Source organism: Primulina eburnea, chromosome 2, assembly GCF_022965805.1.
Source record: "Primulina eburnea isolate SZY01 chromosome 2, ASM2296580v1, whole genome shotgun sequence".
Classification (NCBI taxonomy): Eukaryota; Viridiplantae; Streptophyta; class Magnoliopsida; order Lamiales; family Gesneriaceae; genus Primulina; species Primulina eburnea.
In genome coordinates, this window is record NC_133102.1 from 11468572 (window position 1) to 11540660 (window position 72089).

Below are 72089 nucleotides of genomic sequence, written 5' to 3' on the forward strand. Positions count from 1 at the left end.
TCAAGATAGAAGTAGCAAGTACCATGTCCTGGATTTATATTGGAGCAATCCAGATTATGATAAAGGCTACTTTCAAAGAAGGGATAGATTCACCTATTGATATTGCTATTTGCGATAAAAGAATAGGGAATCTACAAGATTCAGTACTGGGAACAATCTCAGGAAATCTCTGTGCGGGAAATATTGTAGGAGTAATCTATCCAAGGATAGCCTACAACCTGGCAGATCGAGATTTCAGCCGAGCCTTGACATTGCATCAGAACTTCAAGGAAAAAAGACTGATGAAAGAAGGTAATAGGCCATATTCTATTACCTATCAAATTTCATATGCTCTATCTAATACACATCATTCTGAATTGTTTATTAGAAATGAGTTTATTGAAATCCCTGAGATATTTGGAAAAGTTGCTCAGGCAATTTATCCAGAAAGAGTTGAGTTTCCTTTAATACAGGAAACAGATATCCAAATACAAGACAAACCGATTCTACAAAAGAATCAAAGTCTTAGATTGGAATCAAGAATACTATCTTTCCAAGGAGATAAAATAACGAGTTACAGGTGGGGAAAAACGCCTGTCATAGAAACCCAACAGGAGCCAAAAAGTTTTCTACAATGGGAAAACTTAGATGCCCAGAAGGGTGGAAGGAAATAGAAATAGTTTGATATTACAAAGCAAAGGAATCAATTTTTTTGTAATTCAATATACTATTTGGAACAACCGATGATAGAAACTTACCAAGGACTGATTAATATCGGAGAATTGGAAGTTCATATTCAAGAAATTCCAGGGAAAGAATCAGATCGACTGATTCTTGGACTAGAGTTTCTAGAGGAACACAAACCTTGGAAACGTCTAGAGTATGGAATAGAGTTTATGTCAGAAGATAAGATGTGGAAAATCCAATGAATACAAGTTCATTCTCCATATACATTCCAGTGGGAATGTTGTATGAACAATATAAGGCAGAATACTTTGCTGCTTATATTGATTCAAGTGCTGGAATCTGCAGAGCAAAAAGAGGTATTTTTCCAAATAATTTGGATAAAGAATTACCCAAGATTTATGGAAGATATTTTTCCATAAGGATCTTAATCTTATGTAAAAGGATTAAGATGACATAAATCATGATTGGCGGTGCTGGGCAAACACCTTGGTACAAGGTTAAAACACCACCAATTTATTTTCATGATACAGGAGCTGACATATTGTTAGGAAATAATTTCCTACAGATGTTCAAGTCTTATACTCAAGAAAATGAGACTAGAAGATTAGTGTTCACAACACCCTATGATCACAAATCATAGTCCAGAGACTACGAGAAGCATTTTATAGAATATTGCCGATCCAGTTTCACAGCAAGCGTGGTGATTCAGGACAACTTCTGAACTCAAAAATGAAGGATTCTAGATGGTTTGGAGAAACAATGCTCCAGTTAAGAGCAGATCAAGTACTCAAACCAGAAGATATAGAATGCCTTAAGATAACTCTACAAACAAATGAAGTATAATTCGAATCTAAGGTATCATTGGAAGATGTCAAGAAGAGGATCAAAGAAAATTACAATGGAGATCCTTTGGCATGGTGGGACAAAAATCAACTCAAAGCTTGCCTTAAGATTAAGGAAGGCAAAGAATATGAATTTGTCCGTTGCAAGCCTATCCCAATGAATATCATTGATCAAAGGGATATGCAGATTATAATCAAGGAACATTTGGACCTTGGTTTAATCAAAGCAAGTTTGTCACCATATAGCAGTCCAGGTTTCCTGGTAAGAAACCATGGTGAGATAAAACGAGGAAAACCCAAATTGGTTATTAATTATCAAGAAATTAATAAAATTCTGGAGTTTGATGGGTACTTTATACCAAGCAGAGAACATCTAATCAGTTGCATACACAATGCAAAGATATTCTCTAAATTTGATTGTAAGTCAGTAATTTATCAGATTCGGATGGAGGAAGGAAGCAAGAAACTCACAGCTTTCTCCACATCTCAAGGACATTATATTTGGGAAGTGTTACCAATGGGATTGGCTAATTCACCCCAGATATTTCAAAGGAAATGGATAATCTTTTTAAAGATTATTTTAAGTTTATGTTTGTTTATATTGATAACGTTTTAATAGCATCTAAAGATATGAATGAACATGTTAAGCATTTGGAGATTTTCTCTAATGTTTGCAAGAAAGAAGGACTGGTTTTATCTAAAAAGAAAGCAGTCATTGCTACAAGAAAGATTGAATTCCTCGGAATCGAAATCGATGAGTCAGGAATAATTCTGCAAGACCACATAGCCGAAAAGGTGCAGAATTTTCCAGAAAGTCTCAAAGACAAAAAACAACTTCAAGTTTTCTAGGAGTTGTTAATTTTGCTGGAATGTTTATTAAAAATCTAGCCGAACACAGGAAAGTGTTCAGTCCATTATTGAAAAAAGATGCAAGATTTATATGGACAAAAGAACACACAGAAGGACTTATCCATTTAAAGAAGGTTTGTAGAAATCTTCCAAAAATGGCTATTCCTCAAGACAAAGATGATCTGGTATTATATACCGATGCCAGTGATCATTGGTGGGCAGAAGTTCTTACTAAGCTCACACCGGATGGAGAACAACCATGTAGATATTGTAGTGGGTTATTCTCAGATACAGAAGCCATCAGATGGCATATCAACGAGAAAAAATTTTATTCAGCAAAAAGGGCTTTTGAAAAATGGCCATTATTCTTACTTGCAAAGAAATTTACTTTGAAAGTTGATAATACACAGGTGAAAGCTTTCTTAAGGAATAGAATTGAATCTAAACCAGAGAAAGCCAGATTATTAAGATGGAAAGCATTATGTCAGAATTATATTTTTGATATTGTGATAATAAAATCTCATGAAAATATTCTTGCAGATTTTTTGACAAGAGATGGACATCATTGACATTGATGCTATTATCAAGATGCAGAGGCATTTGAGGGAACACCTTGAAATGCTTCAAACCGAGTTCAACAAGTTGGCCGTTAACGCAAAAGTTGCGGGAAGCCTACAACAAGCTGATAAAAGAATTGTCTCTGATCGAATTACAGGTTGTTTACAGGCATATACTCAGTTATGGTCTGTAATGCAAAGGCCTATCCTCCAAGGCATTGAGAAGCCATTGGTTTCCCAAATGGAGAGTTTTCGAGTACAGGACTCTATACCTGTAGCGGGGGATTCAAATACCCCTTGCACAAGTGTTAAGTCGGGATCATCACCAGATGAGTCGGCTGAAACAAAATTTGAGACTCCTGATCCTTATCTTGAGTCTTCAAGTCAACCCTTCACCTCGGGGATTGAAGAGGGAGAGATCAACCTTAGGCCTCGTATTGACAAAGGTAAATCTAATGTTGGTACTAACGAAGCATTAATTTATCCATTTCAGGTTTATCAGCAGAATTGGGAGAAATTGAAAACAAGAATTGAAATTAACCCAGCTACTAACAGGGTTGATGTCTAAGGAAAATATCCCAGGATATGGATGAAACCAAATTCATGTCCAAAGGAGGTCAAGGCATGGTATGAATTCGGGGCTCTTACCTCAGTTTATACTACATCACCAAGCTTTCTGGAAATTTCAGGATTACCAAAGTGGATCCAGGAATCTGTTCACGAGACTTGGGCGAATAATGATTATTTGTCCAGAGGAGATGTTTTGGAGCTATACTTTTTCAATGCAGCACCAGAACCAGCAGGGAAAGGTTCTCACGAAGCCTTTCATTTCATCAAGTTAAGGAGGTCCGGATACAAATGTTCAAAAATTTATCAAGGACCCTCCAACAGAAGAAACACCCCTATTTGCTTCAATTTCTGAAGATGATATGTCTACACAAAGAGAATGGGGTTTATGGGTCTGTCTCACTGAGATGGACAAAATAAAGTTCCCGTTCAAATTTTATAATCATTCAGTGAACGGATCATTCCTGTTAAACACCATGACAGGAAAAACCACAAGTTTTGCAGAAGATTTATTCGAGAAAAGAGAAATCTTTTGTGGAACAGCAAGCTGCCGGCCAGTAAAGAAACTCGCTGAAAATTCTGTAACATGGCACATATAGGAAGATGGTTAGAAAACATCTGCCTTGAATGCCAAAACCAGAAAAAACCTGAATTTGATAAAGGATTCAAACCGAGATCTGATCGAAAACACTTTACCGACACAAGCACAAGTGGGGATGGACCACATTCACGTTTTCCTCGAGGACACCGAAAGCCAAAGATTCCTCGACAAAATTGAATGTGGACATGTGACTAGTCCACTAACAAAAAGAAAACCCACCATGTGAGTGAAAGGACATGACCACCAATAATAGGTGGAAAATGACAAGGATCATTGAATACCTAATTTAAAAAAAGGAATCCAATGAAGAAAAACAAGAAAACTGGACCCCAACTTTACACTATAAAAAAGGGTAAATGGAACCAGTTAAACAAACCAAAATCAAAACTAGAAGATGTACCGTGTATATCTGAAAGTCTTGAAAAGAAGAATCAATTATAAGAGAAAACAGGCGGATGCTCTTAAATGGCTAGTTCAACGTTTCCAGGAAAAGAGAGACGAGATTACCGCAGATATCTAATATACTCATCGTCAATGGTATCTCAGAGAGATAAAAAAAGATGAGAAGTTAATTTCTAGATTAATAATCTATAAAAAGATAGGTCAAGAAGGGACCACTCAACCACTATATGGTCCCCAAACAAGCTGTAAAGGCTTATGAAGATTTGAAGTCCGAGTTTCAAATCCGAAGGAGCCTTCTATAAATAAAGGAGCATAAGGAAGATGAAGGCATCGATCAACCTCTTCATTTTTCTTCAAACCATTTGTAATATTTTCTCTTTCAATTTTACTAGGCATGGGCACCTCATTTCTTGAGGTGTTCTACCCAGATTTATAGTATAACACATGAATATTTATATTTTTTTTTCCAGAGTAACTAATTAGGAAAAAGATTGAATAAATGAGGCAAATCCATTTCAAACAAGAATCGTAGTTATTAAAAACCAAAAAAGACCAAGACTTGTGGCCTAGCGACTCGGCGCTTGCACTCTGATACAAGCTAAGGCGCAGCCCTTCCATGAAGGGCTCACCTCGACCATGAAGGCTGAAGCATGACCCATTAAATATATGGTGTGCTAAATCGAAAATGAACTGCTAGATAGACTTAACATAGTTCATGTTCTGTTGCAGAGGAATCATTGATTTATTTTTTTAGTAGTTCACATATATATTACATTCTCTTCAAATTTCTTCAATTTGGCTGATTCACTTCAACGTACCGCACCAAGCTTTGACATTTCGCACCAAAACCCTGTCGTCCGTGCGTCTTAGAATGCACTGTGCTTTAAATAAGACATCAACCACTTTTATGCATTTTACCTAAGTTCACATCATTGCCTAATTATCAATTGGTCCTGCAAACTTCCGTTTTTCACGCTGTTGCCTTTCAGTTCCTCCTGTAACTGCAAGACCAAAACTAAATTCTCTTCATCAAAATCTACTAATCATGTGTGCATTGGATAACTGTCTTGTTCGGCAAGAAAAAATCTTTAAGACGCGAAAGGAACACGATCAAGACATTATAAGGTGATTTACCTGCTGGAGGACTTTCTTTTGATGGCGGTATCCCGGTGATTTTATTTTTTAAAAAGAGCAGTCCTTCGTTGATAACTACATTTGGAAGCCAAAATAATCTTCTAGTAACAATGACAAATTATTCAAATAATCACCTTGTCGGTGTCATATATGCAATCACAATATCAGCAAAATTACTCTGGCTTTGCCCGCCGACATAAATCGTGGTAATCCGCACCAACATAAAAAGGGACATACTTCGTCGGAGTCCAAGGGAATTCATACCTGAATGATTGTCAAAAAATATTATTCACAATGGAATTGCCATCACTTCTTGTTAACAATTTGACTTGAATAAAATGTGTTTAGGGACAAAGAAGGTAGAAGAAACATGTTTCATATACGTGAGCAAATGCAACAAATATAAAAAATTAGTATCATCTCGGATACATGGATAGATGTTATTTTCTTCATTGAAACGCAAGCTTTGCTCCTCGTACATGTATTTTATTAACAAATGTAAAATTTGCTACAATCAGAGCCATTACTACTAATTAATTATCACATTATATAAACTAAACTATGTTCGAACTACAGTATTTAACCGTCAAAACATTTTTGGATTCTGCACACGTTAGTAATGGTTTGACACCTTAAATATGGGAAGTTTAGTTTTCAGGATCTAAAATCAAAATCAGATGGCAGAAAACTTTAAGCATAGACAACCGCTGCAAACTAAGTCATCCAAGTTATACGTGATATAAAAAAATAGAAAAGATGTAAGAAAAGAGTATCTAACATGAACCTGGAGAGGTACCGCGATACATAAGACACACAATTTAAGACCAAGTTTAATGGACTCTTGTCATCAAAATGCATTTCCTGCCGTTTTGTTATCTTCAGATTTATGTTGATGGCGATATTAGTTCATGCATGTGGAAGACATGTTGAAAATTGTAGCTAGATCTCTATACAATTTTCAACATCTAGCTATATCTCTATACATTTTAGTTAGTGGATGATTGTAAATTCCTTTTTTGAGCCAATGTAACTCTTCATTCTCATATTAATCTTCATTTACTATGTATAAATACTTATCGAAGTAAGCTAGCGCATTTACAGTATTAAACAAAATCCAAATAGTCTTTTAACTGCTTCCAAGAACAGTCTACGATAAGTACATTCCTAAGTACCAATATCAGTTTATGAAGTAAAGCTGAACTAATTTCACTTTTTGGCTAGGCTTACACCAGTTTCACCTTTTTATTATTTCAAGAAAATGTCCTCTGTCCGTTACATCTACAGTTCCATTTCCACCTTCTCCAACATAATTAATTGATTTATGGCTTTCCTTGGTGAACTTTCAAAGCTAAGATCATGACATTATAGCCCAAATAAAAAATAATGATTGCATGAGTTTGGAAGCGGCATGCATTTTTCCCGAATTTTTACTTTTAAATCATTAAAAATACAACCTGCTTGCATTGCTTTATTTGTCACTATCTTCCTAGGAGTACTTAATGTCAATTTACGTAAGATAAAGGTCGCCATGCTGATCCACTTACATATTCACACATCAATCACTGATCTAAGATTTCACACATAAAAATAACCATTTTTGAAAATTAGGGAATAATATAACGAGTTTTTTTTATACTCACTGAGCATTCAATGTTCAACCTGCACATAATCTTTTCATGTGATCTGATAGAAAATCGGTAATCAGTGGATCCATTATAAACCACAGTGTATCGAAAAACTCGCACGGCATATTGCACAAGATGATGCACAAAAATACAGATGACTTGCTACCGTAAAATGCCTGATGTCTTGATGAATAAAACTGGAATACAGGGGAATTACGAAGCAAGTTGGAGTAGCCACAAACCAAACAACCCAGTGATATAGCCGTGGGTTTTCCAAAACATGTGTCTCGGTTTTGAGTCAAGACAAATGTGTTTGGGTGTTCTTTTACAAAAAAGGTGGAGCAGTTAAGCTTAAAACTTATCAAATGATTCTGTTGGCAAATCAACTACTCAATTAAGAAAAAGGGCAAGAGCAGAGCACCAAACAAGAAAAGGAATACCAAACATTAAGTGCCAAGGAAAAACCATTTTTAATCCTTTTCCTCGTGCACAAAGATAATCCACTATTATTGAACTCAGCCGCCTATTCCACAAGCCACAAGCCCGTTCATTTTCCAGTGCATAATGCGAATACAGAAAAGTAAACAAATCTCAAAGAATGCGTAAATAGCACTGTTTAGCCATCATTTGATCAAATTATTAAAAGAAAGTAGATAAAAACAACACTTAATCAAGCAAAACCCCAAAGGTTTCACGCTAAAGCATGAGCATCAAGCATGCAAAGTGCCTTACCCACATCAGCTTTGCAGGGCACATCATAAACATTGTCAATGAAAAAACAAACCTATCACATGTTGGAACTACTTATAATTAAATAAAAAAATTTCGTGTATAATTTAAAGATGTCAATGTGATATAGTTTCTTACCCAAAAAAAAAATGCGGTCAAATACCATGAGCTTACACTTCTTTCTTAAATTCTAAACAGTGAGAAGCGTTTTACCAGACAGATTTGAGCAGCACAACTCAAAGAAAAATCCTGCTGAACACGGAAAAATTTCTAGTGTCAACTAACACTCCTAAGTCCTAGGCCTTGTTTAGTTCAACACTTCAACTTGAGCTATCATCACGTTTTAGCCTTAAACCCATCACCCAGCTCTTATATGTACAGAGATACAAATCGAATTCATTAGTATGAGCATATGCAAATATGTAAATTAATCAAACATGTAAATCACTCAACAAAACGAAAACAAGAGAAATAACTAACTCAGCAAAAACAAATAACCTTAAGAAGTCGGGAACTTCAAACAAAATAAACGCAAAAATGTAAAAAAAATAGAAAAAAGGAGAACAAAAACAAGTGGGGAAAAACTTACACAGTAGAAGCTTTCCTACGGCAAGAAGGGGGAACACCGGTTTGTGAGCGAAAGAGCTGCAAGAAAATGGAAGTAGAGAACAGAGCAAGCAAGCCCTATTTGCCGCCCTTTGTTCGCTGCCGCGGTGGAGAGCAAAGATCAGAAACTCCAAACCAAAGCAAGACAAGAGCAAACCGGAGAGAAGAAACCAAAAAATTCGAACAAAAGTTCACAAGAGCAAACCAGATAAGCGAAGAACGAAGGAGACACTCATTGTTGCCCACAGTTTTCTGTCGCCGTGGAGAGGAGCCCATCACACGTTTTGTGTTCGCGTTCTGTGCTGTGCTGGAAGAGAGAGGACATGACGCGTGTATGTTTTTAACCGGCAACCGTACGAAAACTCGTTCTGTGCTGTGTTGTGGTGGAAGAGAGAGACCATGACGCGTATATGTTTTTAACCGGAAACCGTACCAAAACAGGCCCATTTCAAATTATTCGTGCTTTCATATATGTAGATGTGTGTAGTGAGTTCAGCTACTGTGAGTAGCTAAACAAGTTTCTCCTCTTCTACAAGAGGTTACTATGTATTAATAAAATGTTGGTGTTTGAATAAAGAGATCTTTGCTCTTAGCCCCTTTCATGTATTATTTTCAAAATTTTATCTTTTAATGTACACTCTAAGGTAGGAAACGAATTAGAGTTGTGCCAAGTGCTGCTGAAGGAATCTGCTTAGTAACCATCGGTTGCGATCGCGTGGTTGGACTGTGAGGATCAGTTTGTAAAATACGGTGGATATAACCCGGTGGTACTCCGGTCAAAGAGGTCAAAGATTTAATTTATTTTTCGGAAGCATGATGGGCCATTATTTACAAAAGAAAAATCAATTATTCAAAATAAAGATATAAGGGTAAATTTGGAAATTTAAAAGAAATGGGGAGTTGAAACAAAGTATTAGTGGAATAGGGAGTAAAGAGAAAGTTAAGAATGGGTTTAGGGAGTTTTTTACAAGTTCCCCTATATATATTCTTCATTGAATTCATAAAATACAATAAAAAAAGTGCATAGAGGTCAACCTTCTAACTTTTTGAACCTAACAAAATACACCATGCAACGTAATTTCATAATCGTAAGTAGAAATATTCCGAACGTAAATTTAAACATTCTCACTCTAATATCATTCTTCCTTCATAGCTTTGATACCATTTATATAATCAAATACTAAATCATTGCTCGAAATTTGGTACTCTGATGTTAATTCTCATACCTCTTACCCTTAATTTGTTTAAATAGAATATGATTGGAAATTCACAAAATTTTTATAGATGTTAAAGTATTATTTTCTCGTACTCAAAACGTTGTCGAAGTTTAAATTTTTTACAATCAAAACGTTCTTGTGCGTCATATGATTCCATTATTTAATACATATGATATTTAGGAATTTTACATTTTCATTCTGAACACTTGCATCGACTATCCAGGTGTTTAGGTGACAATAGATCTTGTTGTGTATCCCTATGAATGATCAACTAGAAGTAACGTTGTTCTTCGTTTTTCAATTGTCAAATCTGATCTATAATTTAAGACTGGGTTTCTTTTCTAATTCGAACTAGAGAACCAGAAAAGATTTGCGTTGAGAATCAATCGCTAGAAATTAAGGGAATTATTCTAATTGGATAACAAATAGTTAACTACCTTACATTGTAGTATCCCGATGCCTAAATTGAGTAATTATTGGATTAATTATATTCTGCGAGTTCGGAAGGAACGAACCAGGATCGGACCGTCCGAAGAGGTTCGGATCGTCCGAAGTGGGTTCGGATGGACCGTTCGGTTCGGTGTCAGACCGAGTCTTGTCAACAGTAGACCGTGTCAGGGTTCGGATCGTCCGAAGAGGTTCGGATCGTCCGAAGACAGGTGGCTGGACACGTGGAAGACATGCAGAGTTCGGAACGTCCGAAGTGGATCGGATCGTCCGAAGTGCACAGGATCGGATCTTCCGAAGTGGATCGGATCGTCCGATCGTCGTCTATAAATAGAGGCGCGAGGCTTCACTTTTCAATTACCAATTCCGAGAGTTCCAGAGCGTTTTAGTCGTTTCTGATGGGTTTCTAGCTTTTCCCGAGGTTCGGGCACTAGCAGGGAGCTACTGGCTTTGTAGCGGAGCTGTGCTCTAGTTGGGAGCTAGCGGCATCAGTGGGCTGACTACGGACGCAGGTATGGTTCTAGGTTCCCTTGAGATTTGGAAGTATCTATTAGTCTAGTTAAGGCTTTTAGATGTGGTTTAGTGATATGGTATCACTTGGATTGTAGGCTTGATTCTAGGGCTGATTACTAGGATCTACTGGTTTGAGGTACGGAAGTACTATCCGAGATATCCTGGTTGAGTATGCTTTACTATGTGTTGCATGTTTATGTGTTGCATTATTATCTGACATATGATGCATGGTTTATTATGCGGCATTTGCATAATCATGTTGGGCCTGTTTATCTTTTGAGATAGCCTGTTCAGAGGGTGCTCAGCCCTCGGTTGTTGTGGATGGTTGGACCCCGTTGGCCGACGGTGGTCAGGATACCGGTATATCCACAGGTTTATGGTATGGGAGCCACCTCCTGGTGCGACGGCGCAGAGTGCTACATACCTTGACGTCATTTGCCTGAGCAGTTTTTCGTTATACCCAGACCCTAGTATCCAGTACATTTTGCATACATGCATGTCATAGTCTTGTATACTCATTCTTTCGGTACTGAGCGTTTTATGCTCACGTCCTCGGTTTATCTCTGTTTTGGACACCCTATTCGATGGGGCAGGTCTCAGGTTGGACGGTCCAGGAGGGAGAGGACAGGGAGCTAGCAGGGGTTGACCTGTAGTTGCTGGTATTTTATTCTTGGGATTTAGTTTGATTTGGTTGTTTTAGTATTCGTACTTACTGATTCGATCGGGCTGTATATGTTGTTTTTCCGCTGTTTATCTGATTCAGTTTTATTAAGTTAATTGCATGCTTAAGTTCTGATTAGTAGGTGATTCTGGAACGGGTCACTACATTTATGGTATCAGAGCATGCATTAAGATTTTGGGATTTAGAACTGTTCTTTTGGGTCTAATCTCTGGTGACTTTTTGTAGAGATGTCTGGTTTTGACGACGATGCTAGTAGTCATGGCAGCGTGGGACGCTGGGGAGACCGCGACGATCGGGAGCGACGTCGAGAGCATCGGGAACGTCGTCCACACCGACGAGATGAGCCTCGGAGTTTCAGTATGCATAGGTTCTTGCAGATGGGGCCGAAACCTCTTTCGGGCGGCGAGACTCCGGATGTTGCGGAGAACTGGCTTGAGAGGATGGAGAGCTGTTTCAAGTCTTTCCAGTGCTCGGCGGAGCAGCAGATGGATACCCTTGATTTCTTGCTGGAGGGCGGTGCACGTAAGTGGTGGAGGTCTACCTCTGCACCGATAGTTCAGCGACAGGGCCGAGTTCTTTGGGCCGATTTCCGAGCTGCTTTCATGCTGCTTTACTTTCCGCCAGCTCTTCTGCAGACCAAGGCGATTGAGTTGATCAATCTGAAGCAGGGGAGTTTGTCTGTTGATGAGTATCAGCAGAAGTTCTTTGAGTTGCTCCCATATGTTCCGCACGTCAGTGACAATGCGGTGGCCAAGTATAATCATTTTCTTCAGGGCCTCAATCAGGAGATTTATGATCGGGTCGTGGTCTGTGATGATCCGACGTCGTATGAGGGCCTTGTGAACCGTTGTCGCCAGGCAGAGGGCAGTTTGCTGAGGGGTCGAGCCATGCAGTCTGCTCGTCCTACTAGTTCTTTGGGTCCCCGTGCCCAATCATTTAAGAAGGCTGGATCTACTTCTTCTTCCTCTGGATCTGGAGGAGTTCACCATTTTGGGAAGAAGAAGGGCCCGTGTCAGCATTGCGGGAAGGACCATCCGACAGAGCGTTGTCGCAGAGTTGCGGGTGCTTGTTTCAGGTGCGGTGAGATGGGCCACATGAAGAGAGATTGTCCACAGATGGGTGGAGGATCAGGATCTGGTTCTCAGGCTTCAGTTCATCAGAGGCCACAGCAGGGACAGTCTACTCAGGGCTCTAACCTCCGACCGCGTACTCAAGGGCAGGTCTTTGCTCTTAACCAGGATCAGGCTGCTGAGGAGAACGAGAGAGTTATTGCAGGTATTTGTAATTTATGTGGATTACCTGCTTACGTTCTCATTGATACTGGTGCATCGCATTCATTTATATCTGCGAGGTTTGCTAAGCGTCATGCTTTACCTTTCACTTCTTTGGACATTGTGGTATCTGTTTCCACACCGATGGGTCATTCGGTGTTAGCTAAACGTCTAGTGATGGGTTGTCCTCTAGAGTTTGAGGGTAATATCTTAACTGCTAATTTGATGATTCTTGCGATGGAGGATTTTGATTGCATTCTGGGAATAGATGTGCTGACTGTGTATAGAGCTACTGTGGACTGTTACCAAAAGTTCGTGCAGTTTCGTCCAGTGGAGGGCGACAGTTGGTTTTTCTATGGAGAGGGAGCGCGACCCCCGATGCCTGTGGTTTCTGCTCTGAAAGCCTGTCGTGCCTTAGAGTCGGGCGGAGAAGGCTACCTTATCTATGCTATTGATTCGTCCGCAGACAGTGTCGGGGTCAGTGACATTCCAGTGGTTTGCGATTTTCCGGATGTTTTTCCCGAGGAGATTCCTGGTTTTCCTCCAGTTCGGGAAGTGGATTTCAGCATTGATTTAGTGCCAGGCACGACACCAATCTCCAGAGCTCCTTATCGTTTAGCTCCATCAGAGATGCAAGAATTGAAACAGCAGTTGCAGGATCTTCTTGACAAGGGGTATATTCGACCCAGTGTGTCCCCGTGGGGAGCACCAGTTCTTTTTGTCAAAAAGAAGGATGGTTCTATGCGGCTCTGCATAGATTATCGGCAGTTGAATCGTGCTACGATAAAGAATAAGTATCCGTTGCCACGGATTGATGATTTATTTGATCAACTGCAAGGTACCTCTGTGTATTCCAAGATCGATTTAAGGTCTGGTTATCATCAACTTCGAGTTCATCAGGGAGATATATCAAAGACTGCATTCAGGACCCGGTATGGGCATTATGAGTTTCTGGTTATGCCTTTTGGGGTGACGAATGCACCAGCAGTTTTTATGGATCTGATGAATCGGGTATTTCGAGACTTCTTGGATAAATTTGTTGTGGTGTTCATAGATGATATCTTAATCTATTCGCGTGATCAGCGAGAACACGTACAACACTTGAGAATTATTTTACAGATACTTCGCGAGAATCAGCTTTATGCGAAGTTGAGTAAATGCGAGTTTTGGATTGACAGGGTTGTATTCCTTGGTCATGTTATTTCTAGCGAGGGAGTTTCAGTTGACCCGAGCAAGGTGGAGGCGGTATTGAACTGGTCGCGTCCGACGACAGTAGCCGAGATCCGCAGTTTTCTGGGATTGGCTGGGTATTATCGCCGCTTCATTGTCAACTTCTCTCAGATTGCTAAGCCACTTACTCAGCTCACTCGGAAAGATGTTTCATTTGAGTGGACATCAGAGTGCGAAGAGAGTTTCTTGGAACTTCGCAGACGGTTGACATCTGCGCCTGTTTTGGCCTTACCGGCTGGATCTGGTGGTTTTAGTGTTTACACCGACGCCTCTTTGCAGGGTCTAGGGTGTGTTTTGATGCAGAATGAGCATGTGATTGCTTATGCGTCGAGGCAGTTGAAGCCTCATGAGGAGAACTATCCTGTTCATGATCTGGAATTAGCAGCGATCGTTTTTGCTTTGAAAATCTGGCGCCATTATCTGTATGGTGAGCGATTTAAGATTTTCACCGATCATAAGAGTTTGAAGTATCTGTTCACTCAGGCAGAGTTGAACATGCGTCAGCGTCGCTGGATGGATCTACTCAAGGATTATGATTGTGAGATCAAGTATCATCCAGGATCTGCGAATCTCACGGCTGATGCTCTTAGTCGCAAGGTGAGATTGTCTGCTCTTCAGACTTGTGCTGTATCTGGGATTATTCAGGATTTCTGTTCGATGGGATTCAATTATAAGCATCGGAAGGGATCAGAGAGTATCCGTGTGGCTACTATTTTGTCTGAACCAGTGTTGTACTCTCGGATTAGAGATGCTCAGATGTCTGATTCTAAGGTTCAGAAATTAGCTCGGTTGGCTGATGGAGATAATACTTCTGGTTTCCACTATCAGTCTCAGGGTCTTTTGTGCTTATCTGGTCGTGTTGTTGTACCGGAGGATGACACTTTGAGGGAGGAGATTTTGTCCCAGGCTCATCGTAGCAAGTTGAGTGTTCATCCGGGGAGCAACAAGATGTATAAAGATTTAAGGACTCGATTTTGGTGGAAAGGTATGAAACGCAATGTTTATCAGTATGTCTCCAAGTGCCTGGTCTGTCAGCAGGTAAAGGCAGAGTATCGACGACCTGGAGGTTTGTTGCAGAATCTTCCTATTCCGGAGTGGAAGTGGGAGCATATCACGATGGACTTCGTGACTCACTTGCCTATGTCTGTGGGGAATAGAGATGCTATCTGGGTTGTAGTAGATCGGCTTACCAAGTCTGCCCATTTTCTTCCGTATAACAGAGATTTCACTTTCGATCGGATGGCACGGTTGTAAATTCAGGAGATTGTACGGTTTCATGGTGTGCCTGTGAGTATCGTTAGTGACAGAGATCCTCGATTTACGTCTAGATTTTGGGGTAGCTTTCAGCAAGCTTTGGGCACTACTTTGAGTTTGAGTACTGCGTATCACCCAGAGACTGACGGACAGTCAGAGAGGACTATTCGTACGCTTGAGGATATGTTGAGGTCTTGTGTGATGGATTTCGGGCCAGCTTGGCAGGATCATTTGCCACTGATAGAGTTTGCATACAACAACAGCTTTCATAGGAGTATTGGTATGTCTCCGTTTGAAGCGTTGTATGGTCGACGTTGTCGTACTCCTCTGTTCTGGGAGGAAGTCGGAGAACGACAGGTCGAGGGTCCAGAATTGATTCAGCAGGCCAAGGATAAAGTTCTTGTGATCAAGCAGCGGATTAAGACTGCTCAGGATCGACAAGCGAGTTATGCGAACACCAAGCGCAGGCCTCTTCATTTTGATGCAGGCGAGAAAGTGTTTCTCAAGGTATCACCTTTTCGGAGGATTCTGAGATTTGGACTCAAGGGTAAGCTATCTCCGAGATTCATTGGTCCTTTTGAGATCTTGGAATGTGTGGGAGATTTGGCCTACAGATTAGCCTTGCCACCGTATCTGTCTAGTGTTCACAATGTGTTTCATGTGTCCTTGTTGAGACGATACGTAGCGGATGAGTCCCATGTTTTGCATCCGACAGAAGTTCAGTTGAATCCGGATTTGTCTTTTGTAGAAAGACCGGTTTCGATCTTAGACCGGAAGGATAAGGTACTGCGGAATAAGACTATTCCTCTTGTCTTAGTGCAGTGGCAGCGCCGAGGTACTGAAGAAGCTACTTGGGAACTAGAGAGTCGCATGCGGTCAGAGCATCCTGAGTTGTTCTAGTTGTAGCATTTTCAGTTATGATTGTAATTTCAGTTGGGCTTTCAATTTGTAATTCATTCTTGAGATGAATGTATTGATTGTTCAGAATTGTTATTCTTCAGACTCGATTTCGCGGACGAAATCCTTTTTAGAGGGGGAGAATGTAGTATCCCGATGCCTAAATTGAGTAATTATTGGATTAATTATATTCTGCGAGTTCGGAAGGAACGAACCAGGATCGGACCGTCCGAAGAGGTTCGGATCGTCCGAAGTGGGTTCGGATGGACCGTTCGGTTCGGTGTCAGACCGAGTCTTGTCAAAAGTAGACCGTGTCAGGGTTCGGATCGTCCGAAGAGGTTCGGATCGTCCGAAGACAGGTGGCTGGACACGTGGAAGACATGCAGAGTTCGGAACGTCCGAAGTGGATCGGATCGTCCGAAGTGCACAGGATCGGATCTTCCGAAGTGGATCGGATCGTCCGATCGTCGTCTATAAATAGAGGCGCGAGGCTTCACTTTTCAATTACCAATTCCGAGAGTTCCAGAGCGTTTTAGTCGTTTCTGATGGGTTTCTAGCTTTTCCCGAGGTTCGGGCACTAGCAGGGAGCTACTGGCTTTGTAGCGGAGCTGTGCTCTAGTTGGGAGCTAGCGGCATCAGTGGGCTGACTACGGACGCAGGTATGGTTCTAGGTTCCCTTGAGATTTGGAAGTATCTATTAGTCTAGTTAAGGCTTTTAGATGTGGTTTAGTGATATGGTATCACTTGGATTGTAGGCTTGATTCTAGGGCTGATTACTAGGATCTACTGGTTTGAGGTACGGAAGTACTATCCGAGATATCCTGGTTGAGTATGCTTTACTATGTGTTGCATGTTTATGTGTTGCATTATTATCTGACATATGATGCATGGTTTATTATGCGGCATTTGCATAATCATGTTGGGCCTGTTTATCTTTTGAGATAGCCTGTTCAGAGGGTGCTCAGCCCTCGGTTGTTGTGGATGGTTGGACCCCGTTGGCCGACGGTGGTCAGGATACCGGTATATCCACAGGTTTATGGTATGGGAGCCACCTCCTGGTGCGACGGCGCAGAGTGCTACATACCTTGACGTCATTTGCTTGAGCAGTTTTTCGTTATACCCAGACCCTGGTATCCAGTACATTTTGCATACATGCATGTCATAGTCTTGTATACTCATTCTTTCGGTACTGAGCGTTTTATGCTCACGTCCTCGGTTTATCTCTGTTTTGGACACCCTATTCGATGGGGCAGGTCTCAGGTTGGACGGTCCAGGAGGGAGAGGACAGGGAGCTAGCAGGGGTTGACCTGTAGTTGCTGGTATTTTATTCTTGGGATTTAGTTTGATTTGGTTGTTTTAGTATTCGTACTTACTGATTCGATCGGGCTGTATATGTTGTTTTTCCGCTGTTTATCTGATTCAGTTTTATTAAGTTAATTGCATGCTTAAGTTCTGATTAGTAGGTGATTCTGGAACGGGTCACTACATACATAATATAAGCCACGGAACATAGATATACATCGAAGAAAGAGAAGCATAATAAGTTTTTCATTTATACGATACTAAGAGTAAATTATATTGGAAGGTGGATAAAAGTTTTCTTCCCCGGGGTGTTAAGATTTTTGTAAGTAAAAAGTCATTTGGCATAGTCTTGAGTTTCGAAGATACATATAAGTATTTGATTTTATAGCGGATTTAGAAAATATGAAATGGTGACTCGATAGACTTGAATCATTCAAGTACTTTGAATTCTTGGGATTTAAGGAAAAAAATTGATGATAGTGTTAAGGACAATAGGTTTGGCATATATATGAATAATGTTTTAGTATGTATCATTCATTAAGGTGTTTTATAATCATGGATACTATATGATGACTATGAATCGAAACTGCGTGTAGCATTAGAAATACATTTTGGGAGGATAAAATAACTTGGGGTAGTTTTGGATTTATAATTGATAGAGGATGTAGAGTTAGTTAAATCTTTGAATTCATTGAGATCAAGAAATTTGGTATAAATGTATAAAAAAATTTAGAAGATATCTTATCAGAGTACGCAGCGAAAGCATGATAGAATGCAAAATTTAAGCCAATCAGATTAAGTATGAAGTGGATGAGGGAGCCTAAATTTTTCAATAATCAAGACTAAAAAAATTTCAAGGACGAAATTTTATTTAGGGAGGATTTGTAACGCCCGAAAATTAGTTCACGTACATCGCATGTATGAAAATTATTAAATTGCTAAAATATTTTAATTAAATAATTTTTGATTCATTAATGATATATTTTGAGTAACTAAATGATTACTTGTGTAATTTTGTTTGGTTTCATAATTTAAAGATTTTCAGACGAATATTGGTGGTTGACCAGAGACGGAAGATCGGATACGGTTAAAATGTTAAAGATTTAAAAGCTAAATTTTTATTTTTAATTAAGAAAACGTTTATTTTAAATAATTCTAGAAATTTAGTATTTTTTTAGGGTCAAATTTAAATTAATTAGTGGAGCAATACATTTATGTACTTTATATGAGATTTTGGAAAGAAGTGTTTTTAAAACTTTTAAATTTGAGGCTTAATGGTTTTATTGATCTTAATGGGTCTAATTTATTAAATAAAAGTTAGGGTTAATAAATCCTATTAATTAAGTGATTAAGAATCCTTTTTGTTTTTTTATATATATAATTAAACCCTACACACATACACACACCTAAACACACACCGAAACACACATACAATTTATGTGGGAAAGGAAAGCAACGGCCGAAACATGGAGCTCTAGGAAAGGGAAGTTTTCGAATTTTTTTCTTCGTTCTTCGATTTTCTTCATCGTTCTTTCTTCCGATAACGATCACCCGAATCCCTTGCATCCCAATGTGCATTTTTGGTGGGGTTTTGACAAGAAAAAGGGTAGAAATTGTCCTCCGTTCGTGACCGACGTTTCATCGCTTCGATATTCATATTTCGAGCGTTTTAAATGCAAATGAACATTTTTAAATGTTTCTTTATGCACCATTCACTCCATACTGCATGTATGCGAGTTATGTGTGAACATTTATGGCCCTGATGGTTTTAGAGTTTTATGCATGTGCATCTCATGTTTTTATAAAGAATTCTTGACGTTTTTGGTAATTGTTGAAGGAGGGATGCGAACCGAGAGATTCATGCATTGGTCTAATTGTTTAAGAGTAGTTTTTGAATTGACAAAAGCCAAAGGGAAGACCAGTAAGGCCGCACAGCCATGCACGCGTCATGCGTGTAGGCTACTCACAGCTAAGGGGGATGCATGGGGTCCTAGCCATGGTCTGGAGGGTTGTTTTAGGGTCTTAGTAAGGTCTTGGTAGGGGTCGGTTAGGGCGTGGACTGGCTGGAGTAATGCTGCGGCTGAGAGTGCACAAGCTGCCGTCTAGGAGCTGTTTTGGTACCTGTGGTTCTATGGGACTAGAGGATGATGTAATGGGATGGACCAGGTGCTAGGGACGTGACTTAGGGTCCTGGAGAGGGGCTGGTGTGAGCCTGGAGTTGAGCCAAAGGCTGCAGCAGCCGCTAGAGCGTTCGAGTCCTTAGTACGCGCAATGAGTGCGTTTCGTGCAGAGCTAGTTTGGGAGGTCTAGGGCTTTGGGCGTCTGGTCTGAGTCCAAAAGGGCCTGGTCACGGGCTTACGTTGTGTCTAAGGAAGAGGTCTAGGGCCTGGTTCGGGGTCGTTTCGAACCGTGTTCCATTCGGAGTCGTAAAATGTCCAAACATGCCAAATAGTGACAAAATGGGGCCTAGGTTAAATCTCTTGTTCTTGTTTCGGTTTTGGCTTGGGTTTGGGGATTTCAGTGGAATAAATTGGTCATGGGATGTTATTAAAGGTCTGGTCTCGGGTTGGTTCGAGTCGTAAGGGTAGTTTGGTCATTTGTATGCCCGAAAACGCAAAAACGGAGATAAAAGTGTCGTTCGGTAAGCAAATCAAGTTGTTTTTAAAACGTAGGTCTTAAGATGAAATTTCCAGCAAGCTTCTGGACATTTTTGGTGTTTTTAAAATTGTGGAATCAAGTCGTTACCCATAAGTCAAAGTTCAGGGTCGTCAAGGTAAGTATAAAGTTGAATTGTGTGCGATCGGCTCGAGGAAAGTCGAGGGCGGTTTGCAATTTCCTAAAACAATTCCATATCATGTTAGATGTTATTTTTAGAATTTTTAAAGTATATGCAAGATATATGTTATTTTCAGAAGTTTTAACGTATCTGTATATTTATGTTATTTTTAACAGTCTCGACGTATACGAATGATGTAAGTCATTTTTGGAAGTTTTAAAGAATATTGAAAGTTATGCATATTTTTATGAAATGACGAAGTAAAGAAAAATATTTTTGAGAATGTGAATTGATAGGAACGTACATACTTTGGTCCATCGCACTATTGCCAGTACATTGTACGACACATCAAGATCACTTATTGTAGCAGCTAGCATCACATACATACTTTGAAAACAAAAAGAGTTGCAAAATCACAATCCATGCATTATTCCCATTCTTCGTATACCAGAAGAAAACCTATGAAGAGGCAAACTTTTCCAATGTCTTAATCAACTTTCAAGGACTTTTCGATGTCAATGACGAACCGATACCTCACATCAGATTTCACCAGACGCTCCATAGCTGTGTTTATGTAATCTATATGGATAATCTCCACATCTGGTAGTATTTTGTGTTTCGCAGCAAAATCGATCATCTCTTGTGTCTCTTTTATTCCCCCGATTCCACTCCCGGATACCGACTTCCTCCCTGGCATTTATTATCAACCAATGGATAAGTTGTTAAAGATAAGAGTTTGTGCAATATAACGAAAGCTAGAATAGACTGCGTGGCTAGAAGTATATAACATAGCAAATGGAAAACCATGAAGGATAGGTATCTTATGATTATATATATTTTTCTTAATTTAAAGTTTTTGTTTCATGCATACTCGTAACAGACATTTATGCTCACCTATAATCAGGGGCAAGGAGGGCAACTCAAGAGGCTTTTCTGGAACACCGACCAAGACAAGCTTTCCATGGGGCTTTAACAAGCTTATTAAAGGTACTAGGGGATGAGTCGCGGACACGGTGTCAATGATACCATCCAGCGTCCCTGCTGCAGCCTACGCACGCGAAATCAAATAATAAATGGTAATCCCATCGATCATACTCGAATACTGAAACCGAAAAAAAAAAAAGAAAAGAAGAGAAACCTGCATCTGCTCAGGGTCATGGCTAACTAAAAACTCATCGATGCCAAGAATGTCAATAGCTTCCTTCTTTTTGTTAATCGACGTGCTGATGACTGTCACATGAGTCCCGAAAGCCTTAGCAAACTTCACGGCCAGGTGGCCGAGGCCACCAAGACCAACCACACCGACTTTCATCCCCGGCTTGTCGAGTCCAAAGTATCTTAATGGGCTGTAAGTCGTGATCCCAGCACATAAGAGAGGAGCGCCAACATCAAGAGGCAGATTCTCAGGCCAACGAATGACGAAATGCTCGTCAGCAACCATGATATCAGAGTAACCTCCGTATGTCACAGTACCATCAAAGTAAGGCATACTTGTTGGATCTGGTTTTCTACACGCCCAAACGCAGCGGAAGTTTTAAAATTTTTATTTTATTTTGACAATCAAAATATATATGTTTGAGCGCTCGTATGATTTTAACAAAACATACATAGGATGTTAGAAAATTATACCTTTGGTGAATAAATCACTGGACACCAACCGATCCGGTATAACAGATCTGGCTCTTGATGAATCCCTACGATCTTTCTTCAAAAGACTCCTTTCTTTCCTTCAAATTAGGTCCACGACTAGAACGTTCGTTCCTCTTCTGATTTGCACTAGAAAAACTAGAAGAGATTTTGCGTAGGAGAAGAAAAATTGAGAGACGGCTCAAAGGTTTTTCTCAAAGAAAAGGTGGCCAATTTTTTTCTTTTGGAGTTGAGATTCTCGTGAGTTTGGTGGTGGGTGGTGTAGGGTTTTACTTTCATGCATTATATATATAATTAAATTAAACCCTAATTACATAATTAACATTAACGGGCTTGATTTAATTAATTGGGCTAGTCCAACTAGTTTAATTAATTTAATCAAATCCATTAAAACTTTAATTATTTAATATGTTGGACTCGTACCCCTACAAGCCCATTAAACATATTATCCACCATATTTAATTTATTAATTAATCAACTCAACTTTTGAGCTTAATAAATTAAATACATTATAAATTCAACATTTGAATTTATTATTTAAATTATAAATTCAACTACTTGAATTTACATCACCTCAAAAATTTAATATTTAATAAACTCAACTTTTGAGTTTAATAAATTAAATTATCAAATTTTATAAATTCAACTCCTTGAATTTATTCTCTCCAAATTTCATAAATTCAACTTCTTGAATTTACTATATCATAAATTCAACTCCTTGAATTTATTTTTCTCAAAATTTAATTATCATAAATTCAACTCCTTGAATTTACTATATCATAATATAAATTCAACTCCTTGAATTTATTCTCTCAACGGGAACAAACAATCCAGTACTTGTGTGACCCTCAATGGTTCAGGGATACAGCTAGCCGTGGGTTCACAACTCTTTGTGATTCAGGACATAATCCTTTATTCGGGCTTACCCTAGTTAGCCCCATTCTTTTCACCAACACCTTGATCAAGAATGCCAGAACTCATTTCTGATTACACCCATCGGATCATGGTAAGAGCGTCTAGTAGCATCGCCCCATGATCCCCTAGGTATCACTGATAGTGCCTGCAAGAACCAGTAGATTATGATTAACGTACAGTACGGTCCCTTCATCTCATATATCCCGATCGAATCTGCAACCATTGGTTCATCGAGGGTTGCATATTAATTCGATAACTATGTGATAACTATAATAGTGGCATCGCGTGTACTATTTGGAGAACTCCTTCTCCAACGTACATCTCGTACTCTGGCCAGAGATTCCATGCACTATTATTTCATTAGATCACATAGGATATCCACACCCGTAGGTGAGCGGTGAATCCCCGACTACAATGCACTGGTTCCTATATGTGTCGCAACTGTACCCAACCTCGCCACCTGATGACTCTCCTGGAGCCGGTAAACGAGTCAAAGCACAGCCCTAGCATATAGAGCCTCAGTGTTGTCCCGGGTCGTAAGGACTAATGGTGTACAATCATAACCACGGACTTATCCTCTCGATGAATGATAACCACTTGAAAAGTCCGAGGGAGGGTTGTTCGGTATAATCATCATATGACTACCCATCTGTATGTTTGGACATCTCTATGCCCTTACCAAGAAACGCAGTACACAACATCACAGATGCTAGTCTCGAGCTCAAGCGACCTTTATCCATGTTTTAGGCGGCTGAATCGACTAGGAACGAATTTAGAATATGCAGTGTTTACAAATGAGTTTCAACATCGAATTACGATTCATTTGTATTAAAGCATAATCAAGGACTTTATCTATGCTGCTTGCATGGGTATACAGATAAAGTATTACGAAACCATTAAAAGTTAAATTATATTAAAATAAAGATTGTTTATTTCACTTGAGTCAATAAAATCCCTAGCCAACCGTTGGCTTGCAGGGCATCTACTCTAACAATCTCCCACTTGCCCTAGAGCCAACTACCCTTAACTCCATTGCTTCGCGATGCTTTTCAAACAATGGTCCTGGCAAGGGCTTTGTAAGTGGATCAGCAACATTATCTGCAGAGGGGAGTCTTTCAACTTATATGTCTCCTCTTCCCACTATCTCCCGTATGACGTGGAACTTCCTCAGTATATGTTTGGATCGCTGATGAGACCTTGGTTCCTTTGCTTGTGCAACGGCACCAGTGCTGTCCCAGTACAACGGGACTGTATCAACTCAATTAGGAATAACGCCCAACTCTTGGACAGAATTCCTCATCCAAACTACCTCTTGGGCTGCATCAGATGCAGCAACGTATTCAGCTTCAGTGGTGGAATCCGCAACAGTGTCTTGCTTGGAACCTTTCCAAGAGACAACTGCACCATGAATACAAAGCCAGAGGTCGATTTCGAATCATCTACGTCGCATTAGAAGCTAGAATCAGTGTAGCCTTCCAATTTCAATTCTCCACCCCATAGACCATGAACAAGTTCTTAGTGCTTCTCAAGTACTTAAGAATATCTTTCACGGCCTTCCAATACATTGGACCAGGGTTCGCCTGATATCAGCTTGTAACACTCAAAGCATAAGTAACATCAAGACGTGTCGATATCATACCATACATGATACTATCAATAGCTGACGAATATGGAATACGTGTCATCATCTCTATCTCTTCATCAGTTTTGGGACACATAGCTTTAGATAGAGTAATACCATGACAAATTGGTAAGTATCTTCTCTTGGACTCTTCCATAGAGAATCGTTTAATAATGGTATCGATATAGGTGGCTCGGGTGAGTCCGAGCATCCTCTTTGATCTATCTCTATAGATTTGTATTCTCAATACGTAGGATGCTTCACCCATGTCTTTCATGGAGAATATACTTGCTAACCATACTTTAGTTGATTGCAATAATCCTACATCATTCCCAATGAGCGGGATATCATCAACATAAAGTACCAGGAATGTCACTGCACTCCCACTAACTTTCTTGTACACGCATGGTTCCTCAGGATTCTTAGCAAAACCAAACTCTTTGATAGTGCTATCAAATCTGAGGTTCCAACTCCTTGACATCTGCTTGAGACCATATATTGATCTCTGAAGTTTGCATACCTTATGCTCACTTCCTACTGATAATACCTTCCCATCCGCCCCAAGCTTTCTTTTGCAGATCCATTTGCATCCTATGGGAACAATTCCCTGAGGTTGATCCATCAATGTCTAGACTTGGTTTGAATACATAGAGTACATTTCTGACTGCATGGCTTCAAGCCATTTGGTTGAATCAGTATCAGATATTTCTTCTTTGAAATTCATTGGATCACATCCAACACAAGGCTCATCATGGCCTTGTTAATGAAGAAGTGTATATCTGGCAGGTGGTCTAATAACCTTATCAGACCTTCTAGGAGCTTGTACTTCAACTACTGGTTCTAGGGGATTAGGTTCAACTTCTAAAGTTGAGGGAGTATCTTGAATTTCTTCAAGTTCTATCATATTGCCTTTTATATCTAATAGAAACTCCCTTATAACCCAAAAATTCAGCACTCAAGTATTCTCTACTTCGATCAGATCGAAATGCCTTAATACTTCTTTCTAGCTGATTTTCTACTTCAGATCTGAATTCTTTGAACCTTTCAAATGCTTCAGATTTGTATTTTATCAAATAAACACACCCATACCTCGAATGGTCATCAGTAAAGGTAATGAAGTAGGATTGCCCATATTTTGTGCTAACACTTAGCGGGCCACAAACGTCTGTGTGGATCAAATCCAATAGACCATGCGCACGTTCCACGTTTCCATCGAATGGAATCTTGGTCATTTTTCTTTTCAGACAGGACTCACGGGTAAGTATAGAATTTATGTCTGACAAGTCAAACATGCCTTCTCCCACTAGTTTGTGCATCCTTCTTTGGGAAATATGACCTAGTCTAGCGTGCCATATTTGTGTGGGATTTGGATCATCTAACTTTCTTTTGTTTGTTGTTGAAATCATGTTTACTCGGACATTCATTTATCATTTCCAGAACATTTCTGGCGCATATAATTTCTTATGTCCGAACTTCTTGCAGTGAAATAAATATGTTCTGACTTATCGGGCTTTGTAGGCCTTTCAAGTGTCTTTTAGAGTTTGCTTCTTATTGGGATTGTTTTTCTTGTGAGGGGCGGAACATTTCTTTCCCTTACCTTGTGGGTCATTTTTCGTCCGACGAAAGGTCCATTATAAAAACAACAATTTTTCTTATTTTATGGTGATCTCATAAGTCATAAGCATATTGACTAGCTCTTCAAGGCTATCAGATATCTTATTAAACTTGAAGTTCACCATAACCCCCGTCAAATGAGGAATAGAAAGACAACAAATTGATGTTATCAATTAACTCGTTAGGAATCACATATTCCAGACCCACCACATTCTTAATAACACAATCATATGTACACCATGCTCATGGGCTAGAGCCCCATCTTGCATGTGTGTAGTCATGAGCTCTTTGAAAGTAGTGTGCATCATCGTATGAGTTTCATGCACCATGCAACTCTTGCACGTGCATTCGAATGTCAACAGCATTCAAAATTTCCTCAAACTGTCCCTACAGTTCATTTGACATAGAAGAAAGCACATCACACTTTAGCTTGCATACTATGGTCCTTCCATCTTGCATGCTTTGTCAGTTCAGCAGGACTGACATTAGTGTGTATGCCATTTTCTCTGAATTCAGAACAATTTTCCCAACCAGTCTTGAAAATTAGATTCGATTAGCTTGTTAATAATAAAATTGGATTACGTGACGAAATCGAAATATACACTGATATGGAAACAGAATAATTGTTGCTGATTATTTTAAAATAATTTTAAGATATAAAATATGGATTTCATTTTATAAATTACCCTCCTACTATTTTGACATTTCCACCACCCTCTGATGAAAAAGGGAAATCGTATTTCCTTAGTAGGCACGTAGAGTCCAATTAGCCAATTATAATCCCGAATAATATCAGCCAATTATAATTTCTAAAAGGTAGAGTCCAATTGCATCCCTATGCAACCTCCGCGTGTTTTGCCTCACGTTTAATAAGGACTCAATAATATGACGCCGTTTATTTTCGCGTGTCAAACCAACCCATCAATGTTGAATTGTAATAGACGGTCGCCATGAGTTCCCCCAATAATATGAGCCGAAGTCATGAGAGTTCCACTCAATTCACATCATATGTCCGGTGGAAGTCACAGCTTTCCGGCGTACAGGCCTCCCCAATAATATGAGCCAGACACTGTCCGCGGGTAGCGATCAACATGCAACCACGGTTGATGGAAGGCAAGGAAAAATTAAACTCTTTTAATTTTTACTTATTCGGTTTGATATAAATTTTGAATCATATTCAAAATGAGGGATTTTAATTAAAAAATTGTCTCATCATTTTAATTTAAAAACGCGTGCCACGAGTTTGTATGTTTTCCGGATCCATGCAACTATATTATCTAATAATATACATACATGCATACTACTATATATCGCATATATCATAATATAGCATTCAACAATAAATAAGGATGATCGATCGCCAACACTATTAGATCCATGTGAGCCATACATGGATCCAGGTCCAAACCTAGGTGAATGCAGGGATGCAAATGCAACTATTACAAGAGCTTCCAATATTTTACATGTCTTCATCTCGTTCATCGGGCCCACCATCTTCCAGTCTTGATCTCCCACTATTTCTAATAATTACATTTAAATAGCCATGGCACATAAGGGATACATCTCATGGGGGTGGGAACGGGCCATAAACCAGGCCCACTTTAATAATATCAAATATTATAAAAAGAATAAAAACAGTAAAATATCCTAACATACACCTAACACATTGGTCAAGGCTCTCGATCATCCTCCATGCATTTAATATCAAATATTAACATCAATTAATTAAACAATTTAATTAATTGATAAATCATATATCTAATAATTTTATCACTAACCACCACAATTATTAAAGAATTTAATAAATTAAATAAACTCCTTTATTTAATTTCCAATTAAATCAATAATAATTGATTTCTTATAAAACTCATTTTTACCATAAATAATTAAAATCATATTCTAATTATTTATTTTACAAGAAAATTATTAATTTTCAGAAAATTAATTTTCAAAAGAAAAATTGAATCAATTTCAAAAATATCAATTTTACCCAAAATTTTGAAAAATCAGAAAATTGCACCATGGGCCCAAACAATTCAAGCCCAGCATTTTTCACGCATCCCGAGACGATCCCGGGTAGCCGCCCTCGCTGCCCGCCCACTGCCCGAACGTTTCGGGCAGCGGCGGCAGCCCCTGTGCGCTCAGGGAGCGCACAGGTGCGCGCGGCGCTGCGCGCTGGCGTCCGCACGCCTGGCGCGCTGCGCGCCGCCGCCTGCGCGCGGGCGTCCTACGCCGCGCGCGCGCAGAGCGCTGCCGTGCTGCGCGGGCGTCCAACGCCGCGCGCGCGCAGCGCGCTGCCGTGCTGCGCGCGGGCGTCCCACGCCGCGCGCGCACGCTGCGCGCTGCCGTGCGCGTCCCTGCGCCCACGACTGCCCGGAACAGTTCCGGGCAGATTAAATAATTTTTTTTTTTTTTTTTTTTTTGTTCTGAAAAAAAAATAATTTTCGTGGTGCTAAATTTTCTGAAAAATTTTCTTGTGTGGTTAGAAATAAATTATTCAATATAATTTAAATCATACGATTCAGAAAACCTGGCTCTGATACCACTGTTGGATCTGGTTTTCTACACGCCCAAACGCAGCGGAAGTTTTAAAATTTTTATTTTATTTTGACAATCAAAATATATATGTTTGAGCGCTCGTATGATTTTAACAAAACATACATAGGATGTTAGAAAATTATACCTTTGGTGAATAAATCACTGGACACCAACCGATCCGGTATAACAGATCTGGCTCTTGATGAATCCCTACGATCTTTCTTCAAAAGACTCCTTTCTTTCCTTCAAATTAGGTCCACGACTAGAACGTTCGTTCCTCTTCTGATTTGCACTAGAAAAACTAGAAGAGATTTTGCGTAGGAGAAGAAAAATTGAGAGACGGCTCAAAGGTTTTTCTCAAAGAAAAGGTGGCCAATTTTTTTCTTTTGGAGTTGAGATTCTCGTGAGTTTGGTGGTGGGTGGTGTAGGGTTTTACTTTCATGCGTTATATATATAATTAAATGAAACCCTAATTACATAATTAACATTAACGGGCTTGATTTAATTAATTGGGCTAGTCCAATTAGTTTAATTAATTTAATCAAATCCATTAAAACTTTAATTATTTAATATGTTGGACTCGTACCCCTACAAGCCCATTAAACATATTATCCACCATATTTAATTTATTAATTAATCAACTCAACTTTTGAGCTTAATAAATTAAATACATTATAAATTCAACATTTGAATTTATTATTTAAATTATAAATTCAACTACTTGAATTTACATCACCTCAAAAATTTAATATTTAATAAACTCAACTTTTGAGTTTAATAAATTAAATTATCAAATTTTATAAATTCAACTCCTTGAATTTATTCTCTCCAAATTTCATAAATTCAACTTCTTGAATTTACTATATCATAAATTCAACTCCTTGAATTTATTTTTCTCAAAATTTAATTATCATAAATTCAACTCCTTGAATTTACTATATCATAATATAAATTCAACTCCTTGAATTTATTCTCTCAACGGGAACAAACAATCCAGTACTTGTGTGACCCTCAATGGTTCAGGGATACAGCTAGCCGTGGGTTCACAACTCTTTGTGATTCAGGACATAATCCTTTATTCGGGCTTACCCTAGTTAGCCCCATTCTTTTCACCAACACCTTGATCAAGAATGCCAGAACTCATTTCTGATTACACCCATCGGATCATGGTAAGAGCGTCTAGTAGCATCGCCCCATGATCCCCTAGGTATCACTGATAGTGCCTGCAAGAACCAGTAGATTATGATTAACGTACAGTACGGTCCCTTCATCTCATATATCCCGATCGAATCTGCAACCATTGGTTCATCGAGGGTTGCATATTAATTCGATAACTATGTGATAACTATAATAGTGGCATCGCGTGTACTATTTGGAGAACTCCTTCTCCAACGTACATCTCGTACTCTGGCCAGAGATTCCATGCACTATTATTTCATTAGATCACATAGGATATCCACACCCGTAGGTGAGCGGTGAATCCCCGACTACAATGCACTGGCTCCTATATGTGTCGCAACTGTACCCAACCTCGCCACCTGATGACTCTCCTGGAGCCGGTAAACGAGTCAAAGCACAGCCCTAGCATATAGAGCCTCAGTGTTGTCCCGGGTCGTAAGGACTAATGGTGTACAATCATAACCACGGACTTATCCTCTCGATGAATGATAACCACTTGAAAAGTCCGAGGGAGGGTTGTTCGGTATAATCATCATATGACTACCCATCTGTATGTTTGGACATCTCTATGCCCTTACCAAGAAACGCAGTACACAACATCACAGATGCTAGTCTCGAGCTCAAGCGACCTTTATCCATGTTTTAGGCGGCTGAATCGACTAGGAACGAATTTAGAATATGCAGTGTTTACAAATGAGTTTCAACATCGAATTACGATTCATTTGTATTAAAGCATAATCAAGGACTTTATCTATGCTGCTTGCATGGGTATACAGATAAAGTATTACGAAACCATTAAAAGTTAAATTATATTAAAATAAAGATTGTTTATTTCACTTGAGTCAATAAAATCCCTAGCCAACCGTTGGCTTGCAGGGCATCTACTCTAACAATACTATATGTGAGTATTTGTTTGGGACAGTAATTTTCTAGGTCGACGGCGCACTGATCACATTGGCGGCACGACCCTACCAAGCATCCCACGCCTACTTTGTTTCCAACCTCGAACTTCTCCACCTTTTCACCAACCTCAGTTACTATCCCGACAATTTCATGCCTAGACATCAAGGAAATTATACGCGATGAGTCAAATCCTCGGATAACTAACTCATGAACAAACAAATACACAAGCTGAGTAAATATTCTTACCCAGGAACAATAGGATATATGGTGAATCCCCACTCATTCTTGGCCATATGAAGATCAGAATGGCACACCCCACAATATAGAACTTTGAACCGCACATCATGCTCCCCGGTAGCCCTACAAGACAACCCATAAAATATAATATACAACCCGAAAAAACAAACTAAATCCCTTCTTTATCATGAAAGAAGACTCAAAACTTTCATCATTCCCAGCTCTATAAAATCTCGTATATATCCGTACAGTACCTTCTAGAGAACTTGAAAGGAGCTAAGATCCCAGAAGTGTCCTTTGAAGCCCATCCAACAGCCATCACGGGGTGCACTGTTTCTGGTGATTTCGACATTGATGAATTCTCGCTCTCGAAATATAATGATTAGTATAGGAAGGCGGTGAATGAAGCAGTCGAAAACAACGGAATTTATAGTTTCGAGGAAAGCTTGAGTGAAGTCATAATATAATATTCTTATAATAATGTATGTAATAACCATTCATAAGTCAAAGTGGCTACTTTAAATAATATATGAATACGTTAAATTTAGAGTAATTTTCTTCCCGGTCTTTTCTCTTAATTCCGCGTGGGCCGAGCTTTGAGTGTGTGAAACTCATCACTACCTTGTAAGGGTTGAAACTGGAGTAATTGACTAATTTGTATGAAAGAAAGCCAGAAAAAATTTGTGTTGTGAGAACCCGAATTTCCAGCAAAAGCATTTCAGCATGCAATGTAAAATTTCCAGCAGAAGATAATATTCAGAAGCTGGTATTTTTCCAGCAGATATGTATTTTTCCAGCAGCAGCAGTAGAAGAACGAAAAATCAGCAGCAGCAGAAGAGCGAGAAAGAAGCAGCAGTCAGTTACTGATTCAGCTTAGACTTGTAACTGAAGCATTAACATGGAATAAAGGCTGTTAATGGCAGATTATGGCCATTAATTGAGAGTCTAACAGTCAGAAACATTGCCTATAAATATCACTCTCAAACACCTGAATTGGTTTACCAAAACCTTGAGTTATCACCTAAAATTAGAGCTAAGAGAGTGCAATTTCGAAGCTATAAAATCCAGTAGCGAGGCAAGCAGATTTCGGTAGACTTCAACCGAAACTCTAGCAATTTACTGTAAGTGGGCTTATATATAAATATCTTGAAATCTGTTTGATAATTCTGTTTTAAAGTTCAGTTTCTGCATGATTTCTGATATATGATTTTGAAGCACTGAAACTCCCTAGTGAACTAATGGTAGGAATATATATTCTGAACATTTCTGAATTCTGATTCTGATTCTGGCCTCACCCCTTAGAGGAGAGAACATATAGGGGACTGATATCAGTTTAGCCATGAAATTCACTAACGTGTTCAGTGCTTACCAATTCTGATTTCTGATCTGAAACCTGAAGTTTCTGAATTCTGATTTATGTTATGAAATACGAGTTTTTCTGTATATTACTGTATTACGGTTTCTGTATTAAAATGATGTTCGAAAACTGGGAGTTATTCCCGCCCCCGCTTACTGAGTGACAACCATATCACTGACCCACCAAACCATTCCAGATAAGAACGATGAAGAAAGGCTAGAAGAAGAGGAGCAGATCCAGTTCTGGGGCTGGTGAAGAAGATTATTGTTTTCAGTTTATGTTATGTTATGTTAGTTCCGCTGTATCTGTTAAGGCAATGTTATGATGTCTAGCTTTACATTTCCACTGTAAAACATCAGCATCAGGGTTGTAAGAGACAATTGATTTACTTCGTATTATGAATAAAAGACTGGTTTATGAATTCTGTACTCCGAGGCTTGTTGTTTTCGAATGAAAATTTGAGAGCAACGCCGGTGTCAACCAACCCCCGTCCCGGGGCGTGACATTGAAGTGGTATCAGAGCAGAACCGGGTTTCATAATATGGGGAGGAGGAACTAGAAATAATAAGTTCTTATAGACTTCTGAGAATAAGTTCTGAAGGTTACTCAAATAGACTACTGAAAATAAGCTACTGTAATAGACTACTGAAATGATAGACTGAATACGTACAGTTAAGAAAATCAGTAGGAAAACAAATCAGTAGACCAGTAGATCTGAAACCAGAACCAGTAGATGGAGACCAGTAGTATCAGACCAGTAGTCTGAAACCAGAACCAGTAGAAGGAAACTAGTAGATCTGAATGCAGAAGACGGAGTCAGTAGACTCGGAATGCAGCAGACAATGCTGGAAAAGCAGCAGACTGAATGCAGTAGCATCAGAATTGCAGTAGCAAGTGAATTCCAGCAAGCAAATGCAGTAGACCTCGCAAAATGGCATAGAAGTTGAGGTGTTTTTCGCGCAAACTTCAAACGGCCATAACTTTTGATCCAGGAGGAATTTTTACCATTAAAAGTAGGCGTTGGAAAGCTCTCGACGAGGAGAACCTAACCTAGAACACTTATCGTTCTAGCACCACCGACGAAGCCCAAAATCCATCGTTTATATAGGGATATCATCATTTCCGTAAAATTTTCCAAAATTTTGAAGCTTTGAGGAATTTTCATTTCCAAATGGCTTAGAATTTTTGCACCAAACTTGGTACCATTCATATTCTTGATGTGAAAGATTTTTAATAAATTTTTTACGCCATTCTGAGACCGAAAACTTTTGAACTATTTTCTACTATCGAATGTTATAGGCTTACTGATTCTATTCATTCCAGTACTTGTCTATAACTTAATCCATATTCTTGATATCAATTCTGAACCTTTACCCTCATGTTTTGGATGTAGGATATGGCTGACCAAAGTAGCCACGTTAAGAACTTAGAGAGGAAGCTAGAGAAACTAAAGGGGCATAACTACTGCCTAAAGCTGGACAAGGACGAGTTGGAGCGTCGAGCAGAACACTTAGAGGGTGATGTTCAACGTTATGCTCATTATCTGCATGAAGCAGAAGAGAGGAGTAGGAAAGCTCAAGAAGAGTTTGAAACATCCCAAGAGACTGTCGCAGAATTCATCATGTTACGTGATACCTTGGTTGAGAAGATCCAAGTGCTTAAGGATCAGAATCACCAACTTGTGCATCAGCATAACCAGTATTGTGAGCAGACGGATGCTCAGATTCATGAGTTGCAAGACACTGTCGAAGTTCTTAGCGACCAGAATGCAGTTCTGCATGGTCATGTGGAACATCTAGAAGCAGTCATAGTCAACCATGAAGATAAACCCGAGGAGGATCCCGAAGAAGAAGAAGAGGATCATATGGATTTAGATTTGGGAGAAGTGATAGACTAGAATACCAGTAGTAGGAGTTGTAATAACACTTGTCCCACTTGCATTTCTGTTTTCATTTCGAAATTCAGTTGTAATTGCACTTCTTGGGAAATCAATAAAAGTTAATTTTATCCATTGGTTTCATATTTAAACTTTGAGCAATTACTCTATCATCGTGCTTCAATTATTTAGTCTCTATTCTGCCATCAACCTTAGAACTTTCTTAATTGTAGGAAATGGACGGACGACCAGTTAGAAACAATCGCAATCCTCGCTATGGCAACCGCAACAATAACCAAAATGATGAGGATGCACAACAACAACCCCAACAACCACCACCAGCGGTTGGACTCAGTCAGGCCGATTTTATGGCCATAGCCACGATTGTGGCAACTACGCTGCAAGGGTTTGTCAACCCAAATGCGAATCAGCCACCACCACCACCTCCAGCTCAGAATGGAACGAAGCAGCACTATGAGGCTCTCAGAAGAGCAAGGGTTCCAAACTTTGATGGAAGCACCGATCCAGAGGTCGGACAGAATTGGATGAAAGAGGTGGAAAATCATCTTCGACTACTTGAGGTTCCCCAAAGGATCAGAGTAGAGGTGATTACACCTTTTCTTGTCGATAAAGCTGTCAAATGGTGGGAAGGAGTCTCACCAGCTATGATAGAGGCGGGACCTATCACTTGGCAAAGGTTCCGAGAAGCATTCCTGAGGCAGTACTTTCCAACAGCAGTTCGAGTGCAAAAGCTGTCAGAATTTGAAAGCTTGGTTCAAGAACCAAACATGACAGTGGTGGAGTATTCGTCCAAGTTCCACTCATTGGGAACTTATTCCCCAACCATAATGGGAGACGAGGCCTTGAAGATGCATCGCTTCAAGAAGGGATTGAACAGCCGTATTCAATCTGCTCTTGCCGTTATCGAGCCCAATAGTTTTGATGAATTGATGGGAGCCGCCATCAGAGCTGAGAACGACATCAAGAGGCGTGAAGGCGAGAACAAACTCAAACGTCCTCAGCCAAGCCAGTACCAATCAGGCCAGCAATTCAAGAGGCCTAGGTTTTCAAGCAACCAATTCACCAGTACTCCATCCAAAGGAATCACTTCTTCTCAATCAAACAAAGAAGGAGTCAAGTGCCAAACTTGCGGATTCACACACACTGGTGAATGTCGTAGGAATTCTGGAGCTTGTTTCCGTTGTGGAAAGATGGACCATCGCATTGCTCAATGTCCTATGCCAGATCCAAGGAATGGTCCAGCAGGTGGAACAACTCCGAATAAACCTAAGGAGAACAAGCCCAATGCTCGAGTCTATGCTATAACTCAAGAAGAGGCTGACAACTCCAATGATGTCGTAGCCGGTACCATTCTAATCAATAATATACCTGCCTATGTGTTATTTGATTGTGGTGCTACGCATTCATTCATGTCTAAGAGATTTGCCAAGAGGTTAGGAGCTAAGCCTGATAACTTAGAAGAACCATATAGAGTAGCCATTCCTGCAAATCGAATTTTAGAAACTCGCACTCTATATCGGGATATTAGTGTTCTCATAGAAGATCAGAAATTCAAGGCAAACCTGATTCAACTAAACATGGTGGAATTCGATGTAATTCTTGGAATGGATTGGTTAGCCAAGAATCATGCTTTAGTGGACTGTCACGGAAAGACGGTAACCATCCAAGCTCCACACCAAGAGAAAATTTTATTTCATGGCAAGACCAAAGAACGAAAGACTCTTCTTTCTACTTCTCAAACTTGGAAAGCCATGAAAAGTGGAGAAGAAGTTTACCTAGCCATGTTATGCGAGGTAAAACAAGAAACTGCACCTACACTAGAAGAGATTCCGGTAGTGCAAGAATTCCCGGATGTCTTTCCTGAAGAACTCCCGGGCGAACTTCCCGATCGCGAAGTGGAATTTGAGATTAACTTAGCGCCCAATGCTACACCAGTCTCAAAAGCACCATACCGAATGGCTCCAGCAGAGTTGAAAGAACTCAAAGAGCAACTTCAAGAGTTGTTGGACAAGAAGCAAATCCGACCAAGCGCATCTCTGTGGGGAGCTCCTGTCCTATTTGTAAAGAAGAAGGACGGAAGCATGAGGATGTGTATCGACTACCGAGAGCTGAACAAGATCACAATCAAAAACAAGTATCCGCTTCCAAGGATAGATGACTTGTTTGACCAACTCAAAGGAGCTTCAGTCTTTTCCAAGCTCGACTTAAGGTCAGGCTATCACCAACTCAAGGTCAAGACAGACGACATTCCGAAGACAGCCTTCAGAACAAGGTATGGATACTATGAGTTCACAGTGATGCCGTTCGGATTAACAAACGCTCCGGCAGTATTCATGGATCTCATGAACAGAGTGTTTAAACCATTTCTAGACAAGTTTGTTGTGGTATTCATCGACGATATTCTAGTATATTCGTCAAGTGAAGAAGACCACAAAGAACATCTTCGTCTCACCCTACAGAAGTTGAGAGAAAAGGAACTATACGCCAAGTTCAAGAAATGCGAATTCTGGCTAGAGAGTGTCGCATTCTTGGGACACATAATATCAGCAGCAGGAGTATCTGTGGACCCTAAGAAAGTGGAGGCAATCTCGGATTGGCCTACACCAAAGAATGTGACAGAGGTACGAAGCTTCTTGGGACTAGCAGGCTATTACCGAAAATTTGTTGAAGGATTTTCCTCAATAGCCATACCTCTCACCAAGCTCACACAGAAGAACTCTAAGTTTCAATGGAGTGAAAAATGTGAGCAAAGCTTCGAGACTTTGAAGAAGAAGCTTACGTCCACACCAGTGCTAGTATTACCTATGGAGGATAAGGACTACACCGTCTACAGTGATGCATCCAAAGAAGGTTTAGGATGTGTACTCATGCAGGAGGGAAGGGTGATTGCATACGCATCAAGGCAGTTGAAGCCGTATGAACAAAATTACCCCACGCATGACCTTGAACTAGCTGCAGTGGTATTCGCACTAAAGATTTGGAGACACTATCTTTATGGAGCCAAGTGTGAGATTTTCACCGATCACCAAAGTCTCAAATATTTGTTCACTCAGAAAGAACTAAATATGAGACAAAGACGATGGATCGAACTCATGAAGGATTACGACTTGACAATAAGCTACCATCCATGCAAAGCCAACAAAGTAGCAGATGCTTTAAGTCGAAAGAATATGAGTAAGGTGATCCTGACATCACTTTCAGCACAACCATGTCTTCGAGAGACAATCAAGATGAGTCAAGATAGAGATCCCGCTTTTGGTGAAACTAAAAGAGCAAGTTAAAGAACGGAAATCACCAGATTTTGAGACGGATAACAAAGGAACCTTGTGGATGAAAGGACGATTGTGCGTACCAGACATCGATAATCTTCGACAAGAAGTAATGTCTGAGGCACATAAGTCGAAATTTTCAGTCCATCCGGACAGTACCAAGATGTACAGAGATTTGAAGAAAAATTTTTGGTGGAGTGGAATGAAGAAAGACGTGGCAATATTCGTTTCCAAGTGTCACGTGTGTCAGCAAGTCAAGGCAGAGCACCAAAGACCTGGTGGACTTCTTCAACCATTAGAAATCCCGGAATGGAAATGAGAACATATTTCCATGGATTTTGTAGTTGGTTTACCAAAGTCGAGACAAAGTCATGACGGAATATGGGTAATCGTGGATAGACTCACAAAATCTGCACATTTCTTACCTCTCCGCATGAATTATAATTTGGACAAGCTAGCCACATTGTACATGAATGAGATCGTGTGGTTACATGGAGTACCAACTAGCATATTATCAGACAGAGACCCTAGATTTACATCTCGATTTTGGAAGAGCTTTCAACAAGCTATGGGAACCAAGGTTACCCTTAGTACGGCTTATCACTCTCAAACCGATGGCCAAACTGAGAGGACCATTCAAACCCTTGAGGATATGCTGAGAGCTTGTGCTCTAGACTTCAGTGGCAATTGGAGCGAACATCTGCCCTTAATCGAGTTCGCATACAATAATAGTTACCACAGCAGCATTGAAATGGCACCATACGAAGCTCTGTATGGACGAAAATGTCGATCACCACTGTATTGGGATGAAGTAGGAGAAAAAGCCATCGTTGGACCTGAACTGATCCAAGAAACAGTGAATAAAGTTGCTATGATCAAAGAGCGACTAAAAGCTGCACAAGATCGACAGAAAAGTTGGGCTGACTTGAAAAGAAGACCTGTTGAATTCGAAGTTGGAGAGAAGGCATATGTGAAAGTGTCACCCATGAAGGGTGTAATCCGATTCAATAAGGCTGGGAAATTGAATCCTAAATACGTCGGACCATTTGAAATTCTTGAGAAAGTGGGAACGCTTGCTTGTAGATTAGCACTTCCACCCGACATGTCAAGAATTCATAATGTATTCCACGTCTCGCAGCTGAGGAGATATATTCCTGATCCAAGTCATATACTGGAAGCTGGACCACTTCTGGTTGAGAGCAATCTAAATGAAGAGCTGAAGTATGAAGAAATTCAGATTCGAATTGTGGATAGCAAGGACCAAGTACTGAGGCGACGGACTATTCCATATGTCAAGGTACAATGGTCCAATCACACCGAAAGAGAAGCTACTTGGGAGTTGGAAGAAAAGATTCGAGAACAATACCCTTATCTCTTTGAAGATCAAGTATAGCCAAGTTTCGAGGACGAAACTTTTCATAAGGAGGGAGGGATGTGAGAACCCGAATTTCCAGCAAAAGCATTTCAGCATGCAATGCAAAATTTCCAGCAGAAGATAATATTCAGAAGCTGGTATTTTTCCAGCAGACATGTATTTTTCCAGCAGCAGCAGTAGAAGAACGAAAAATCAGCAGCAGCAGAAGAACGAGAAAGAAGCAGCAGTCAGTTACTGATTCAGCTTAGACTTGTAACTGAAGCATTAACATGGAATAAAGGCTGTTAATGGCAGATTATGGCCATTAATTGAGAGTCTAACAGTCAGAAACATTGCCTATAAATATCACTCTCAAACACCTGAATTGGTTTACCAAAACGTTGAGTTATCACCTGAAATTAGAGCTAAGAGAGTGCAATTTCGAAGCTATAAAATCCAGTAGCGAGGCAAGCAGATTTCAGTAGACTTCAACCGAAACTCTAGCAATTTACTGTAAGTGGGCTTATATATAAATATCTTGAAATCTGTTTGATAATTCTGTTTTAAAGTTCAGTTTCTGCATGATTTTTGATATATGATTTTGAAGCACTGAAACTCCCTAGTGAACTAATGGTAGGAATATATACTCTGAACATTTCTGAATTCTGATTCTGATTCTGGCCTCACCCCTTAGAGGAGAGAACATATAGGGGACTGATATCAGTTTAGCCATGAAATTCACTAACGTGTTCAGTGCTTACCAATTCTGATTTCTGATCTGAAACCTGAAGTTTCTGAATTCTGATTTATGTTATGAAATACGAGTTTTTCTGTATATTACTGTATTACGGTTTCTGTATTAAAATGATGTTCGAAAACTGGGAGTTATTCCAGCCCCCGCTTACTGAGTGACAACCATATCACTCACCCACCAAACCATTCCAGATAAGAACGATGAAGAAATGCTAGAAGAAGAGGAGCAGATCCAGTTCTGGGGCTGGTGAAGAAGATTATTGTTTTCAGTTTATGTTATGTTATGTTAGTTCCGCTGTATCTGTTAAGGCAATGTTATGATGTCTAATTTTACATTTCCGCTGTAAAACATCAGTATCAGGGTTGTAAGAGACAATTGATTTACTTCGTATTATGAATAAAAGATTGGTTTGTGAATTCTGTACTCCGAGGCTTGTTGTTTTCGAATGAAAATTTGAGAGCAACGCCGGTGTCAACCAACCCCCAGTCTCGGGGCGTGACATGTGTGATTCCAACTAAATATATATAATATTATAAAATCTTTGTATGTGTAATTTGTTATATGATCTCACATATCTATATCGATGAGACATATCAACCTGATATACACATAGAGTGGAAAGTGATATTTTTGACATAAAAATTATTACATTTTCATGGGTTGGGAGATATGTGTGACAAAACTGATCGGTGATATGTTTTTCGGGTTAAATTTAATAAGAAAATGGAGTAAAATTTGTAGGCTATGATTTATAGCTCATCTGGTATTAATGTTCTAAATTTGGGATTGACATAGATTTCAAGTTTAAGAACAAATCGTAACAAACAATAGAGTGTCAAAATAAACCTGACATGAAAAATATCATGTTAAAATTAACAGTTTTAAGATTCATGTGAGATTGGGTAGGATCTAAAATTTAACCCAAACAATTTGGGATAGGATGGGTTTGGTTTGGCCTGAATGGAGAGTTAATTCACCCATCAATCCGAACCAACCTAGTCTATTTATATTTTTTTTCAAAGTTTGATTTCCACAAAAAAGTGTAAAACAATGGAAAAGTGGAGTTTGAAACTTGAAAGTACTTTGTGATGTTTGATTTTTTCTTTATTTTACTGTATATTGATACCATAAATATCCATCATTTAATATATTATTTTTTCTTTATTTTACTGTATATTGATACCATAAATCTACCAAAAAGGTATTTTTGGCGTTTTTGTGCCTAAAAGCTGCTTCATGTGTTTTAATTAAAAAAATTCTCGTTTTTTCACGTGTTTGAGTGTTTTATGTGCTCTTCATTCGATAGTTTTATTTTCTCTATTTTTTTTTAAAAAAAATCAAATCAAATCAAATCATTTTATTCACATATTACGCTTAACCAAACTATTTTTAAACAATATACATTTCTTCGAGTGGGTCTTATGTGAAACTATCTCACGGATCATAATCTGTGAGATGAGTCAACTCGACTCCTATTCAGAATAAAGAGTAATACTATTAGCATAAAAAATAATATTTTTTTATAGATAACTCAAATAAGAGATCCATCTCATAAATATGACCCGTCATATCAAAGGCATTTGCACGCAAAAGTAGCCAAGTATCAATAGAAACGGATTCAAAAAAAGGAAAAAGAAAACAAAATCAATAAAACATGGACATAAATTGGACACGTGTATAATGGTCCTCCTCACAAATTTTCATGAATTTTGACTGACAAAAATAAATTAAATTGTATAAAAAGAAATAAAACAAACAATAAATCATATATTGGAGCTCGTAAATATTCTTTTAATGAAATATCTTAAAATAAATGTACATGTAATAAACATTTATCGATCAGAATTGTACAAAACTTAACTATTTTTAAATAATATGATTAAGTTAAATGTAATAAAAAAAATGGAGTTATTCGTAATACACGTAAAATAATCGTTAAAATCTAGCAATTGGACAGCATATCAAAAATAAATAAATAAAAATCTAATAAGAGAAGTCGTTCAAAGTTGATCATTATATTTTATAGGGGTTGGAAAATGTACGTGGAAAATTCATGACGACCTCCAATCCTTCTTCCAATAAGCAATAAACATGGAAGTCCCATTCTCATTTAGATTGAGACAGTATATATATATATATATATATATATATATATATATATATTGAGACAGTATTTGTAGGGGTTGGAAAATGTACGTGGAAAATTCATGACGACCTCCAATCCTTCTTCCTATATATATATATATATTGAGACAGTATTTGTAGGGGGTTGGAAAATGTACGTGGAAAATTCATGACGACCTCCAATCCTTCTTCCAATAAGCAATGAACATGGAAGTCCCATTCTCATTTAGATTGAGACAGTATTTGAATTTTGAATAGAAATTATATAATAATAATATATCAATATTTATAAATCCCAAAACATATTCAAACGATATATTATATATACGAATTTTTCTACGAGACGAATAATATATATTTATATAAGAATTATATTTTTATTATAAGTGTATATATATATATATATTGCTTTCAAATATTCGACGGTTTAATATATTTCCATATAAAATAACTATATTTGTAATAATTTTAAAAAAAAAACTTAGAATGGCATTTGAATAAAATAAGCTAAATATTAATAATCTTAATACACAATTAAAAATTTACAAAAAATTAAAGCGAAAAAGTTAACTTAAGTCGAAACTAAAATCGTGTGAGAGAAAAAAAATTTAAGTGTTGTAAAGTGGTGTGTATGAAAATGGAAAGAGAGTATATTTATAGACAGTTTGCGACGGGTTTTGGTAACACCGTCGCTAATAGTGACGGTAATATTATTAAACTTGAAGTATAGACGGTTTTGCAATCACCGTCGCTATTTTACCAAAAGCATAAAGCAAACTGTCTATAAATATACTCTTTTTCCATTTTCATACACACCACTTTACAACACTTAAAATTTTTTTCTCTCACATGATTTTAGTTTCGACTTAAGATAAACTTTTTCGCTTTAATTTTTTGTAAATTTTTAAGTGTTAGTTAAGATTATTAATATTGTTATCATAGTCCGATTCTAATTTTTTTTTAAAAAATAAAAAATAAAAAATTAATTTTTTTTATTTTATGAAAATAGTAAACCGTCGCTAATGAGTGACGAGTTAAAACATTGTCGCTAATTAGCGACGGTTGTTTGAATGCTGTCGCTAAATAGCGACGGTTTAAAAACTCCGTCGCTCATTAGCGACGGTTTCTCCAAAAGCCGTCGCTAATTAGCGACGGTTTAATATTTCCATAAAATAAAAAATTACTTTTAATAATTTTTTTTAAAAAAAACTTAAAATTTATTTTATGGAAATAACAGCGACGCTAATTAACGACTGCTTTTGAAAAACCGTCGCTAATTTCTACCATTTTTCATAAGTCAACATTAACCTTAACGTCAGGATAACGGTAGGGATCAATTCGGGAATATTTTGAAACATAAAGGATTAATTAAGCAGTCAAAAATCATGAGGGACGGAAATGAGAAAAACGGTTAACGAAAAGGACGAAAATGGGCATTATCCCTATATATATATATATATATATATATATATATATATATATATATATATATATATATATTGACACAGTATTTGTAGGGGTTGGAAAATGTACGTGGAAAATTCATGACGACCTCCAATCCTTCTTCCAATAAGCAATGAACATGGAAGTCCCATTCTCATTTAGATTGAGACAGTATTTGAATTTTGAATAGAAATAGAAATATATATATATATATATATATTTCTATTTCTATTCAAAATTCAAATACTGTCTCAATCTAAATGAGAATGGGACTTCCATGTTCATTGCTTATATATATATTAATATAAATCCCAAAACAGTTCTTATTCAAAGACGGTATATATATATATGAAAATTAAAATTTTCTTATTCAAAGACGATATATATATATATATATATATATATATATATATATATATATATATATATCGTCTTTTATATATATATATATATATATATATATATTATACTATTTATTAAAGTTAATCCTATTAGAATAACTGATGGTGTCTTGGTCTGTTTTCGAATCTACCTAAATTACCCTCCCCACCTCTCCCCGTTTTTTCAAGATCCAATCAGATTATTTCTTCTCTCACAAGTGGCAAACGAGACAAACTTCATTCTCCTTTCTTCAATTTCCACATCTAGGTTAAATATCTCTCTCAAATTGTCGCATCTTCCCTTCTAAAACAATCGCATTGAAGTGGAGTCGGCGGCCGAGGCCAGCGCCTGCAAAGCACCCTGACAAACTCGAAAATTGTTGTCACGTTGACTCTGCCTCTTCCTTCCAAAACAACCGCATTGAAGTAGAGTTTCAAATGGTCGCCGGAGAGCACGGCGGTTGAGGTTAGCGCTGGTATAGAGCACCCTGACAAACTCGAAAATTGTTGTCTCTCAAAAGATCTAAACATACGTCCACGAGTGACGTCACCTCGGACGCCGTTTATGTATACCTCGACACTTCGAGCAGTTGGTTGAGACGATCGACGCCAGCCATCTTCTCCTTATTGTCCTTCGAACGCGCCAACTCCAGCGCCTCCTCCATAGCTGCGGTGATTTGGCTGCAACACCCTACGGTGATTTCAATTTTTTTCCTCTTTAAATTTATTTTAGTTTGATTACTGCTATAACGGCGTATTATTTTCTTTATTCGCTTTTCTGTACGTGTGTTGGTGTGATAAGACGAAATAATTTAATTTTGATCGATTTAAGTGGTTTTATATTTTTAAAATTTTATTGAAGACAAGGTTTGCTTTGCTGCCCCTTCTCATATTTGCATAATAGAAATTTAAACTAATTTCTTCATGAATTTGCATAGTTGGGAAAATAGTTCAACTTTGTTGAAATTTCAGACCTTGGAAAACGATGTGCTGCCATTCTTGGATACTGATTTTGAGGGCAACATGTGTTCTTTTCCAGCATGAAAAATGTGACTTTGGTTCCCTCAAGTGTCCCAATCTTTGCATCAGACGCAAAATCAATCATCTCAATCAATTGATATTTCATTCGGAGCCCCAAATGGGAATGTATTAAAGGAGCAAGCGATGGAATTTACTAAAAATACCATCAAAGTCAGCAGAAGATTGAGCGAAGACAACTCTTTGGCTGTGCCACAGATCAGTCCACCTTCAACTACCTCCAAGAGACATAAAAACATTTGGTAGAGCAAAAAAAAAAAGAAAAAAAAGGAAAGAAAAATCAAATTTCAAAGATCTCCATTATTTTGAATCCACTGTTTTGGTTTCCCTGTTTTGTAATGTATTTTTGTAGCTTTTTAGTTGGGTTTTTCATTGATGTAGAATGATCCTTTTTTCACCCACTTCGTTCACAAAGTCAGCTACTCAACTTGCCATTTTTCCTCCATGTTCTTTGATGTGGTTGCATGGATCATTTTGTCCGTAAATATCTTCTGTTGCATCCAACGAAAATATGAGCGGAGTTTAGTTCTCATACTCACTTTTCTTACTTTCTTTCCAAGGATCCATAGCCTTTGTCAAAAGAATTATACTCAAAAGAGAACTTGTGACACACAGACGAAGGCACATAGTGGCCGAATTAAAAACTAAGCTTATTTGTGCATATGGCTTGAGTTTATGCTGAAACATTTAGTCATACTCTGTAGCAGTAGGAACATAGCATATTGGGTCTTTTTTCATGTTAATGCTACTTTTACATGTGGAATTTGAAGTTTTTTTTAAACTTGAAATTATTGAAGATGTATGGGTAAATGTTGGATTTATGTTGCGAAACTAAGCTTATTTGTGCATATGGCTTGAATTTATGCTGAAACATTTAGTCATACTCTTTAGCAGTAGGAACATAGCGTATAAGGTCTTTTCATGTTAATGCTACTTTTACATATGGAATTTGAAGTTATAGTCTGAAGAAAACTTCTACTGCTATGTGTTGCTTCAATTTGATGTCAATTTTTAACATCATTTGGTTGAGAATTAAAAGAATTTGAAGTTATTGTCTGAAGAAAGCTTCTACTGCTCTGTGTTGCTTCGATTTGATGCCAATTTTTAACATCATTTGGTTGAAAATTGAAAAAGATAATGCTCACATAATATGCATTCTCAAAGAAATAGGGCATACAAGATTAGAAGCGTGTTCTTGCGGACAAATTTAGGCCAGTTATATGATTTTATTTGGCATAACTCTGTGATGATTTGTTGGTCTGAATTTAGGAGACAAATTTGAGGTTTTTATATTCAATAAATTTTAGTTCGATAATATTATGATAATTTTTGGAAAATCATTTGACTATTTGTTTACTTCTTTTATGTTGAAGTTTATCATTATTTCAAATGAGATGATATTGCGGCTACAAAATAATATTATTTTTTATGATCAAAACCTATATCATGTAAGTTAACAAATTGAGTTTGGCGGATTTATTTAAGCTTTGGAATTCATTGTCTTTCATGATTCAAGTACAAATTATTTCGGTATCATGCTGTTGTAATATCATGAATGTTTAATTTAGTAACTCAATATATTCATGACACGCGCAACGCGTGTGTCTCAGTAGCTAGTAGTATTTGAATTTTTAATAGAAAATTAAAATTTTCTTAGGGCTGGGAACCTGCGCTGTGCGGGATTGCTCCATTCATTCACTCGTTCTCGAATTGAACGTTGGGTTGTCACCTATGTTATGGATCCAGATGAGATTTCTTGTCTGGTTGCAGAGTTGAAACTCTCTGCTCCAAAGGAGAGCGACACCATATTTTTAGATGATTCAGAAATGCGAGTTGGACAGAAACGTTTGGCTAATTGTTTGGTAGCAAAGATTCTATCACCAAAAGCTATTAACAGAGAAGCATTTTGTCAGCAAATTCCACGCATTCTCCAAGCGACAAGAAAAGTACATATTGAGGCTATGGGAGACAATATATCTGTTTGTGATTTTGTTTCCCAGAGAGACAGGAACAGGGCACTTACGGATGGGCCATGGAATTTCTTTATAAGCCTGGTGATTTTCAAGGAACCAATGGGTTGGCGAAATCCTAATGATATGGTTTTTGATGAGATAGGGATTTTGGTTCAATGTCATAATCTGCCACTAGCCTTTATGCATACTGTTAACCAAAGTCGGTCGACACATTGGCAGAGTGGAGGAAGTGGATTCGGGAGAAAATGGTGTCTTCTTTGGACGCTTTGCAAAACTTTGGGTAAGAATTAACATTACTAAGCCTTTGATGAAATTCATTCGTATTAAATCAAAGGGAGAAGAGAAAGACATTATTGTTCTACTGCTTTATGAGCGATTGCCGGATTTCTACTATGCCTGTGGGAGAATTGGGCATACGATCCGTGACTATGATGACAAAGAGACTGATAGAACCACACTTGCTTTTGGGATCTGGCTGCGTGCATCTACTCACATTGGTGGTTCCAGGAAAAGCTCGTCTGGTGCTGAGAAAACATCTTATAGACCACCGGAGAGTCCATCGAATGCTGAAACCGAAAACCATGAGCAAACAGACAAAGAAATTATGGAATCAGAAAGTCATGCCCTTGTAGTCTTGGAAAAACAGCCTGTGAACAATAAAACCTAATTGATGGTCCACGAGCCTGTCCGACTCCTTGAAAAACCACATGGAAAGAACACAATTTTACCGAGCCTAGCAGCTGGTGGGTCAAAGCAATGAAAACGTAGGGCACGATAAGTAGGTAAGGATCGGATTATGGATAAGGCACAGTTTCCTTCCTCATTGGCTAAACGACATATAGATGTCTCTGAAGAGGACACTGTATCACAGGAGCACACAAGTCCAATGCAAAAAAAGGTAAAGGTGGGCTGGATTGATCCTAATGCCACGGATAAATTGGCGGCAGTTGCTCAGCAACCCCGCCGATCATTATGAATATTATAATTTGGAATGTTCGAGGGTTTGGGAACCCCCGAGCATTCCGGGAACTGCGGCGAATTGTAGCCGATAAGAGCCCAACTCTCTTATTTTTGAGTGAGACAAAAACAAGAGAGTCACGATATAGAACTCGTTAAATCAGACTATGTACAAGCCATGCATAATTACTATTATTTAAATTAAAATGATTTTTATGCATGAGGGTTTAAATTCTTTTCTTTAAACATTGTTTAGTATTTTACGCAGTAGGTTTAGTTGTTATATTTTCAGTTAAATAAGTGAGACCGGACTAGAGTTGGAGTATTGAGATAAAATTAAAAAATAAGAAAACATTCCTAGAATTTATTTAAGATAAATTATAAGTTATTTTAATGTAAAATATGTTTAAAGGATTTATTTAAGTAATTTGAGATAAGTAGTAAATAAGTTCTTTTAAGTTCAATAATTAATTTATTAATTCACTAAAATACATAATGGGTAGATAAAATTTTAAAGATTTAAAATACAATATTTAAGCATTATTTCCCTCCTTTTACCTTGCTAATTTTCGGCCCCTACATTAGAAGATTTAATTTTTATTTGTCAACTCACCATTTTTGGATATCATTCCTTAATCCTTTCTTGGTATGATTAATCCCTTCTTTTAATCACCAAAAAATTATTTAATGAGAAATATTCTCTCCCCATTATCTTAGAAAATCAGCCACCTCTTGATAAGATTTAAAAAGTTCGACAACTCACCATATTTGATTCTTTCCTTAATCTTTTCTTGGTAGATAATTCCCCCACCTTTTTAATCACCAATAATTAAAGATTTAAGCAATATATCTACCTTTATTTGATAGCTAAAAAAATCGGTCACCTCATTTTAAATCTCCTTCAAATCAATCATTTCCCCTATCTCTCAACTCAAGGATAGAAAAGTTTCTATCTTGCCTTTCTATCTCCCATTTATTTTGCAACTTCCTCATTCAACTCCAAGACATTTCCCTCTCCTCATTTTCGAAAATTCAGTAGCAAACCTCTCAAGAAAAACGTGAGTCTCCAAGGAGAAATAAGAAAGAAAACAAGAGAGAAAAACAAGAAGCAAAGCAACTCCGTCTCCTCCGCGCCGTGTCGTCATATCATTTTGTTTTCTTTCAAAACAAATTCAAGGCATGTCTATATCCTTCATTTCTCTTCAATCAAGCCATATAGGTATTTTAAAACATCACATATACATGATTTTTATTAGCAAAAACCGAAATCATGACGGCATGTTTCTAAAATTCTGCACAGAATATTTTCGGCTCTCTTCTTTGTGCTTCACGTGGGTATTGTTTCTTTTGATTTCAGGGGTTGGCTCGTTCCAGGCATTCAACGCTGCTTATGGTCATGTTATAGGATGTGTTAGGAAGGGATTAGTCCATTGGTTGCATGCCATTGCCCCAGCAAAACCATTTTTGACAGCAACTCTCCATGCTGCGATTTATGAGTTTCGATTTTTTTTCTTGTTGTTTGTCTAAGGGAAAGTTCGGACCTTGGCTGCCCTAGGGGCTGTAGCCATGGTTAGAACCCTCCTTGGCATGTCTAGTACGTGACCAAGATGCCCTTTCATGGCTTGGTTCATGGTCCCATCGATTTTAAAACAAAACAAGACAATCACCCCCTTCGATCCCTTTATTTTCCTGCATGTGCAGTTTCGAATTTAGGAGTTGGTGTGGATCTTGGTTGGCTTTTTAGCCCTTAGTCATGGTTCACACAATACCTCATGATGTCTAGATCATGCCATGGTTGATCATATGGCCATTGAAATGAAAATGACAGAAACATGAAGCAAGACAACCCACGTGCACAGTATGGTCCTCGGTTGGAAGCGTGGTGTTGTTTCGGGTGTTGCTTGGATTGTGTTTGTCCTACGGCCCTTAACCATGGTTCAAGCCATACCTTAGGATATTGGTAAAAGGCTCTGGTCGGTGGTTCAAGCCCCAATGACCATTAGCCTTGTGATCGAAGCAAAGCACGCACAGTTGCTGCCGCTGGAATTTTACAACAACTTTGTCTTCGGTCCAGAGGTGTCGTTTGAGTTCTTGGTCCGCTTGTAGCCTATGGCCTTGGACTGGACAGTACCTCATTGAGTTAGGAAGGTCATGTTTTTGTCCGTTTGTGATTTGGTTAAGTTTAGATGTCGTACGAGAATTTACGGTGCGATGTGCCAAAGTGACTCTCGAAAGAGCATTTCATGATTTTGGCCTCCATGCACAATTTTCGTGTATTCAGCACTTGGTATTTATTTTCCAGTATTTTAGGTATATTTTAATCATGACTAAACGATGGTTCGATGTTGGTTCGGGTTGGTACGGAATCATGGTTAGATACTAAGTTCATTGGGCGTAATCGTCTCGTTTGTAGTTCAGTTATGAAGTTTTCGTCAAGTTAGGTTTATTTGCATGTTCTCATGTTAGGATAGGATGCAGCGAGCCTGGGAACGATCCAACTCAATTGGTAAATAAAACATGAAAATAATTATATTACGTGCATAAAATATAAAAGTTTATTTTTTAGATTTATGCGATATGTCTTGTGGCCACTTCGCACACATGGGATTGCAGCTTATGGGATTATTACTTCATCCGGTGGCTACTGACCGGTTCGTGTTCATGTATGGGTACAGACATCCAGTCCAAGGGCTGTGATGATCTCTACAACCCCAGTATACTGTGGTTTAGTCTGATCAGACGATTCAGTTCATGTTATGGGCCACTTGCGTAGAAAATATTCTCAACAGAAAAATTATGATATGCTATTTTATGACAGGGCTCTATCGAGCAAACATTTCACTTACGATTTTTCAGTTATGCACGTATTTATAATTATTCATGACACGATTTTCACTTTACGCTTTTACGATATGATATCTTTACATGGCATGAAACTTTACGATATATTTTACTTGTTATTCACGATATATGCATGCTGAGTCTTTAGACTCACTAGACTTGATTGTTGTAGGTACTGATGAGGTCGGGACCGAGGGCGAGGACCAGTGAGCGAGCTTGGTTCGGCAGTAGTAGGAACCCGAGGACTTCATTTCCAGCACTTACTATTTTTATTCCAAACTCTGTTTTTATTTTGTTAAATTATTTTAAGTTGTTATTTTGAAAACATTATTTACTTCCGCTGCTACTTTAAAAATTGAATCTTTTTATCAGTGTATTTTATGAATGAGGTATTTTATTTATTTAAAGAGGAAATTTTAAATTATCCCACAAATTTATGTATACGAAATACGAGCCTCTACACACGATGCAAGCATTGGAAGACTTCATTGGGTTTTAAAGGTTGTTTTGTGGTGGATTGTCAAGGAAAAGCGGAGGTCTTGCTATACTCTGGAAGGACCCCCTTGATGTCTCCATTAAGTCCTTTTCTACTGGACATATAGATTGTGTTATAACTGTTGATGATAGAATTTGGAGATTTACAGGTTTCTATGGGCAGCCAGAAGCTGCCCTCCGAAATTTTTCTTGGTACCTCCTCTTGCACCTCAAAGGTTGGCATGAATTTCTTGATCTGCCATGGTTAGTTGGTGGTGACTTCAACGAGATTTGTATCGACAATGAAAAGTTGGGAGGTATTAGAAGAGCCTCTCATAGAATGCAAGCATTTCGGGATATTCTTGAACTCTGTGATCTCCAAAACCTGCATTGCCATGGGGATTCATTTACTTGGGTGAATAGACGATCACTGGACAACATTATTTTTGAGCGACTTGATAGATATGTGGGAAATCTTAGCTGGAGATTACTTTACCCGGCCGCACAAGTTTCATCGCTTGAATTCTATCATTCAGATCACCGGCCCCTTTGCCTATAGATGAATGTGATTCATTCTCAGTCTCGGGATCGGGATTGGAAGAAGCGGGATACTTTCCGATTTGAGAAATATTGGCTTTGTGAGGAAGATTGTGGTGAGGTAGTTGATGCAGGTTAGGGAGCAGATACAACCTCTGGAACAATACAGGTCGCATTTTGAGTTGCCAGAGTGCGCTTCGAATATGGGCGAATGACTGATTTAAGTGCATCTCCAAGCAGCTTCTGGACAAGCGTTCGAAATTACATAATATTTGACAAAGCTGGGATTGGAGATCATCTATTGCACAGATTCAGGAGCTTGAAACTGAAGTCGAAAAACTTGCTACCCAAGATGAGATGTACTGGAAGCAACGTAGCAGAGCATTATGGCTTAAGGATGGTGATCGGAATTCCCGGTATTTTCACACCTCTGCATCTAGGCGTCGGGCACAGAATACCATCAATGGTTTGGTTTCTTCTCATGGAGATTGGTGTTCAGATAGTAAGGGAATGGCAGATATTGTTCTCGATTATTTCAGCAACCTATTCACATCTAGTTCACCTACTGATGCGGAAATTAATCTTGTCTTAAACACCCTATCTCCGTTTGTGGATGATCTTATGAACGCAGACCTTTGTGCTCCATTTACGACCTTGGATGTCCGAAAAGCCCTATTCGATATGCACCATGACAAAGCATCAGGTATCGATGGTATGTCTCCTCTATTTTACAAAAAAATTTGGAATATTGTAGGTGATGATGTTACAGGTGCTGTTCTCCATATTCTTAATGAAGGGCCTCCTATTGATCAGTGGAATGATACTATAGTAACTTTGATACCAAAAACATCTAATCCGGTGCTTATGAAAGAATTCGGACCAATTTGCCTTTGTAACGTCTGTTACAAGATCGTGTCTCGTGCTCTTACTAATCGTCTTAGACCGGTTATGGCAAAACTGATTGACGAATTCCAGAGTGCTTTTGTCCCGGGCAGGATGAACTATGATAATATCATTGTGGGGTATGAAGTTATCCGTTGGATGCGCACAAGAAAATCAGGTCGGGTTGGTTATGCAGCGCTTAAAATTGATATGAGTAAAGCGTACGATCAAGTGGAATGGGATTTCTTATAGGCTCTGATGATTAGATTGGGTTTTGCAATGGAGTGGATTGATAAGGTAATGAGGTGTGTGCGGACAGTGAGATATTTCTTCAGGATTAATCAAGATGTTTTCGGGCCTATCACTCCTAGCCGTGGACTTCGGCAGGGTGACCCTCTGTCGCCTTATCTATTCGTATTATGTGCACATGGCCTATCTAGACTCTTCACCACTTACAAGTCTAGGGGGTTGATTCAAGTAGTTAGGATTGCTCCAACTTGTCCGGTAGTATCTCACCTCTTTTTTGCATATGATAGCCTTATTTTCTTCAGAGCCACTTTGGAAGATGGGGCTCGGGTTAAAGAATGTTTATACCTCTATGAATGAGCTTCGGGCCAGATGATTAAATATGAAAAGTCGGCTCTCTCTTTTAGCCCCAATACCCATCCAATGTTAATGGAGACAATTAAATCTACTCTCACGATTCCCATTGTTCAGAGACATGATATCTACTTGGGCCTCCCCACTGTATCTCTGCATAGCAAGCGTCTAGAGTTCCAGTATCTTGTGGAAAGATTTGTGCGGAGGATTCAGGGACAAAGACACAAATACTTCTCCAGCGGAGGCAAAGAGACTTTGATTAAAAATATGTTATACAGGCTATACCAACATATGCAATGAGTTGCTTCCGAATTCCCAAGGCCATTTGTTTTGAAATTGAGAGGGAATGTGCCAATTTCTGGTGGGGAATGGATAATGGGAAGAGGAAAATACACTGAAAGTCATGGGACTCTCTATGCAGGCCTAAAATACAGGGTGGTATGGGTTTCAGAAGAATGGAGGACTTTAACTGGGCGCTTATTGCGAAGCAAGTTTGGAGATTGGTTAGATTTTCATATTCCTTAGCCTCTCGACTACTTAAAGGGCTGTACTTTAAACATGGTGATGTGCTGGAGGCGGGTTTGGGTAGCAACCCATCTTATATTTGGAGATCAATATTCTGGAATAAAGGGATTCTAGGGAGGGGTCTTTTTTGGAAGGTTGGTGATGGCAAGTCAATAAATTTTTTGATGACAAATTGATACCAGGTGTGGGGTCGAATTTAAGGGTGATGGAGGGGATAGACCGTAATGATTCCACTGTGGACACCTTGATTAGGACGGCTCTTGCGATGTGGATCTAATTTCTAATACCTTTAATCCATGGATAGCTGGTGAGATTCTCAAGATCCCTCTATCGTCAAGGCTTTGTTTTGACACGAGATTCTGGAGATTTGATGAGAAAGGAAAATATTCAGTACGTAATGGATATCGCCTACAACAAGGATTATTTGCTCAACCGGAACACCAATCGGCCCTCTTGTTGCAATCTTGGTGGACATTTCTATGGGGTCTCTCTATTCCACCGAAGGTGCATATTTTCTGGTGGCATATTTCCTATGATATTATACCAACAAATCTCGATCTCCAAAGGCATCATGTTCCGACCTCTGGCGCATGTGTGCTTTGCTTCAATACACAAGACACAACATGCCACTCTTTATTTTTTTGCTACACATCTAAGGCAATATGGAAAAATTCTGATCTCTATCAAGTAATCAGTTTGGGAAAAAAGTGAAGCACTATTGATTTTTGTTTTTTGATGAGTGGCAAATTATCGAAGGTTGAGTTTGAAAAATTTGCTATTCAAACTTGGGAAATCTGGAAAGAAAGACAAAATTTGATCCATGATGACAGCAGAACCAGTATGGCAAATGTCTCTTGGAGCTTAACCTTTCTTACAGACTTTCAGAAAGCTAAGGCTCTTGATCAACCGGTGGTTCCTGCTCATAGTGTATTGGATGATAGGAGATGGATGGCACCAGATGCAGGTACCTTTAAACTCAATGTTGAAGCTTGTGTTAATAATAATTCCAGTCAATACAGCATAGCGGGTGTCCTTCGAGATTGTCAAGGGAGATTGTTGATAGCATTTGGGAAGCAGATTTCTCAACCTCTGTCTGTTTCCCGTGGTGAGTTACTGGCAATTCGTGAAGAAATTAAATTGGTTTATGAAAAGAATTTTCTAGATGTTCTGGTCGTGTCTGATTCTGTACTAGCAGTGCAAGCAGTCAATACCGTACAAGATGATCTGGGTTATGTTGGAACATGTGCGTCTGTTATCAACATTCTAGTGCAAGCCCCATTTATCTCTGGAATAGTTTATGAGCCTAGGTTGTCTAATATAGTTGCCCATAATTTGGCTAAATTTTCTCTGTTATCCCATTCACCCTTTGTTTGGTTGAATAGCGATTTTCCTTATTGGTTGGTCGAGTTTGTAATGAACGATTTATCTTAATACAATTACATCCTTACCTTTCAAAAAAGGGATTTATTTCTTATTCAAAGATGGTTTTAAAGGGATATATATATATATATATATATATATATATATATATATATATATATATATATATATATATTAAAATAGAAAAGCAAAGCGGTATTGTTATGAGTTTATTACAAAAAAAATTAAATATTTACTATAATTTTGTGTTAGTATCGAAAATGTGTTTAGAAATGATAAATAAATACTTTTAAAATTTTTAGAACTACAATAGCTTGTTTTTTGAAATGTTCATAGTTGAACCGAATATCAAAATATTATATTGACATTCGTTCTAAATCAAGCGAAATCACTCAACATATCTCTCAAAAAATTGATAAATATTTTGGAATTATTTAAAAAGAATGCAAGTTGAAATACTAAAAACATTTTAGTTGAATCATTTTATGAAAAAATTTCTAAGAAATATTTTGGTCTTTAAGAAAATATGTAAAATGCTTCAAAAATTCCTATCAAAACAATAAAAACAATTAAATATCTAAATCCAATTTTAAATTGGATTGATTAAACGATTAAATAACGAGAACTAATTTGTTTATAGAAGTTCGAAGTTCAAATCCTTCTATGTCCCTCTTTATTCCATTGTCCAAATGATTTCACTGAAAAAATTTGATTAATATAATTCTTTGTACAAACCCCACTTCAGTTAGGACTTACCCAATACCTACACTGAAACTCCTAACACACTCTAAACTTCCAAATACAAAAGAAAACACATTCTTTAATTTCTATGTGCAAAGACTGTCACTCAAGTATTCTATGAAACGCAACTATCCAAATGATGTATTTTTCAATTTTTAAACAAGGACGAGTGTTCTACAAAATCATTTTGGTGTGATGATTTATCTCTCAAAGCCCATCTTTTGCGTTGTTTCTCACACACTCTTCTTGTTGGTTGAGTTTTCTTTGATTATCTATTTGATCTGTCCAAGAGCTCCAAAACCTTTAGATTTTATCTTCTCTATCTGGTTTGATTTAATCTTAAAAAAATTGTATTTATGACCTCTAAGAATGATATGAATGTTAGATACAAGAATATAACAGTTTGGAAGAGTTTTAGACAATTTCTGATGCTTCAACAATCATATATGGGTTACTGACAGCTTTTTGAGATAGAGTTGACTAATATATTGTTTGAACATGAGTTGGTTTGGTCCTGCTAGTTGGTGTCTGGCTGTTCTGGTCTAGCTGGTTGGTGTCTGGTTTGGCTGGATGTCTGGTCGGTCTGATTGTATGTCTGGCTGGATATTTCTCTTAATTATAATACTTTATTTGTCGATATCTGGGTAAAGTGATGAACACAAAAGTTCTATCCTTTTGTATTGGATTCCATCTAATTAAGAATCACTCGATTGAATTTTTATGAGAGAAAGCTTCTTGAAATACGAGACTATATACAAGCCGGAACTTTTTTCTTCATCATGTGCAAAACCAGAAATTCTATGTGATTTATCACCTTCTTAAGCTTTTATTCAAACTTCGACTTGTGAAGGTGATTTTTAGACCATTGTATTAGCTTTATAACACACAATAAAATGTTAAATTTGGATAACAAAGCTACGAGACCTTCCAAAATACCAGAATTTGTTGTGTCAAGCTGGTTGTTGCTAAAATTTTGTATGAGCCGATCTTGTAACCACCGATTTTCCTAGATAGAATTCGTCGAGCCGATATGAGTTATTATTTGTAGCTTATTGAATTATATGTCCACCATTTTGGGGGCTGGTCATTTGGGTCACTGAGACTATGAGATATGCTTGAAACAATAGTTGCACTGAAAACTAAGTTCTATACTTATATTTCAACAACTTAGTATTTCTAACTTGATATCTACCAGTTGCACACTTGAGGCAATATTTTAGAAACACAATAACAAGTTTTGCTATCATCAAAAATCAAGATTTCTTGCACTTAAGACCCAAAATTTTGAATATCTCAAATAAATAAATGGATTAAATGGTGTACAAATATAATAATTTAAGTCTCAGCGCATTAATTTTTTGTTATTTTTTAATTCTATCTATTCTATCATTAAGTTGATCTCTCATAAGTTGTGAAGCCAGTGGTTTGCTGATTGCGACAAAGTCTTTTGATTTCTTATTCACATTACCCTTAACAAAAAAGATAACGGGGATAAAAATTTATCTTTTAGAGCATTGCCATATGAATATCTAAATTTTTAAAAGCAATGAACTATGTTTCAACTATTAAAACTTTTCTTCGTACTTTGAGAGAAGAAAGGTTGTTCTTATACTTGGTTACATGAAATAAGTTTGTGCCAGGTAATGACATTAAGATAACTCACAAAGAAAATCGTTATAAATCTGCTACAGATCTTACTTGTCAACAAAATGATTCAATCACAATGGAGAACAACTATCAATTTGATGTATTTAATGTTGCAATAGATTTTCAAATTGAAGAGCTTGATAGTAGAGTCAAGGATAAGGCATTCAAACTTTTTTAGTTGTTCTTTGGAACCTAAAGAAAACTTTAAGCTCGCATAATGATCAGATGCTACTTACCCTTTTATTTTGCCAAAATCATGGTTATTTATTTAAAATGGCAAATTTAAAATAACCAAGCCAAATAATTATATTTTGAGTTTGAAATATATATTAGCAAATAACGGTTAATACATACTTGAATTATGTAACACACATGAGTTGAAATATATACACAACTCATATTCTCACACATTGAATTTCTCTTATCACTGCAACCTTCTTCCCCGATTTTCTGCTTCAAAAGCTTCAAACCCTTGCCGCCTCTTTGACCGACGATTGTGGCCTCACCGGTCGTCGAAAAATTAAAGTAAATACATATTCAAAAAGTCCTCGACGTCAGCTTTCCATTGATACCACTTTTTTTTTAGGTAAAATCACGACTAAAAGAAAACATGTCGCCCCTCTTCGCCGGAAAACTTGAAAAACTTTGGTTTTGGTCATTCATGGTTCATCCTAGTTACAAGAAATAAGTTTTCAATAAGTCCCCTTTCTGCGAGATTCTAGCCAAGTGTCGCCGTGTCTGTCGTCGATCACCACCTAGCTCTGTTTTCATTTTGAATTTGAACAATATGAGCTTCATTTCCAACCCTTATAGTTCGAGTAGCAAGCTACCCAGGGTGAGTAGATTTGTTGCTTCGATTAAATTCGATTTCAGTCCAAATATTGTATTAATATTGATATCTATCGAGTTATTGTTGCAGGTTCCAGAATTGCTTGAATTCAAGGTATAATCTGGCCAACCTATAATTTATCGCTGAACTAATAATGTGATAATTTAATAACTTTATGATAGTTTGATAATTGTTAGAATTCATCACAATAATTCGAGTCAATAAAATAATTAAATTCGAATATTGTGAATTTTTTATATAAGATGCAAAGTTTGAGAAATTGGGAAAGTTAGTCGATTGAATGTTATTTTAGCGTCATTTAAAGCTAAAAATAATATTTTGCAATAATTTAAAATATAAATGATTGATTTTAGGTATTTCAATCAAATCTGAGATTTTAGAAATTTAAAATGCTTAAATAATTGAATTTGGAATTTTAGTTTAATTTAAATGGTTATGAGTTTTGTATATGATAATAAAACTATTTAAATTAATATTTAGGTGAATTGTCTGAGTTGGCAATTCCAAGATTTTCTCGAGAATTTAAATTACTAGTAAATTGGTTTAGGTATGTAGATATCATTTAATTTCACGATGTCTGACAGGGTTATATTGTAGAGCCCAAAATCAGTACACGTAAAACTCATGCATTTATTTAAGTTGTTAAATTATTTATTTAAATTTAAAATGATTTTAGCGTTGCATGATTTATGAAATTGCATTATTTAAAATTATTTATGTTTATGTGATGCACGTTAAAATGTATTCTTTATTTTCATGCTTCAGGCGATTATTCGAGGCGGGATCGAGGAAAATAAACCAGTGATGATTTGGGTCGAATTTTAAAATGTGATATTTTATTTCAAGTCAAGAAAGTGTCAATTTAAATGATTTATTTAGTTTAAAGTGTTGAAGATCGAACTTGAGTTTAGAGGGGGGGGGGGGGGGGAGAGTGAATAAACTCTACTCGTTTTTCGTTCTGATGAGGTACTAAAATCCTGTTAAGGATAGTAGTTGATCTTGTGTGAATACTTTCACCTGATTACAGTAGAACGTGCGGAAACAATCTGATGAAGTAGTTGAAACAACAATAAAGCAGTAGACATCAGTTGTTTATGGAAGTTCGAAGATAAACTCTTCTGCGTCTCCCCTTCTTCTATTTCCAGAAGGTATAACTAAAAGACTTTGGATATTACAGTACAACAATTGTACACACCCACTTCAGAAGGACTTACACCTCAGCCTACGGAAACTCTTAGTTTCTCAACTCACAAAAATGCGAAACACAAAGTTCTGAAAAGACTCTTTTCAGATTACAGACTCTTCTGATAGAATATTAGTGCAGTAAAGATCGTGAAGAGTGTAAGAATTAGTAACACAAGATGATCTACAAAAGATCAGATATAAGCTATGAAGCGTGTGCTACTTTTCTTTGTGTTGAACTTTTAAAATGCTCAAGGAAAACTGATATTCGTTTGATAAGAGAGTAGCTTTGTTCCTTGAAAATGATATTATGTGAAGTGTCTTTTTGAACAAGGATTTGATCCAAGTATATATAATCGACTAAGTTCAACGTTCACAATCAGAGAAGTCTTCAGAGAACTGATACAATCAGCTTTATTACCGAAATAGGTTCCTGCAGAAAAGCTATAAAACAATCAGTCTTGTTTTATACTTAATTGGGTAATATGCATTAAATGACTCCGTATAGTATTTAATGCTGCAATTAATACTAGTACTAGGAACTCTTTAACGGTAACAATTAAGATAGCAACGTTAGAAAACATTCTCTACTGGTTTGTATTGTTATCCCTTTTCTACTGGTTTAGTATTACTAGAGCAGCAGCTACTGATAAGCTATTCTGTTGTTCTGGTCTGCTGGTCTACTGGTTTTAGTTATCATCGCCACAATAAAATTCATATCTAACAATTTCCCCCTTTGTGGTGATGCCAAAACCTAGACAGTAGAAAATCGTTAAGTAAAACAGATAATCATTTAATCAAACGGATAATGTTAATAACGCAACAAATCAATCGGTTCCAATGTCCCTGTAAAAGATTTCTTCATTTTGAGGTTCTTGATCTCTTCTGTTAGAAGGTTCAGCCTCATCTTCTGTTTGCCTAACTCCTGCTTGATCTCCTCTATCTCGTCTATCTTCCCCCTTTTTGGAATCAGCGGCCACCACATGGGTAAAGAGATCATTCAGTCTGCCGGAAATATTTTGAATGCCATCGGTTAACATCTCCAGATACGGGGTCTGAGAAGAGATGCGATTATCTAAGGCAGTGATAGATTGATTTTGAGAATCAATCTTGGCATCCAAAAGTTCAACAGATGTAGACAGTGATCGAAAGATATCATCATGCTCAGTAATTCGAGTGAGTATATCATTTTGAGCAAGCATGATGGCGTTGTGAGTTCTTGATATAGCTGTTCTGAAAACGGAGGCTTCAGCATACATGTTGTCCGAGGTCTCCTTAGTGAGATAGATGTATTTCCCCATTCGCTCTCGGAAAGATTGAGCACCACTGAATTCCGCAAGATTTTCACAAGACATACGTTTTACTAAATCAGATATGTTGTTGAGGTCGGTTTGTAGACACTGAATCTGATGTTCGAGGTTGAATGCATCTGATTCCGGGGAAGGAGTTCGTTCAAGAATGCGTTGTTTGATCTCAGAAAGATGAGAAGTCGTCGCAGTCAAAACAGGGAGGGAGACAGTCAACGCAGTAGAAACATGAGGAGCATCTATTAAAGTAGTAGAAGGAGAAGGGTCTGCTGTGCTTTCTGCTGGAAGTGCAGAAACAGTAGGCTCAACAGCAACCAGAGGAAGAGTAGTATCTTCAGTAGGAATAGCCAGGTCAGAAGCCAAAACTTCTTCCATAGGTACAGTAGCAGCCTGTGAAACTGAAGATGCTTCAATAGAAGGTGCAGAAGGTGGTTCCAGAAGAACGGTCATTTCTGCTTGATGTTCAGCAGAAAACAACTCTAAGTTCGGTAGTAGAGAAGTAGTGTCTGGTTCTGCTACTTGTTGCCCTGGGGTAGGAGACCCAGAAGCCGGCAATTCCAAAGTGGTAGAGACAGTAGGGACAATTGATTCAATGACTTCCTCAACTGAAGCCAGTTCATGCACAGACAATAGTGATGAGGACTGAATGTGCCTAGTCGGAGATGCAGGAGTACTAAGAACAGCAGCCTTTGGGGAGGCGGTAGTCCTTTCCTCAACTGTCTGATTCTGCTGAAAGATCGGGACAAGGCCAACATGATAAACAGTAGGCTCTCCAAAGCCTTGTTCTTGAGCAAGAAGTTGCTCATTCATCTGCTTTAATCTGTCAGAAAGAATCAAAATAACATTTTGATCCTGAGCAGCAGTAGGAACGGCAGGATCAAAATTCGATTGAAGAACTTTCAAAACTGATTCTAATTTTTGACATTTTAGTTGATCGAGGATGAAGTTCCTTCTGCGCAAGGCCTCGATGACATTCTCTGTTTTTTTCAGCTGAAAAGTCCTCCTTTCGGCATTCATCATCTTGCTGTAATTCCATTTTGTTTTGAAGTAGTCAAAAGAATGGAACAGTCGGACAGTATGCCATTCATCAAAGAATTTTATCTCCTCGTTTGCAGAGGTCTCAATCTCTGCTAGATGAAGGTCAACGCCAGTAGTGATAGTGGTCTTGTGACCAAGAGTAGGTGGTTCTTCAACCATTTTCCCTTTTCCTTTGTCAGTAGATGAAAGGGGCGCAATAGGTCGGAAAGCAGAAGACCCGCTTGCTGGTTCCCGAATAACAACTCCAGATGATGGCTTAAAAGCAGTAGCAGAAGAAGGTGCTGAGATGGACGCAGTAGCGAGTGCAGTTGAAGAAACAGTCGATCGATCAGAAGGAACCACTTCTGGAAAGACCTGGCGAATAGGTACTTTCTCAATCTCAGACAGTGCTGCTGTCTTTTTCATCTTGAGAATGGTGCGCGGTTTCTTCTTAGCTAGGGTTGGTACTGTTGGTTGAACAGCAGCAGCAGATTCTTCTGATGCTGTTTTATCGGAAACCGTCGAAATAATCAATCGTTTCTTTGAAATTTGCTTTTGAGGTTTGGGAGCCTCAGAAGCAGTTTCCCCAATTTCCTTTTTCATCGCAACAAACTCCGCCACTGTTGGCTTAGGCCTTAGAGCCAAAACATTTGCTGCATCAATCATGGTAACAGAAGTAGCATCGAGATCACTGGTAGATGCGAAACCAGCGTCCTTGAGCAACACACTGATCTGAACCGCGAAACCAGAACTCTTCCGAGTAACCATATCCTTCATAATTCTGAAAATAAAATGACTCCAATCCACCTTAATCCCCTTGGTGATGACAGTCATGACCTGAACTTTCTCCTTTGTCAACTTGTCGAAGGTGCCAGCCTTGATCAGAATAGCTTTAGCCACAATATCGGCCAGAATCTGATACTCTATTTTGAGCAATTTCTTGTGGCAGGAAGGAGACACTTCTTCTCCAGATGCGGAGAAAGAGCTGAGAGCAACAAACATATCTGTTTTTGAAATATCAGAGAGTTCAGAAATACCCGAAAGTGGAAAGAGGAAGGTTGCTCCTAGGTGTGCGGCATCAATGGAGATAGAAGCATCTCCTTGGGTATGAACAATCCTTCCTTCATGCACTGTTGCTTTGGCGTAAAATTCCAGGAGAGCATTTTTGTAGATAACTGCTGGTGCTTCCAGGAATTTACGGAGTTCTGATTTCTCAATATCCTGAAACATTTTCAAGAGATTCTCATCCTTGATGGTGAGAACGGAAGCAAAGTTAACCTGATAAGCGTTGAGAGTATATGCGCCAGCCATTTCTGTATGCAGATGAGATTAGAAAAATTTGCAGTAGTTAGTTATGATATAGAGAAAGCAGTAGCTGAATAACGATAGTTATGAAACAGTAAAGGTGAAAGTGTGAAATAAGAAATAGATATACAGCCGTCAAATAAACATAAAGACACGTGTCAGTATGTTCTTGGTTGAGTGTTTGAAAATTTTTGCAGAAACTGTCAGAAGTACGAATGATTTTGAAAATTTTGAAAAAGAGCGGGCTGTCCAGACGGTTACTAAAAGAAATCAGAAAAGGATTTGTCATTTTATGATAACGTCTGCTGGAAGTTTCAGAGTGCTGAAAAATGCTAGCACTTTGTCAAAACCAGCAGACTTGGAGTTTTATCGAAAAGACAAATATCCTATCTGTTTTCTGAAAAGGTGTCAAACTCTTAGTCTGACTAAGATACTGTTCCCCCTCGGTAAATGCAAATAATAAGTAGTCATAATTGCGACAAGTGACTCTTGGCCATCTCTCAATCTGAGCCGTTGAAAATGAACAGTCGCAATCGTGTGATTCACAAGCGTCTTTGTTCCCTCTATAAATACTTGCAAAGCTTGAACGAAGGTAAGCAAGATCAATGAAAACTCAAGTAAAAAGAGAGTTAGAGTTAGATTCAGGAGATGAAGCAAAATTGTTCAGAGAGAAGTTTGAGGGTATCATAAATGTCGTAATGATCCTTGAAATACACTCCTTGAGTTGTAGTTTCCACAGTTATGCAGATCTTTTGCTTCGATTGAGTTTAAAATATAGCATCGATTTCTTCCAGAAGGATGCTAATGCAATTAGAGAGTGCTGGTGGATTGATGATGCTGAAATCCTCTCTGATGCCCTGTAAGGCATCTAAAATTACATTAGTGCTGGCAAGACCTAAGCTTGCTAGATTCTTTCTAGGCCTTTATCTTTCGAAGAAGACCATCTTTTTCCTGTTGAAGTACTTTGCAAGCAAGTGTTAGAAAGCTCCTATTTCAGAAGACAAGCACTACATGTAACGCTACTGGTTAAATAGCAAAGAAGATCTACTGTTTTTCATTATGCATTGTGTAAAGTACTGAAATGGTTTCTAATAAAATTCCAGTTTCGCTTATCTGACTTTTCTCTTCTGCTTTTCTTCAAATAGCTTACTGTTAGTTCAACGCAATAACAAACAAGTAATAATAGAAATTTAACTAGATATCAGAAAATAGTCAAGTTAAATCTATTAAACCAAGAGAATTACGAAAGTAAGAGAACTTATTTTCTGGTAAGGGTTTCGTGAAGATATCTGCTGTTTGTTGATCAGTAGAAACATATTCCAGATGAATGTTCTTCTTCTGCACATGATCTCTAATAAAGTGATGTCTGATGTCTATGTGCTTCGTTCTGGAAGGAAGTACTGGATTTTGTGTGATTGCAATTGCACTGGTATTGTCACAGAATATAGGTGATTCGGAGGCTTGAATCCCATAATCTCTTTACTGTTGTTGAATCCACAGTATCTGAGAGCAGCAGCTTCCAGCAGCCAGATATTCTGCTTCTGCAGTAGATGTGGCTATGGAAGTCTGTTTCTTGCTAAACCAGGATATCAGCTTATCACCAAGAAATTGACAAAAACCACTTGTGCTTTTTCGGTTTAGTTTGCAACCTGCATAATCAGCATCTGAATATCCAATAAGATTTAACGATGAATCATTGGGATACCATAAGCCGACGTTTTGAGTTCCTTTCAAGTAATTTAAAATACGCTTAGCAGCAATATAATGAGATTGTTTGGGGTTAGATTGAAATCGAGCACAAATGCAAACATGATATCTGGTCTACTGGCAGTTAAATATAATAAAGAACCAATAAGACCTCGTTACTGAGTTACCTCTACTGAAATACCACTTTCATCTTTATCAAGCTTAATAGATGAGCTCATTGGAGTAGAAGCAGCAGAGCATGCTTCCATTTCAAACTTTTTCAGAAGCTCCTTGGTGTACTTGGCTTGATTTATAAAGATTCCAGTCTCTGATTGCTTAATCTGTAATCCTAGGAAGAATGTTAATTCTCCCATCATACTCATTTCAAATTTATCTTGCATCAATTTTCCAAACTTTGCACATAATTTGGGGTTAGTTGACCCAAAAATAATATCATCAACATAGATCTGTACTAAAAGAATGTGCTTATTCTTGACTAACGTAAATAAAGTTTTATCTACTGCTCCGATGGTGAAATCATGATCAATAAGAAATTGTGATAAGGTGTCATACCAAGCTCTAGGTGCCTGTTTTAGACCATATAATGCTTTGTGTAATTTAAATACATGATGCGGAGAGAAATGATCGATAAAACCTGGAGGTTGTTCGACGTATACTTTTTCTTGTAAAAGACCATTTAGAAAAGCACTTTTCACATCCATTTGATATACTTTGAAATTTTTGAAAGCAGCAAAGGCTAAGAATATTCTGATTGCTTCGAGCCTTGCTACTGGTGCATAAGTCTCATCAAAGTCTATGCCTTCTTCTTGTCTGAAGCCTTGAGCTACCAATCTAGCTTTATTTCTCACCACTGTGCCTTCTTCATTGAGTTTGTTTCTGAATACCCACCAAGTTCCAATGACAGCTTGATGAGATGGTCTAGGTACTAGAAACCAAACTTCATTACGTTTGAATTGATTCAGCTCCTCTTGCATGGCTTCAATCCAACTAGGATCCAGAAGAGCTTCTTCAATCTTCTTTGGTTCATCCTGAAATATAAAAGCAGCATGCATGTATTCATTAAGCATTTGCCTTCTGGTTCTCAACGGCGCTACTGGATTACCAATAACCAATGATGGAGGATGAGATTTTCTCCAGATAAACGGATTTGAATGGACATCTTCCTGATTTGATATGTTAAGATTGTCTTCTACAGAACCAGTAGTAGGTTCTTGAGCATCTTCTGCTGGTATTGGTAGATCCAGAGTCTGTACTTCTGGTTCCACTATTGGAATGTCTGGTTCTGGATTTTGAAGATCCTTGGTATTTGCTTCTACATCATCTTCACTGTCGATTTCCAAGTGAATCCTGTATAACCTGTTACTTAAATCAGATATGTTAGAAATTTCAGCACTGCTGTCTTCATCGAAGACAACATGAATTGATTCTTCAACATTAAGAGTTCTATTGTTGAAGATTCTAAAGGCTCTGCTTACAGCAGAGTAACCAAGAAATATTCCAGCATCTGATTTTGAGTCAAATGCCGTCAAATGATTTTTGCCATTATTTAGTACAAAACATTTGCAACCAAACACATGAAAATAAGATACATTGGGCTTCTTCCCTTTCCATATTTCATACGGAGTCTGGTTGTGTCTTTTGTTGACCATAGATCTGTTTTGCGTGTAACAAGCAGTATTGATAGCTTCAGCCCAGAAGCGCTGAGAAATGTCTGCATCTGCTAGCATTGTTCTAGCTGCTTATTTTAGAGTTCTATTTCTTCTCTCAGCCACTCCATTTTGTTGAGGAGTTCTGGCAGCTAAATATTCATGATGAATTCCCTGCTCATTCAAATATAACTCAAGATACTTGTTAGTGAATTCAGTACCCCGATCACTTCTGATTTTAATGATGGTAGAAGATTTTTCATTTTGAATCCTTTTCAGAAGCTTGATCAAGAGACTACTGGTTTGATCTTTTCCTGCGAGAAAGATTACCCAAGTGAATCTAGAAAAATCATCAATAACAACAAGAGTATATTTCATTCCCCCTAAGATCATGATGGGGATAGGACCAAATAGATCCATATGCAGTAGTTCCAGACATCTTGAAGTTGATTTGCTATCTTTGGTCTTGAAGCTGGATCTTATCTGTTTCCCAAGCTGACAAGCAGAACAAACGTGATTTTTAACGAAATTAATGTCAGGTAATCCATCGACTATATTCTGCTTCTTGAGATAATTGATTGACTTGAAATTCAGATGATTCAGTTTCTTGTGCCATAGCCAATGTTTATTGCTAAGAGAAGCAACTAAGCATGTAGGAGTATTGACATGATTTGAGTTCCAAGAGACTCTGTAAGTATTGCCTTCTCTTTTTCCTGTTAACACAGTAGTTCCAGTAGAATCTCTCACTATACATGAATGCTTTTGAAAAGCCACAGAATACCCATTATCACATAGTTGGCTAATGCTGATAAGATTGTAACAAAGATTGTCAACTAATAACACATCATTAATAGTTATATTACCATGGATAATCTTACCCTTACCCATGGTTTTACCTTTTGAGTTGTCTCCAAAAGTTATCTTTGGTCCAGTACAGCTCACTATCTCGGAAAGTAGGTTTCTTTGTCTAGTCATGTGTCTGGAACAACCACTGTCCAGATACCATGTAGAGTTACTGATTTCTGCTTCCTTCTGCTGTTCCTGCAAACACAAATTTTAGTAACTGGTACCCAAATCTATTTGGGTCCAAGCCTTATCAGTCCTTTGGGAACCCACATTTGTACAATTCTTGGTGACTTTGTACTTCGGGTATCCAAAGATGTGTGTGCAATAGAAGGTCTGTTATTTCTAACAGTATGCATACCAAAATGTTGTTCTTCCCTTCTGTTTCTGTTTTCCTAGTCTGTATCTCTTCTGAACAGGTTTAGAGTTGTAGTACTGGTAGTTTTTAACCTTCATAGGATGTTGTCTTCCAGAGTTGAATTCTTTTCTGAATCTAGAACTCTGGTCAACTTTTTCCTTAGGTTTAACGTAACCCAGACCATAGTGCATTCTTCTGTTCGTCAGATTTACATTCCTTTCAACTGAAGCAGTAGGTACTTCTGGTTCCTGTACCACAGTGGATTTCACAAAGTGAATGTATTTCCCTTTGCACATATCCAGTGTTGGCTTAGTATTCGTTTCAGAAGTGCCTTCATTATTACAAAAACCGAGACCACTCCTATCTCCTGACTGTTTTTGTAATTCTTGCATCTTTTCCAATGAAACAGAAGACTTGTTCCAAGTATTTACCAGTAGCGACAACTTCTGATTTTCAGAAAGCCCTTTCTGGTAATCTGCTTTGGCTCTTTCATTCTCAGTTATTAATTTACTCATCTTAACTTGTAAATCATTGCAGCTGTCTACTTGCAAGCAAGTTAACTTACTGTTCTGATTTTTTAAGTTCTGATTTTCAATCTTAACTTCTTCAAATGATTGAGAAAGTCTGGAATACTCTTTTACCATTTCATGCAGTGCATCAATCAAGTCATTTCGTGTAAATTCACTAGAGTCAAAATCAAATACCTCTCCAGATGTCGAGGTTGAGTCATTGTCTGCCATTAGACATTTGACTTCTTCTGCATCACTGTCACTGCAATGACTTTCTGAGTCAGATGACTCAGAACTAGAGTCCGCCCACTTAGATTTGCTTTCTTCGGCAATCATCGCTTTTCGATCTCTTCTGGACTTTTTGTCATTCCTCTTGTAATCCTTTCTCTTTTGATCATCCTTCTTTGGTTTAGGACAATCAGCAATGAAGTGACCTATCTTTCCACAGTTGAAGCATCCCATATCACCAGATGGTGAATCTTTCTTGAAATTGCGATTGGGACCCTGATAGGTTCGATGGTTCTTCTTCATGAACCTGGAGAATTTCTTTACAAATAAGGACATAGCATCACTACTGATTTGTTCAGCAGTCTTCTCCATTGTATTGTCAATGATCACAGCAGGTAAAGCCTGAGGTACAACTGCAGCAACAGTAGAAGAGATTAGAGGCAGTAGCAGTAAAAGCAGTAGCAGTAGCAGCAAGAGCCTTGGTGGGTAAGTTTGAAGGCTCTTCTCCACTTCTCACTTCCAATTCGAACTCGTAGGCCTTTAGATCTGCAAATAAGTCGTGCAGTTCCAATTTGTTCAAATCTTTGGATACTCTCATAGCCATTGTTTTAACATCCCATTCTCTGGGTAAGGCTCTCATCACCTTGAGGGCTATTTCTCTGTTGCTATGCTCTTTACCCAGAGCAGCTAGCTCATTGACCAAGCTACTGAATCTTTCATCAAACTCATTTAGAGTTTCACCAGCTCTCATTTTCAGATTTTCAAACTTCTGCATTGCTATAGACAGTTTATTTTCTTTCGTTTGCTCATTTCCTTCACATATCTGGATGAGCTTTTCCCAAATATCCTTTGCAGTAGAACACATTTTTATCTTGCTGAAAGTGTTCTTGTCAAGAGTTTTATACAGTATATCCTTCGCCACATTATCAAGATTGGCCTTTTTCTTATCTTCACTGGTCCATTCACTTCTTGACTTTTCGACCATCTGTGGTGCACCGTCAGTAACAGCAACAGCTGTGTTAGGCTTTAAGATTTTCAGTGGACCATCTGTGATGACATACCACGTGTCATCATCTTGTGCTGCAAGATGAGCTTGCATTCTTATCTTCCAGTCGTTAAAATCTTCCTTAGAGAACATAGGGATCTTGCTGAAGTGTGCCATTTGTTGTAGTTTTTAACAAACAAGAATAACCTGCTCTGATACCAATTGTTGAGGATCGAACTTGAGTTTAGAGGGGGGGGTGAAAAAACTCTACTCGTATTTCATTCTGATGAGGTACTAAAATCCTGTTAAGGATAGTAGTTGATCTTGTGTGAATACTTTCACCTGATTACAGTAGAACGTGCGGAAACAATCTGATGAAGTAGTTGAAACAACAATAAAGCAGTAGACAAGCAGTTGTTTATGGAAGTTCGAAGATAAACTCTTCTACGTCTCCCCTTCTTCTGTTTCCAGAAGGTATAACTAAAAGACTTTGGATATTACAGTACAACACTTGTACACACCCACTTCAGAAGGACTTACACCTCAGCCTACTGAAACTCTTAGTTTCTCAACTCACAAAAATGCGAAACACAAAGTTCTGAAAAGACTCTTTTCAGATTACAGACTCTTCTGATAGAATATTAGTGCAGTAAAGATCGTGAAGAGTGTAAGAATTAGTAACACAAGATGATCTACAAAAGATCAGATATAAGCTATGAAGCGTGTGCTACTTTTCTTTGTGTTGAACTTTTAAAATGCTCAAGGAAAACTGATATTCGTTTGACAAGAGAGTAGCTTTGTTCCTTGAAAATGATATTATGCGAAGTGTCTATTTGAACAAGGATTTGATTCAAGTATATATAATCGACTGAGTTCAACGTTCACAATCAGAGAAGTCTTCAGATAACTGATACAATCAGCTTTATTACCGAAATAGGTTCCTGCAGAAAAGCTATAAAACAATCAGTCTTGTTTTATACTTAATTGGGTAATATGCATTAAATGACTCCGTATAATATTTAATGCTGCAATTAATACTAGTACTAGGAACTATTTAACGGTAACAATTAAGATAGCAACGTTAGAAAACATTCTCTACTCGTTTGTATTGTTATCCCTTTTCTACTGGTTTAGTATTACTAGAGCAGCAGCTACTGATAAGCTATTCTGTTGTTCTGGTCTGCTGGTCTACTGGTTTTAGTTATCATCGCCACAATAAAATTCATATCTAACATAAAGTATTTTAAAGCCTAATTTAATTATTAGGTGATTTTAAGATTTTAAAACCTTTAAAATTTATCAATTGTGTATTTTATTTTAATTAGAGGATTTTAGTAAAGTGTGTACTAGTTTACCATTTTGAATAACTTGTTAATTGGGTTAGTATTTTAATTAGCTAATTAAACAATTTTATGCCCTTAATCATTTTAAAACTCACTCACACACACACACCATCGGCTTTTCACATACACATACATCCTTGCAATTTCATTCTTTTTTTTAAAAAAGAAAACTTAGGAAACTTAGAACAAGAGCTGTAAGGCCCGAGAATTTGATTACCATAATCTGAAATGATTTGGGTATATTTACCGTAATCTAAGATTAATCTGGGATGATTTCTTGATTAATTGAAGTAATTATAGGCGGAACGGAGTGGACCAGAAAAGACGAGAAAAGACGCGAATTATGTGCGAGGGAAATGCCATGCGCGCACATGCACGATATAATGCGCACATATGCGCGGTTTTGGCAGAAGACCCCGCGCATATGCACGGCGTGAGGGCGCGCATATGCGCTAGGTATCCAGTAGCTAAAATAGGATTCCAGAAAACCTCGCGGACATGCGCGGAAGTAAGGTGCGCATATGCGCGAGTTGATGTATGCGGAGACAGTAGGTCTCGCGCATATGCGCGATGTCAGTGCGCGCATATGCGCGAGTAGTCCAGTAGCCCGGACAGTACTTCTGGTGCATATATACATACAAACGTGATTCAGTACTGAAGAAGAAAGAAACGAGCAAAGGTCGAGGAGGTTTACCAGAAATCCCTACGCCTTTTTATTTTGATCCGTCCGTTTGATTTTCAATCTGAGTACAGTACTGAGTTCCTGTCAACGCAGGCTACAATTGGACGTAAGTTTTGTTACGTTTAGATATGATTTGAAATTATGATATTGTCAGAATTGAATATGAATCATATATGATGTTCTTGACATAATAGACATCGTATAATTGAAGTCAGACTGAAGAACAGAGTGTGTATGTAATTGTTATGATTTTCGGAATCGATTTGAATGAGATTTCATATCAGATTTATATTGTTATTGAGATTATGAGTTGAACTGATACTGATTATGAGTTCTGGTATTATATCTGTGATGTTGGAACTGACGGGATTATCGAGACTGTATTGTTATGCCGTCAAAACATCAGTTGATTGATATTGATCAGATTCGGTATTGATTTAGATTGTATTGTGTACCGTATGTTGATTGACATCGATTAGAATGTATTTTGATTTGAATATTTATCAGAACATGTTCCGAATTGAGTCATATATTGATATTGTGTTTGTTCGGTATTATTATTACCAGATTGGGAATGGACAGAGTTGGATTCGGGACTTCTTCTTCTTCTTCTGAGCGAGAAGATAAAGGTATAAATTAATTTTGAGTTGGGATTGCACAACTCGAGTGAGGTTTGACTCGAGTTTCCCTAAATCACATACTTTATTTTATTGCATTGTTATTTGCAATTGAATACGATTGATATCTCTGGTCTATGGATGTATAGACAATGTATGTCTTGAGTCATAGGCGAATGTGCCTAGTCGTAGACATTTGATCTGTGACAGAAGGGCCGGATAATGAGGACTCGACACTGGCCCATTGAACTTTGTTGCAGGATATGATATTGGCGATAGGGCCATAGTCCATGACGGTTAGGTCATGACACCGGACGTTTGGCTATATCGGAGTGGATAGAACTGGAGTCTTTTCTTACTGATGTTCGATATGGGAAGAGCCAAAGTCCATACATAAGAACATACCGCCACCCCGATCGGGAGTGTAGGTGAGTGTATGTTCTTATTCCGAACGGGATCCCTAGATTAGGATTGAGTCGAGTCTGAGTCTGAGAATCACGGAGAGTGATTCATTGC

General features: G+C 38.1%; 3 protein-coding genes across 8 annotated transcripts; 1 reads left to right on the forward strand and 2 right to left on the reverse strand.

Moving 5' to 3' along the window:
- Positions 1-5061: 5061 nt before the first annotated feature.
- LOC140824585 (uncharacterized) lies at positions 5062-8915 on the reverse strand. 6 transcript variants are annotated; one of them, XM_073186157.1, is made up of 6 exons: positions 8784-8915; positions 8562-8677; positions 5796-5882; positions 5619-5693; positions 5403-5485; positions 5062-5334 (listed from the first exon to the last, which is right to left on the reverse strand). In XM_073186157.1, exons 1-5 carry the CDS (start codon positions 8852-8854, stop codon positions 5421-5423), a joined length of 414 nt encoding a protein of 137 aa, XP_073042258.1. In that variant the 5' UTR covers positions 8855-8915; the 3' UTR covers positions 5062-5334; positions 5403-5420. The 6 variants fall into 6 exon arrangements, 4 of the variants coding, with proteins under 4 accessions (XP_073042258.1, XP_073042260.1, XP_073042257.1 ...); XM_073186159.1 differs by having other exon boundaries at positions 5062-5485; positions 8562-8617; XM_073186156.1 differs by having other exon boundaries at positions 5062-5485.
- Positions 8916-20425: 11510 nt separating this feature from the next.
- On the reverse strand, positions 20426-31266 carry LOC140822966 (8-hydroxygeraniol dehydrogenase-like). Its single transcript, XM_073184012.1, has 6 exons — positions 31076-31266; positions 30831-30944; positions 30574-30738; positions 21306-21654; positions 21062-21215; positions 20426-20857 (listed from the first exon to the last, which is right to left on the reverse strand). Exons 1-6 carry the CDS (start codon positions 31171-31173, stop codon positions 20655-20657), a joined length of 1083 nt encoding a protein of 360 aa, XP_073040113.1. The 5' UTR covers positions 31174-31266; the 3' UTR covers positions 20426-20654.
- A 21135-nt stretch (positions 31267-52401) lies between these two features.
- LOC140824112 (uncharacterized) lies at positions 52402-54657 on the forward strand. Its single transcript, XM_073185712.1, has 4 exons — positions 52402-52406; positions 53123-53360; positions 53479-53730; positions 53983-54657. Exons 1-4 carry the CDS (start codon positions 52402-52404, stop codon positions 54655-54657), a joined length of 1170 nt encoding a protein of 389 aa, XP_073041813.1.
- Positions 54658-72089: the final 17432 nt, after the last annotated feature.

What these genes read in the sequence shown, in the direction of transcription:
- LOC140824585 (XM_073186157.1), bottom strand. Translation starts at nt 8,854, where the DNA reads ATGGGCTCCTCTCCACGGCGACAGAAAACTGTGGGCAACAATGAGTGT. An exon ending in CTTCGTTCTTCGCTTATCTG is followed by an intron (nt 8,678 to 8,783) that starts GTTTGCTCTTGT and finishes CCACCGCGGCAG; the next exon opens with CGAACAAAGGGCGGCAAATA. An exon ending in AAAAGAAAGTCCTCCAGCAG is followed by an intron (nt 5,486 to 5,618) that starts GTAAATCACCTT and finishes TTGGTCTTGCAG; the next exon opens with TTACAGGAGGAACTGAAAGG.
- LOC140822966 (XM_073184012.1), bottom strand. Translation starts at nt 31,173, where the DNA reads ATGTCGAAATCACCAGAAACAGTGCACCCCGTGATGGCTGTTGGATGG. An exon ending in ATATATCCTATTGTTCCTGG is followed by an intron (nt 30,739 to 30,830) that starts GTAAGAATATTT and finishes CTTGATGTCTAG; the next exon opens with GCATGAAATTGTCGGGATAG. An exon ending in CTCCTTGCCCCTGATTATAG is followed by an intron (nt 20,858 to 21,061) that starts GTGAGCATAAAT and finishes AATAAATGCCAG; the next exon opens with GGAGGAAGTCGGTATCCGGG.
- LOC140824112 (XM_073185712.1), top strand. An exon ending in GGAGGGGTCTTTTTTGGAAG is followed by an intron (nt 53,361 to 53,478) that starts GTTGGTGATGGC and finishes CACCTTGATTAG; the next exon opens with GACGGCTCTTGCGATGTGGA. An exon ending in GTCTCTCTATTCCACCGAAG is followed by an intron (nt 53,731 to 53,982) that starts GTGCATATTTTC and finishes AAATTATCGAAG; the next exon opens with GTTGAGTTTGAAAAATTTGC.